Source organism: Uloborus diversus, chromosome 10, assembly GCF_026930045.1.
Source record: "Uloborus diversus isolate 005 chromosome 10, Udiv.v.3.1, whole genome shotgun sequence".
Taxonomy (NCBI): Eukaryota; Metazoa; Arthropoda; class Arachnida; order Araneae; family Uloboridae; genus Uloborus; species Uloborus diversus.
The window spans coordinates 7,814,036-7,886,124 of record NC_072740.1 but is presented as its reverse complement, the minus strand read 5'-3'; the positions used below and the strand labels follow the sequence as shown (position 1 = coordinate 7,886,124).

The following is a 72,089-nucleotide window of genomic DNA, read 5'->3' as shown; positions in this document are numbered from 1 at the left end:
ACATACCGTAAAGTGGGGCTACTTGAACCCACGAGAAAAAGATGTTTAAAATCCGTCCTGGTCCTTAATAACTCAATGTAAAGACTTAAAAAACTTTCTCTATGACAAGTAGCAGTACTAGGCAGGCTCGCGCCAAGCCTGATCGGTGCCGTCCGTCGTGCAAACATATTTTGAGCGCTTTTATGCAGTGGCGTTCGGGAAAATCTAGTTAAGACTTGGAGTGAGGTTTTGTAGTCAGATATAATGTGGAAAAAATTGGTTTGAAACTTAATTTATTTAAAAAAATGCGCAAATATTTAATTTTGGAATACAGTGTGTGTTTTTACTTCATATCTCGAAGTTATTTCAAGTTCAGTAGCTCATCTGATATGCTAATGCGTTTTGGAAAAAGAAAATATTTTAATATTAAAGTTAACGCTGCTCTAAATATATAATTTCTAATTGATGAAAAATTATTTAAACTTTTATGCCGGTCAAAACATGACAACATGGTATTGATTATACTTATAAATTGAAGCATAATAATTTAGAGGATATACCACCTTAAAAACTGCAATTGAAATTTTTTCCTGAAAAATAAATAAAATTATAAAAGTACGGAATCGTTAAAAAGGCATTAATATCTAAAATAAATATATTATCCAATGCTTTTTTTAAAAATATAATACACAAATAGTTGAAGAAAAGGTCGGGGGGGGGGGGGGAGGTAGAGAATCAGGTACTTATGGTCAAGTCGTTACTTTACGGAACTAAAAAGTTAACCTAAATGTTACTCACGAGTACATAATATACAATTGTGCTTACCATAGTTTTAGGAATGATAACATGGTAAAATACGTATTGCACAAATTATAATACAACATGTTTGCCACCACAATGTTATTCACCACAAGCAGTGGCGTAGCCAAGAGTGGATCCAGGGAGGCGGGAACCTCCCCGAAATGAGTAAGAAACTTCAAAATTAGAAGATATCCATCTTTTACAGGTAATTTTCCTGCATAGTACAAAAAAAAAAAAAAAAACTCGAATTTGAGTGAATAGAATTCTATATATTTCTTCTACTTATATAAGGCACTACTTATATTAATCAAATTTTGAAACAAACTTTTTTCAAATTTTCTCATGAAAAAACGTAATGATTTCGCAAACTAAAGGATGTTACGAATAAAGACAAGTATTCCTCCTGGTAAGAAGTAACGGCAGAGCCAAAGCATGGTCTAAGAGCGTCTGAAAAACTTTTAAAAAATCAGAAATATTAGCTTTTTAAAGGATTTTTAGCAAAATTGGAATTGAGGACAGCTGGTATTGGATAAGTTTTTATCGGAACCCCCTCCGAAATGAAATTCTGGCTACGCCATTGACATCAACCTCGTGTACTATAGCCAAAAACATACCAAAATAGCATTCGCGGTTCCACATTACGAAGCAAAATGCAAAAATTTGCCTTAATTAGCGTCACGTGTTTTCAGTGTAAAAGATAGCGCTTTTGCAAAGATAGGCAATAATTTTTACTGTTAGATATAGGCAGCGAGACGAATGGCTTGTTTCAATGAGCAGTATACTGCCTTGCTAAGCGCAAAAATCGTATCTGCAGATGAGTTCAAAATGAGTAATTGTGCCGTTTAAAGTTTTGCGCCTCCATGTGTTTGATTCAGATGAAACTTTTTCAAAAAATTTTTTTAATACTCCCTACTGACAAATGGCCATAAAACATTGTAAATATGTAAAACATGTGGCAAAGAACCACCTAGTGACGGTAACTGAATTTTCATAAAAAGTGCAGACACGACTTTTGTGCTTAGCCCCCCACGGCAGTATAACTTCTTCGCCACCTTTAGATATAACGTTCTTTTTTATTTAGACGGAGATTGTTTTCCTCCAATTGGAGCATTTTTGATCGGGTGAGCTCGGCGCCTTTTTGACTCTGGCGCCGTCGTGCGCCGCACGACCTTGCACATAGGGACAGCGCGGCCGGTACTAAGTAGAGGCTGGATCATGAAACAAAGTTTCTGCTATTCCCGCATTTTTCTTATTGAGGTTATGATTGCAAGTTGTCTAAACAGTTGGTTTTTGTGTCTGCAAACTTTCACATATAAATTCATGAAAAAATCTGCTGTCATGAAGGTCAAGATATTTTATTAAGAAAAAGAATGCAAACATAAAACTAACAGTGTTTTAAGGATATAGCTACATAATTAACACAGTAACTAATATAAGTTAGTAAAAAGTGCACTGGTTGCCTCAAAATGGAGCTAGTTGAACCCAGCGTACAAACAGCCCCAGATCACATTTCATCATTAAATTATGTTAAGTAAGGTTTGTAATCTTTTAAAATAAAGAAGTTAGTTACTATTTACTACCCGTATTTTGCAGATCTGGGGATAAAAAGGGTCCGAAAGTAAACAGAGAGCCCCTTGAAGTAGGAAATAATGCGGATTATTAAGAGGAAAAATTACGATTGTGTCTAGATTCAACTAATTCCGGAGAAATGTCTTAGAGAGTGGCATCAGCCCGTTTTGACTTAAGTGTATCAACTCTAAAAAGGAAATTAAAAGATTGTTCACAAAACAAGCCTGGGCATCCCGTAGTACATTAGTGACTAGGAGGAGCAGATATTAAATAATATCAGAGAAAAAAAATCCGCCCCAAGCCATAAATTGAGGGGTTTTACTTCTATTCAATGTTTAAATAATGGGCGTTTCAATTGGTTTTAGCTGTAATTAGATTATATTTCTATTTGAGAAATTATGTTTGCCTAAAAATATGATTTTATGTATACGTTGATTTTTATATTAATTTATGTAAATAATTTGCAATTTATATAAATAGTTTGCTCACTAGAATGTACGTTTTGAGTTTATTTTTCAAAATCATTGGTCCTTCTTGATATCACCACCTGTTTTATAGCTTTTTCTAATGGATTTGCTGAGTGGGACCAAGTAGCCCCAGCGCGGGGCTACTTGAACCCACTTTTTAAAAATTATAAAAAATATATAAAGAGTTAAAAATTGTTGTTTAAAAAAGACTTAAGGTGGTAGCAGAACGTCTTACAAGAGATAAAAACCAGGTTATCAGCTCACATTATGGGATTAAGCATTCAGTGTAAAACTCGCGAAAAGTATGAAATTTCGGGTCCAAGTAACTTTACGGTACATTAACGTTGTAATTAAAATGAAAATCAGAGCAAATTATGCACAAATTGTTGAAAAAGAAGGATTTTTTTTATTGTGCTTCATTTACGTTTTTCTTTTTACTGACACTTTTACACAAAGTATTTGTGATCTTTTTTCTTAAATATACGTTAAAATAAATTATGCACATTAGTCAAGAGTATACTCCTCTGAATTTTCTAAAACTCGTAAAAACTGAAATACTAGAGGTGATTTGAAGACAAAGTCATACTTGGGACTTTGGAACCCGAATTTAAAATTCCACAAATAATTAGGTTTCTAAGTTTTATACTTTCAGACAATAACAATAATACATTCGATTAGGAGTTTTTTATTTGTAAAAACAACTTTTTCTATTTTTCCTCTTTTCTCCCATTTCGACTTGCAAAACAATGAGAATAAATAAGCACATTCCTGGCCAAATTACTTTCCATTCGTAACACAATTTTTCAAACTACATGTTTTATTTACAGAACAGAATTTCCCATCACATCAGCTTCTTTATGATGGAACTTTCAATACGAAAAACAATTATTTCCCTGCCAAGCATCGAAGTCACGTTTTTCTTTGGCTTTCACCTCAAAAAAATGAAGCATTTTTTTCTTTTAAAAACCAAATCGTCTATAGGATTAAATTGCTGTTCTAGTGCGAAAGGTGTATATGTTTTGAAAGTGGCACTTTCGTAAGTAAATAAAAATATTTACAGAATTCGCAAGGAGCTTTCTTTAACTAAACATAATTATTTTCTTTCGGTTTACCATTGGGAGAAGAAATTGTACGTTTCGCCTTATCTCACTACAATCAAGTAAACAATGATGCGTAATTATTCCGATTCAAAGGGTTTCGAAGTTTTATAAGTATAGTTTAAGTATCGTGTACCAAACGAAAATAACGCATAAGGAAACCTGTTTTTTAAATAAACGGAGAACTTTTCAACGAAAGATTTTGCTTTTACTAGTTTTGAATGCACGCTGAATGCGAGGTTTACTAAAACCACCACATGACCGCAGGTACGGAGAAGTAAGAACTTTGAAGCTCCTCAGCTTGATTTGCGAAATAAAAAAGTAAGCTATCAAGTAAACTAATTTTTTAGTCATGAGACAGTGAATAATAGTCAGTTAATAAAAACTCAAACGTGGCTTTATTCGTTTTTATATGTTTTCAAACAATTTTCAGTAGCAGTCGCATTTATAATGTACCCCGTGAGAGGTCACGGGAGCTCAACTTCTGCACTTCTTTTCAACTTCACGCGAATTTTCACATTTTAGACGGAATTCAGGCTAGGACGCACTGCACAAAACTGGTATCTGCAGCTGACAAATAACTTCTTAAAGCTTTAAGCTTCCATGTACTTGGTTCTGACGTCCCGTATTTTTTAGATTTTTCCCCAATATTTCCCATTCACAAATGGCTATAAAACTATGTATTTAAGTAAAATATGTCACAAAGAACTGCAAGGTGAAAATAACTCAATTTTGATAAAAAGTGCAGATACGACATTTGTGCTTACCCAAGGCTAATGCACTTCTTTTGTTGGGAATTCAGTCCGGACGAAATGCATTTTATAGGTACGTAATGGAATTTCAAAGAAAAAAAAAGAACTGCGGTTTTTATGCGTTCCTTATCCCAGTGCAAAACGAATTTGGATGTAAATGAATTAAGAATACTAATTAGCTTGATTTGTACTTTTAAAACACATTTGAAAGATATCTCAGCTATTTTGTCCTCTCCCTCCTCTCTATGCGGGGATCCATTGCAAAAAAAGAAGTGATTCTAAGAGGAGAGAGGTCAAATTGGCGAGCCGTTATTTTGAATTTGATTTTTTTTTTTTGTAAATATTAAGCGATTTATATTTTTCAGAGTAATACCAGAAAAAGCAAGAATGGGATTCAAGACATGATCATTTGTTGAGTTTTAATAATTATTTTTGATGATAAGCTGGACTACAACAAAAAAGTTTTGAAGTTATGAACTTAGACGTGCAAAAAAGCAGTACTTGATAACGCAGGGCTGTGGAGTCGGAGTCGAGTCGAAGAGTCGGAGTCGGACTGATTTTGGGGTAAAGGAGTCGGAGTCGGAGTTGTTAGAAAACTTGCCGACTCCGACTCCGACTCCGGGTTTCTTTTTTTCTTTCCTTTTCACTGACTCTCCTTGCATTTTTAAAACCTGACTACCAATTGGTTCAATTACATGTATAAAAAGATACTAATGAGAAAATAACTGCCATTATGGCAATCAGCTAGCCTGAATGCTTACCGAACTTACTGTAGCCGTCCTCTAGTTTGCTTGCTTTTTAACTTAACTAATAGCGACTGTCAGCAAACGGTTTTGTTGCCTAACATTTTCAAGTAATCACTTTCAAATAAAAATAGAAATATAGTGTTTTGCTCGATCTCAGTTGTAAAATAGCGAAAGAAACGTAACAAATTAATAAGTCGAGGCCCGTAGCTAAGGTTGAAACGTTTAAGGGTGATCGACAAATTCAAAAACGTTCTGGCGCGAAAGCACGAATCCAAAAGATCCGATGAAAAATAATCTAATGTTTTTTTCTTTATTAAGACTATTTCTATAAGCTTGGTTCTCACTAAAAAGTATAGAACAAAATAAGTGTAAATGATTTCTTGATTGCAACACTCAATGATTGCAGCTAATCTTAAAATCTTAATATTAAGGTTAATTCTAAAGCAGACAATAAAATTTAAATTGAAAATTTAGCGAAGAAGAAATATAGGTATAGTAAAAAGCTATTCGTATAAATTTGTATACCCGGCCGCATTTTGTGTAAAATTAGCTCCTGATGTATATGTGTCCTATTTTCGTTGAAATTTGATTGATGAAATATAATTTAAAATATATTCGCGAAAATTTTCATAATTAAAGTATTTATAAACTCTGAAATTAACTTTGGGTGTCATCTACCTGATGGGTGTCACCCAGGGAAAACCACCCCCTCTCAAGAACTTGGATTTAGAAAAAAAAAAAAAGCTTTTTTTCTCTCAGGTTACAGCTTTCAAAAATTGAAAGCACACGATTTGATCAATATTTATTTGTTAAACATTAAAGGGGGGCAAATTGCAGATAATCCCTTTTCAAATTTTTTAAAAGGGATTTTTAAGTCATCTCACTTCTTAACTCGTAACTGCTGGAAAATTTGATTTTTAAATTGAATTTCTAACGTTGTATGCGTCTTGGGTTTACAATAAACAAAATGCGAAATTTTCATGAAAAGGAATCAATATTTCAATCTCTGTTTAGAGGTTTTCCCCCCTTCCCCTGAAGGGAGAGAGGGAGTTGAAAAAATACAATTAAAAAAAATCAAAAACATCCGGAGTCGGAGTCGGAGTTGGAGTCGGAGTCGGGTGCTTCAAAATCCAGGAGTCGGAGTCGGGGTCGGAGTCGGCCATTTTCCTTCCGACTCCGCAGCCCTGTGATAACGTGAATTGATTTTTATAGTATGGTAGACCGGGGCACGTTTACGCAGTGCCCTTTTTTCAAAACGAATTATAACTGGAGAGCCGACAGTCATAAGAGATGGATGCTGCTCCTCTAGCACATATTCTCACAAATTTTTGAGCATAAGCCGAGCTTCGGTTTAGCATGCAGAAATAATAATCTGTTTTCTACCAAGTTGAGTAAGTTTTGGGTCGAACGTTTTGAAGATAATTGTGAATAAATAATACTTAGTTGAAAAAGAACAAATATATAACAATTTGCAGAATTTTATCCTTTTTTGAGAATTGTACTTGTATGAACTGAAATGTTAATAAATTTTTTTCCATGTTAAAAATAAACCCAAATTTGACGACGGGGCAAATTTACGCGTTGACGTCGAAGCACCTTTAGACACGTTCTTACGGAGTCTTAAGGCCGATTCACATGGCGACCGATCCGTCCGCCCGTTCCGATTTATCGGACGTGACGGACAGGTGTGAAAACATTGCAACATTCATACTAGCTCCGTCCGATAGCCACGTGAAGGTGTTCCCCCGCTAGGGATGAAGAGCACGCATCTAATGCCGTTCTTTTGTCGCTCTCCTAATCAAAATAAATTTAACAAGAAGTTATAAGCGCTGCTGCTGTGATTGCAATAAGCCTTTTAAAAATACATTATTGTTTGTCACGAACGTCAAGCAAGCGGTTAGTAGGATCACTTTGAACGTTCAGAAGAATTTTGGGCAGTAGAAATTAAAATGGCCGAACGATAAGGGTAAGCAAGTAGTGTAACAGAAATTTTTTCAAATTTTTGTTTACAACATTTCTGTCAAAAACGTGTCTACACACCTCCCTCACCCTCTTATATTTAATAGAATTTATGAGGGAAATATTATTATTATTATTATATTATACTTTTTTTTTCTGAAAAACTTGTTGGTTGAAGTTTTAGCAAAAAAAGTAAAAATTGAATGAGAGTTGTACATAAAAAAACATCTGTACCGCATTCCAGTCCTCCCTCCCCCCCCCCCTTGATCTTCAATAGAATATATGAAAGAAATATTAAATGTTCAAATATTTTGAAAAAATTTGCTGGTTGAAATTTTTACAAAAAAGTAAAAATTTAATGACAACTTATACATAAAAAAAAATCTATTTAGTCTGAAAGGAATCTAGGCATGCAACAGTTGAAACTTTGACTCGATGCTACTACAATAGGTGTTGATATTTCATATAAGTTCAAACTAGAGCACTCCTTCGTCTCTTAAAACATTGAAAAAAAATTTGGTCTAATATTTCAATCGTTTAGTAATAACTTTGATGGCCTAAAAAAATCTTTAAAAATGCTCTTAAGAACTGAAAAAATGTTGTTAAAAATAGCAAAAAAATGTCCTTAAATATATAAACATTGTCCTTTAAATAAAAGAGTTTTCTCTATATTTAAACATGGATTTTCACTTGAATTACTATTTATTTCTTAAATTTACATACAATGTTCTTAAAATATTTATATTGAGATAAATTTGGGTACAAATTTCCTCTTTTTACGATTCAGGATAATCGATAAAACACTTTCGCTTCTTCAATTTGTTGTTGGATTCTTAAACATGTTGCGTAACTAAATTTTTACTGGGAAGTGAGCTAAAGCATACTCTTAAAATGACAAAAGTTACAAAAGAATTCGATTATTATATTTATCCAAAAATCCGAAAAAGTGACAATTTTTGAAAAAAATCAGGATATTTCTGGCAAAATAGCACATATTATATTCATGAATAAGTTCGTGGCAAAGCCTATTTATTCAAAATTTTGAAAAGTCCAGCAAATGTTTAAGACAGTTTAATATCATTAGAATCTGACGACTTTTGAAACTAATTGCCATAGATATAGCAGGATTAGACTGAATTTTAACGCGTAACCATAAAGGATTTAACTTGTATGATTTTTTTATTATTTTTTTATTATTATTATTATTATTATTATTATTATTTTATTTTTATTTTTATTTTTTTTTTGCTTGGTTAAAATACTGATTTGCTTCATCACATTTCGAAACAATGACTATTCAAACAAAGATTCAAAAACTTATACTGACTAATTTAAAAAATAATAATAATGGGTTTCGTCAATGGTCTCACGGCCAATGTTTAGCGTTAGAAGCTGGTTTTGCAAGTTACTATGAGCAGTAGAATTATTTTTGAACGAAAAAACGAATTGCAAAACTAAATTTTCACGTAATTATATCTAATTAAGCATTCCACACAAAATAAAAGATAATTGAGTAATAACCCTCATATAACTTCTAGGCATTCTCATTTCGAAAAACATCAACTGTCTTTTTAAAAATAACCACAAATTTTGTACGAAACTAGCAGTAAACCAAACGAGAAACATTCCCGCAAAAGTAAAAACGGGCGTCTCTCCTTTGATTGGCTATCACATTCGCTCCCCGAATCGGACGGCCGTCAAAATCCAGCATCGCCAGAACGTGACGGGAGCAGAGAAATTCGGCGTGCTGTCATGGCAACGGATTCTGAAAACCAGTTTGGCAGCAAAAATATCGGAACGGACGGACGGATCGGTCGCCATGTGAATTGGCCTTTACTTCTAAACGCGCCCAGACGCTTTTTTTTTTTTTCGTTTTGAACTGTCTCAAACCTTTTTAGTATTTTCAGGCTATTTAGTTTTGAAAATCACCAGTTATTTTTAAATTGAGTTACAAATTCGTAATTTATAGGTTACAATCATGTAGTGCTGTCTTCATGCCAATTCAGCTTTTACTTTATACATTATTCAGTCGGTAATAAATTTGCTTTATTTTAACAATGGTAAGTCATTATGTTCAAAACACTAACAGAACCCCCTTAGGTGTCAAAATAAATATGCGTAAACATGCCCCGTATCCGGGGCATGTTTACGCAATCGACTTGGACTGAAAAGTAATTTTTTTAAGGGTTAAAAACACCAACTGAGCAACAACTGAATGTACCACTAAGACTAAAATGCTATCTTGAACAGAAAAACTTAAGGATCTATAAAAATATTCGACTGAGGGAAACGGATTTAAAGTGCATAATGAAATTTAACAAAATCTAATATTGCTTGTAGCGTGTTAGTTTTGTGCACAATACCGATAAAATTGCATCATATAGCTTCATGAATCTACCTATGAAGGGGTTTCATTAATTTGATGTCCAAACTTCAACTGCAAAGCTGCTCAGTAGTAGAAACATTAAATAAATCAAAAAGTGCGAGAGAAAAGACCTTGGTTTTCATAATAGCTAAGCAATGATACGAGCTCAAAAGGTGAAAAATAAAAGAACGCTGAATGTAAACAAACAAACGATATTTGGGTAAAAAAAGTTGAAATTAATTACTTTCACATGAGAATACGATTGCTTCAAAATTAATTTTAATTAATTAATTTTAATAAATGAGAAAATGCATGAAAAGGAAATCCAAACTGACCATCCCTTCTCAGCTGTTAAACGTTTTGACATAGAAAGCAGAAAAAACTTCGTAAATCTTTAAATTTAAAATTTCAAACCCAAGACTCCGAAACAGATAATGGTATCGAAATATGGGTTTTTTTTTCTTCATGTTTTGTCATTTTAGGCTACAGTACAGCTAGCTCTTAAACGAAATAGAATGCTAGTAAACAACTTTAAAATTTATATTTCAATTACTTCAGTTCATGAGCCAAAGATTTGGATATCCTTTCTTTCATGGGGGAAAAAAAAACAAGTTCCGTATTTCTAACCGAAAACACTACTTTATATAAATGCGCTTAATCTATGCAATTACTTCAGTTAAACTATAATGAAACTTAAGACGTCACAAAAAAGTGACTAAGTTTCCGAGCTGAAGTCCTATTGATAAAGAATATTCTTTATCTGTTTGAGAACGGGAGCACATGTTCTTCATAAATTAAGGAGAAAACAAATTGTTAGTATCAATACTTTTTAAATTTTACTTAAAATTTGAGAAAAACATATTTTTGTTTGATTTGCGCCTTACACTCTCTCAAAAACCTGTCGAATTTTCGTGAAAATTCTAAAGCACGCGAAACAAATGCATTACGAACATTTCTCATTCTTTCCAAAGAAAAACTCAATTCAAAAATGTTATTAGATAAAATAATAAAGGAATATTTGACATGTTTTTAGATTACATGATGCTACTAGCAAAAAAAAAAAAATTGATAGATATGGTCGAAAAATTCTAATATTTCCGCTAGCGATTTTACCGTTATTAGCTTGTAACGTCATGAGGACAGACACTTGTAAGATTCAGTCGCAAGCAAAGACTTATTAAGAATAACTCAGAAATGTTATTGTCGGAATTTGTTTTTCGTTAACTATGATTACCGCTTCCGATATTTTGGTACATCTTCCATCGCTCCAATGTCCCCCAACGAAGGTATACTGTATTATGATGATGCCAATGTCACATAGCGTTTTGAATTGCTTGCATTCAACGGTCACACTTGTACTAAAAGCACCGAAAGACGGTTCAAACAATTGCACTCAACGGTAACGCAATTTATGACTTCCGTGAAGCGGTCACTTGTATCAGCTGGGGCTCAACTATGGGAGGGGAGTGTGGCAGTTAACAAGCTAAAGCCCTTGGTTTTAATTTATATTGCCATTTCGTGTACGTTAATACGGACATGTGATTCTAATCACATATGTTATTAGAATTCAAGGGTTCCCACAGGGGGGGGGGGGATTATGGCGCAAGTTGCGACATAAAATTTTTTGGGAAGGATTTTTAATTAAAAAAAATATATTTATTGATTTATTTTTAATTTAAATTATTTGTTTTAATTTATCCTGTTTATATTTAACTTTGTTTATTCATTTATTTGTGTGTGTGTGTGTATGTATGTCATTGGCGTTGCACAGAACCTTTTGAATAAAGTATTAATAATAATAATAATAATTAAAAATAAATAAATAAAATAAAAAAGGGGGCTAAAAATAAAAAAAGATGGAAAGACGGTTGTGAAAAATGTTGAGGGGGAATTTGTGTTATTAAACTTGGGAGAGGGGATATGTACCCTTGCTATAATTTTAATTACCATCAAAAAACACTAAATACAAAATACAATCGCATGTTTCATATCAACGTACTAGGGGAAAATTCTGATAGTAATATTTTTATTTTTACGTATAAAGTTGTAGATAGATGTTTCTAAACTAAACGTTTATTTTCTAAACTCCCTAAAATTTTATGTAATTGATAAAAATGGAAACGTATCGTACTCAAAACTGTTTGACATTTATTATTACCTGTTTCATTTTGATACTATTTGTACGTCATATTACGCAAAATAATTGGTAGTCTGTTAGTAAATGTGCAGTGCCACTAATTACTAATAAAAATTGCTAGTATCATTTTGTGTCACATTGAATTGCTGGTAAAAAATCGCAAATCTATAAACTACCACACTGCATAAGTATTTCGGTAAATTGTAGAATAAGAAAATTCAGGTTAATCACTTCAAAGCAACGCTGAATTTCAAATATAATCTATATGAGATCTTTTTTTTTTCGAAAACTTAGTTCTAACTAAACTACATAATAATTTACGAAGGGTTCATCTGTCTGTTTTTTATTTAAACTATAGCTCAAAAATAAACAGAGTGAATTTCTTGAGATTGGTGATTACTTCTTAAGAGTTAGTATGTACCAATATATCGTATAGCAGCGTTAAATTCTAAGACTTTTTAGGGACTTTATTGTTTGCGTTATAAAACAAAGACAATTCTGCACATGCGCAGACACTACTTGAAAAATCCTGGTTAGCGGTTCTATGAAATTTTAAAACATAATAATTTTCTTTCAAGTTCGCAGACAAGGGTGATAATACACAATAAATCACATTCAGTGACATATCATTCACCGGCATTAACAGTGGCCTATCTCAAAAATTTTAAAATCAAAACATTTGTTGACTTAAATTTAAAATTTAATTGTCTTTCTTGTTGAAAAACTGGCACACATTTACAAGACATGTACAATCAATAATGGCACGCTTTCAACATTTTACAATTTAGATGAAAAGTTTCAACAATTCAATTACATGAGTAAAACGACAACAACGTGTATAAAGTACAAATAAAGCATTAAAATTAAGTTAAAAACTCAGCAAGCAGCTGTTTCGGGACTGCCAAATGCAAGTCCATTTGACAGCCCCGAAACAGCTGTTTGTTGAGTTTTCAACTCTATTTTAATTTTTTATTTGTACTTTACACACGTTGTTGTCGTTTTACTCATTCCATAGTACAAAGTTTTCGATTGCTTTTTTACAATTCAATTATACACTATCAATTTAAAAAAGTCAATCATTAATAAGGACATATTTGTTTCCGTGTACTGCAGTACTCGGTGCATGAGCAGATAAAAATAGTTTCTTAAAATATTGATTAACAGTTTTGTTTTTTATGAAATGTCATTCTTTTTCAACGATTCACATGTTCAAATAATAAGCATAATAAGCAGAGAAAAAAAAACAAATCTAGTTACACTTACTGAGATTCCGGACCTCGCAGGTCCTATGTTATTATCTGCTAACACACAGAAAAACTTGCCAGTAACCCATCTTGAACACAGACAGGAAAGTCAAATTATGAACACAACAATGACCGCATGCTCTTATCACGCAACACAACTGTAAACTCAAGTCGAAATCAAGCCTGTTCTCCGAATACTTGTTAGGGAAAAAAGAGCCTCATCTTTTTTTCCCTCCGCACTTTTTCCCCAAAGTTGGGGGAAACTGAACAGGTTAATTGCATTATCACGGCGTTGACACACAAACAGTCGATTTAATAGTGGTGTAGCCAGTTCTGAAATTTGTATGAGAAAACCTGGACTTGCTAGTTATTTTTTGCATTTCTTTATCTTTTGATTGCTATTATTTCGGGATATTAATAGTCATGAAAACGATTTTATTCTCTGGAATATTTGATAATTACTGCGTCAGTCGGCATAAGTAGACTACTTAAAGTAATTTCTTAAGAGTGTAGGGTTTTTCTTGTTTGATAAGCTATTTATGCTTCGTAAAAAACCTTTTTAAAATAGCGCATCAGTGAAAAAAAATAATAAATGCTTTTACTTAATGTTATTTTGCTCACGTGTTATAATAGTTAGGTACATGATTGGAATGCGAATAAAGATTACTAATTATGGATTAAGACGGACGAGAGAAAGAGAGAAACAAACGCATAATAAAATTCAGTTTTGACTGTTCATGATTTTTGTAGTTTACGTTTTTCCTCTTACTGAAAAATGTATCGTTTTCAGTGTAGCTTGACCAGTAAATAAACATTTCAGCACAATTGTGTTTTTAGAAAGTCTTAGTATCAATGAAGGATTGGAATGTGGATAAAACGTACTAATTATGGATGGAGATGAACGAGAGAAAGAAAAACGCATAACAGAATTTAGTTTTGATTGTTTATATATATATTTTTTTAGCTTATGTTTTCCTCTTACTGAAAACGATCATTTTTATGGTAGCCTAATCAGTGAATAAAGTTATCATAATTACGTTTTGGGAAAGTTACGATATCATTTAAAACTAGGATTTTGTACTAACTGCAAAAACATTTTTAGTGTAACGTGTAATTAATTTTAAAAAAAGAAGAAGAAGAAGAAGCAGAGAGAAAAAACTGCGAAAACTTATGTTGATTTGCTTTACATTTTTGAGAAGTTTGAATTGAAAACAGGTGCAGAAATCCAGTCAATGAACATGTCAAACTTGAGAATAAATAAAATATTTTCGACTCAATAAAATGTTTTTTTTTTTTTTTTTTTTAACCGAAGTTACATTTAGTATTCTTCATATTCTGTATTTATTTTACTAATAGTTTATTTTATACTCTCTTTTGTTTTCGTTACTCTTTAGTTAAAGTAATTTTTTCTTCACTTTCTCAAAATTATTTTCTTTCATAGTCTTTTTCGTCCGTTTTCCTTTGTTTTTCCTTTTTAGAACGGTATCGGAGGAAGATACTGCTTTCATTTCATATAGCTAAAAACTTTAGAAATCTCATTTCAAAACAGCAATGATGATAATAATTATCCATTCACTGCTGTGTGTTCTTTCACTGGTAAATACACACTAAGACCAGCAATTTACGAGATGTTATTACAGTAAAACTCACTTATAACGAGCTCTGATTTAACGAGAACCCGGATTTAGCGAGGAAATTAGAAATACTTGGTTGGAACAATGTTAAGTCTCTAGGAGTATAACTCGCTTTTTACGAGAATACTCTGCTTAAAGCGGGCAATAATTTTTGCGTTCATAAAATTTCTATTGACTTCCAGCTCAGTCTAGCCTTTTTTGATAAACTTTTTTTAACATTCTAAAGTTAACCAAAGTTAGTCATAAATCATAAATCCTGAGAGCAAGCGATGATAGCATTTTTTTTTTTTTTTTTGAAGTACAGAAACATTTTAAAATTAAAAAAAGTGTATATATGTATATTCCTCAAAGACAATGACAAAAGAAACAGACATTTAGACAGTTCAAAGCAAAGTAAACAACTTCTTTGGAACACAGTGATTTAAAAGAAGAAAAAAAAAGCAACTACGATGATTTTATTCACGAACTCGTTTTTTTACGAGCACTTGGTTATAACGAACTAATATCGCGGTCCCTTCGCGCTCGTTATAAGGGAGTTCAACTGTATATGAAGTACATGCATCAACAGGGAAATTGGGCTCATAAAAAAATTTAAATCCTGTTTTTTTTTTTTAATCAGAAGCTCAAAATAGCATGCGTCATTGTTTTCCCTCGCATCAGTAATTTAACAGCAAAAATGATTTAGATTTTAACAATTATTTTTACTTAAAAAAAAAACATTTTAACGGGGTTAAATTTTAAAGTATGAACTTCATGCGTAGTGAAAAAGATTTATCTTCCGTATATTGCGCCGTTGGTTATAGTTTTCTTATTAAATTATATTGTATTGTTTTAATAAGCTAAGTTTGCGTCATCCATTTAACTTTGTTTCTGGTTTTGTATTGCTATGTAACATTGGTTTTTAACCTTTAGGTCAGGATTAATCCGAAGTTTCCAAGCAGCAGTTAAAGTAATAACAATAATCTATATAAATGAAACAAAGAATATATGTGTATTAGGTGTGTATGTTCCTTATACAAATCCACAGTTTACGTCGGATCTCGACAAAATTTGGCAGGGAGGCACTTGGGTACCCGAGAAGGAACATAACGGGATTTTTGAACGCCAAAAAAGTATCGAACCGTTCGAACTTTAATTTTAGAGCCCGAAAATGGCATTAAACGGCTTTTTCTACCCGAAATAATCATTCGATTTTCGTAATTTATAATTATTCGATTTTCTTAATTCAGATCCCATTCGAAAGCCCACGAAAAATGCCACTACAATTGTTTTTCTTCCTCCGAATTTCAAAAAAAAAAAAAAAGCTGCAAATTCACCGGGGAAAAAGTTACACTGATTCTTAAGCCTGCCATGGAACAGCATTTTCATATCGGAAAATTATCGTTTGCGCGATCTCATTTTAAATTAGCATGAATAAAGCCATTCAGAAGGTTACCACTTTTTTTTTTCTTGACTGAGATTAAATAAAATTTTGATTTTGTTTTGAGGTAAATATTTCCTTTTTTGATTATTATTTGGCAATTTATCTTTTGTGCAATCACGATTGCTTACTGTTCTCACTTGACTGTTTTGATGTCCTTTGATTTTATTTTCTCACCGCCACCCTCCGCACCATCACCGTCGACGGGCTCCTCATGATGCTGCTCCTATAGCGAAAGCCGTGTCCAGGTTACATCCATGTCCTACACACACGCGCATACATACACAACTGCACACACACGCACGCACACACAAACACACACACACATATACACACAAATACACACACATATACACACACACATACACCTACACACATACACAAACACAATTACATACAGACAAATACACATGCACACAAACACATACACACACACATACAAACAACTACCCACACATTCATGCCTGAACACAGACACAAACACATATGTCTACACGCACATACACTACCCCCCCCCCCCCCCACATACATACATTCATACACACAACTACTCACACACGTATGCCTGCACACAGACACAAACACACATGCCTACACACATACACATACCCCTACACACAACACACATACCCCCCACACACAAACACATACGCCTACATACACACACTCGTGATTGCGAAATAATAATTTTAATGCATAATTTTAATTCAAGATGTCAAAATTCGATTTTTTTTTTTTTTTTTTGTACTGCCATAGAAGCTAATGAAGAAAGTTGCAATCAATTTGTTTGGGAATGTTTCATTTGCTGTTTTCTTTCTTCAAGAATGATTATTTTGACGGGAAATTTTACAATTTTTTTTTCTCTAATTGAAGCCTGATTGTTGAACATGCGTCACTTGACATAACTTTTATTTTAGAGGTAGACCATGCAAAGTCGGGCAAGGCAGGTAGTTATAAAGAAAAATTTAAAAACAGTTGCACTAAAACTCTGAAACCTAATTTCAAGTTTAAAGTTCAAAAAAAGGGGAAAAAAAAACTAAACTTCTAATGGACTCAAAAAATGTAAATAATAAGCACCCAACGGATGTAGGGATTTAACGCAACAAAAAATTCCCTTAACCGGGCAACGGAATGTCATGCTTCTATGAACTACGTTCCATTCAAATAACCCCAGCCGCTGTTGAATAACGCGAGGCACACCAAGAGAAATGTGGGGGAAGGCGAGTTCACTCCCCCCACCTTTCGGAAACGTACATAAGCAAACTCTCGGTTCTGGGACAATAGTAGAGAAAAAATATTTTGTAACTGAAAAAAGTTACGCCTTAGATAAAGTTTTCTTTTAAATCACGGAAGCGGAACCATTCAAGATAGATACATTGTTTGCACAAACTACTTGAAGTTTGAGGAACATGGTGACAGGAATTTTAGGCTGTTTGAGTTTAAAAAATGTTTTATGCTGATTATATTTTTATTCATTTCAGTGTTGGCAATTGCCAGTGTTACGGTGTAATCAAAGTGTCCCGAACTAAAAATTTTTGGGGAGGGCAGAAATTCTCAACTTGCCGAATAGAACTCCAAATTTTGCCAAATGATGATAATTTTGCCGAACTCCAAATTTCACCGAATGATGATCATTTTTGCTTAATCCATCTTCAAATTTTGCCGAATGATGATAATTTAGCGGAATCAAACAAAATTTGTCGAACAAGGAAATTTTTGGGAGATCACAATGACCCCCCATTGGGGCGGACCTGGATGTTATGCGAAGCGATTATTCAAAAATCTAGAACTTAAAGTAATAGAAAATCCGGATATTTCGTTATCATTTCCATAGAATACGTATAGAGTGGCAAAAAGTAAAATCAACCACGTAAGAAAAGCAGATGTGAAAAACATTGAAAGCATCTATCTTTCATCTCGCATCTCGTTGCTTTGACAAATGGGGTTTCGTGTAGTACCGAACTACAAGTTCCTTTACTTTTTTTTCTTATAAATTTTGGGCTTGTTTACGTTGTTGCTTTTATTTTTATTTCAAAGCTTAAAGTGAAGAAAAATAACATTTAATAATAAGAATAAAAGCATACGCTCATGAAAACATAAATTCGCATATTAGTTGCGATGAAAAAAAAAGTGAAGTCAGTTACTTTTCCCCGCTTCTCCAGTTAGAGCGTTTCAGCAGAAGTCCTAGCAGAATTTTTCAAAAATTGTAGTCTAAAGAAAAGTCTAAATATTCAAATTCCGGAAAGATGATCTTGAGTTTTTATGTTATTGTTGTTTTTAACAAACTTCAAAAGACCATAGCTTCTAAATCCTGTTACAGTTCCTCATATTTTTCATTAACGAAGTCGAAAGAAACGATAAATACTTTCATTCCTATAACTTAAAGTGAAGAGTCATTCCAACATTGATAAAAGGGAGAAAAAAAACGAATCAGTATAATATTACAACTGATGAACAAAATGTAATGTTTAATTTAAGTAATTTTACCTTCCCATTAGTTCATTCGATGGAATAAAATTTTCAAATCATTACATTGTTGAATGTGAAATAATGACCGTTGTAAGCCTTAACTATTTCCTTGAACATATGAGTTCTTTGAACATTAGCAATTCAGTTTTTGTTGTTTTGAAGAAAAGCTTGTTTAGGATTTTGTTTGCTATAAATTACAATATGACTTTGAATTAAAATGGCAACACTGTTTAAAATTCTAGAACTGTCCATTGTCAAATACGTTAGTTTAGGCCACAAACCTCATCTCAACTGATTACTGCAATTAATTAAAAGATGAGTGAGTAAAACAGCTGCACCACTATGCTTGTAAAACTACTATAGCTGTTAACCCCCCCCCCCCCCCATCCCCATTTTTTATTCTATTTCACAGCAACTCAAAAGCTTCAATTAATGATAATTTGTAGTCACACTATCCTTTTGAGCTTGGTAACTTTTTTATTTGAACTCCGATCCCATAAATTCAAAAGTAAAGCATATCACGATTTCCTCAATTATTTTGAAGCAAGAAGTAAAGGGTGGAGTACAAATAAATAAGAAATTGATTGAAAAATTCTTTGAGAAAAACAATCGCTCTTACCTTTGTTCTGAGTTCACTCCTTCACAAAAGCTTTCAAGTAGTCATTCATCTTTAGCATTAAAATGAATCATAACATAGTTGGGAACATCAAGACATTTTTAACTCCAAGTTTCTTGCATAAGATTCATTCTTCAATTAGTTTTAGAATTCTTTGACGCCCTGAGCAACTACAAATACGAAATCTCCATTTAGCTGTCCTCTTTATTTGCTTGACCGCATCGTCAAAGCAGACAAGCCCTAACAATAAGACACATAGCTAGGTCGCTGACTCGTTTTAATAAAATGTCTGAAAAGCCTTGTACTAATATATTTTTATTCTCTTACCGGGCGTGCCTCTTTCAGCATTTTTCACGTATTATGCTCACAGGTGCGTCTTATCGTCTTCAGGTCTTTAAATTTCACCTTCGTCTCACACAGAGATTGAAATATAAAGCTCAGCCAGCCGATTAGAAAACGGATTTCCTAGTTGTACCCTGTTAACTGTTACGGAACAAAGTGATATAATAATCAACTGTTACTAATTCAACTAATTAATTTAGAGACAAATTCTTAACGTTATCTTATTAAACGAATCAACTAATGGTCAAAATTCTAAGAATGAAATCCAACGGGGAAATGGTAGTTTTAATAAAAGCGTGCGTCGAGAAAGAATTTTTCTAGAAAACACTTTTTCTCTAGTTGAAATATGTGGCTGGTGCTTTCTAAAAAAGCAACGAAGAGAAACTTTAGATAATTGTCAATTTAGCATATACTTTCCAAGCAAGACTTTTAAAACTGGTTGAGTTCACACATCCCAGAAAAAGTCGATTATCATAATATTAATCTGGCACATGAAATTTTTAAACTAGGTTGTAAAAATAAGCGGAACCATAAACTCACACATTTCAAGTGGCACAAAAATCACTTTGGTACGACACATTCAAATAAGTTCTAAAAATCAGTTCAAAATTTCGGTAAAACAAGTTCAACAACACAAGCTAGATATGCCAAGACCAAACCAAACGTTTTAAAATCAGTACCATCCACATGCCGAAGTTTCTTTTGCACAGTATTGGTTGGACATAGTAAGCTAAAAATATTTTCAAACCAGTTTATATCATAAGCTAAAAAAGCTTTCTAGTGTACAGTATATGTTTGATACAACAGTTACACTTTTGAACTTGGCTGTTCCGCAGATCAAATTGCTAACGTAAGTTCAATGTAAAGATGAATATCAAAACGAAATCATTTAACCAATAGTGCAATCAAAACAAACGTCAACAAAGTAGCTTTATCATTGTCAAATTAAAAATTTATATTGATACCTGTTTGTTTACATTAGTCATTGAAGCACACCCAAAACTGTCTAGACGCACTCTCTGCACCATCTCAATCTCAACTACCAGACGCAAACTACTTGCCGAAAAGCAGGACAGAGTTTTGGAGGGTGACAGAAAAAAAGATAAATATAAAAAAAAGACGCGATGTTGAACTTCCGGTTACTTCCCCAAAGCAAGTTCTTCGTGGGAAAGAGCGGAACTATTAGGAACCCCCCTTTTTTACCCCTAGTGCCCACCTCAACAAGTCTCTTCTCCGCCTAGCACTGGGGGAAAACTAGTGGCTGCACTGAAGAGGTAAACCAAATTCTTGTTACATTTTTTCAAAAAAAAAAAAAATGTGGACAACAGGAATGAACTGGCTCTACGTGATGATGCATGAGATTTTGTTGAAACTGAACTGGGGGCACCCTTTAGGGGAGATTGTCCTTCAAACTTACTGCCACTTTCCCTATCTTTCCCTCTTTTTCTTCAATCTGTGAATTCCTGCAGACAAAGCACACAAGGAAGAAATTCAATTACCAAAGGAAGACAAAGGATCTTTGAGAAAGTGTGATGATTCACCCGACTGACAAAATAAATCGCACAACTTAGTGTTCAAAATTTAGGTCATATTTTTCTTTTTTTTTTTTTTTTGCATTCCAATGATATCAAGTACTGAAAAAAAAAGAAAAAAAAATCAGAGACCATGACCTAAATGATGATTTGCTAAAACATTATTCACGGCTGAAATGAAAATTTAATAAAACCAATACCAGAAAAAGCTCTATCTCCGTCGCGTTCAATTTGCCATTTTTAAACAACCTTTTCTTCAGAAATTATAAATAATGCATTGCCAAATTTGTAATGGCATTTAAATGTCTCCAAATTATTCCGTTTTGAATAAGAATTTTTTCTTTAACTAATATTTTACTGTAAGTCAATTTAAACACAACTTCAATACATTTAATGAATTGTTAAAAATGCAATAAGTCTAAATCTCGATCTAAAATAATTTGTAACAAGTTATGCAACAAATATATTATAAAAATTCAAAAAGCATTGGTACGCTTAGAGGAAAAGGAATGCATTTCACGAATATGAAAATATTTAAATTACTTAATAAACATCAGGTTGTCATGCAGGATTAATAAAAAAGTATAGAACTTTTAAGAAGGACTATGGCGATGATGTTTGTTTAGACATAATCGCTTCAAATGAACACTCAATCAGAAGTTTTCATTAATATAAATAAAGAAAGAAATTTTCTAAGCTTCCGTTATACATTAGTTTGATATGCTATCCGAAAGATGACAGTTAGGATTGCGTTGTAAAGCAGTACTGTAAAATAGTAAATTAAAAGTAATTAAAAATCAAATTTTTAGTTTAATTTTTCCTGTTTGGTTTCTCTTAAAGAATGGTATTGAATTAAAAAAATACGCAAACATCACTTGAACAAAGACAAATACATGTAAAATTATTCTTACCGTGATGGGAAAATTACTTTTTACTATAATAAATTTATTTTTACAAGTTCCAGGTTACTAACAATTTCTTGGATGTGCGCTAAAAAGAATTAACAACAGAATTTTTTTTTCTGTATTTAAGATTTTTTTTCCTTCGAATTTTGGCTATATAGCTCATAACGTAAATAAGATGCAAAGTCTTGTAAAGATTACTATATAAAAATTTTTCGGTTTGAATGCCTCAGTTAAAATGAAAATCACGGCTGTTTTTAAGCTATGTTATAGAGATTTTATGGAGTTAATAAGCTGTATTGTAGGTCTTCCTAAATCACGAATATTTTCATGTTGATTTTCATCGTTTTGTTTTTCAGATTGCTATTATTTTTACCTATTTTTAATAAACTTTTTTTTTTTTTTTTGTATTTGGATTGACCCATTTTGCTTCTGGCACACTCACCAATCAAATTTCAAAAGGAGTAAAATAAGTTAAAAGCATGGAAATAGTTAAACATATTAAATGTAAAGTACCTTCTGGTCGGCACTATAAATAGGTAAAAAATAATTATTCAATATTTAGTAACTCCGCTTTTTTCTGCTATCACAGCTTGGATACGGCGTGGCATGCTTTCAAAATGCTTGATATGGATACTTGAGTTACATAGTATTATGTATAAAATCCTTAATTTTTTCCTAAAATCACACTCACAAGAAGAAGCTTGTAACTATAAATTTTAACGAGCCCTGACACTGACGTATGTCACATTTGAAATAATAATAAAAAAAAAATAAAGTGTTGCCAGAATAAACTTCAAACTCTTAAATAAATTTTAAAATGTGTTAAAAATTTTTAAACTATGTAACAACAATAAAAAACAATAAAAATACAGAAAAGTTTGAGTATAAAAATTTGGCTACAGTCTGTATTTAGCCGTTGCTGCTCCAAAACCAAGTCCGCTGTGCGCGTTTACACAAATTGTTTAGGAAGAAGAAAGGCATTATCACTTCGAGTTTTTTAATTTTGAAATTTTGGTTTTAATTTTAATTACACAACATGTAATTCAGTGATTTGGCTTTAAGATTTTTTTCCTTATGTCTCCACACACATAATGTTTCGTGTATTTATTTTCATATAGGGGTTAGGGTAGTAGCTCAGTTTTCTTCAAACAGTTCAACAAAGAGCGGGATTTTGGGTGTTTCGCTCATAGAACCGATGTACTTATATCATGCTCCTGAAACAATGAAAAAGTGGGAAATTTGGTTTACTGCACATGGTGAGTTTTGGGGATGCAATGACGATTTATTTTCTGTGTGAAACACACACAGAGATGTCATACAGTTACCTCTCTTGAAATAAAAAGAAGTAATTGCACGGAATCGACATTTGACTCGAAACAAAGCTCTAAATTTGTTCTTTCTTCTCCTAAATTGAAAGTAATGTTACGCACTAAAAGATCGTATTCGGAACACTTGAATGCTGCACAAAAGAATACCTTTTTTTTTTTTTTTTTTCAAACAAGCTTACGCTCAAAAGTTGTTATTTTGCTTACAATTTCGCATCACCAAAAGTCAAATTTAAATCTACAGAACGGTTTAGTCATGCACTTCGATCATTAGAAAATAACTTATATCAGAAGTTACAGACCATCTTCAAAACAGCGGAAGCATTACTTCGTGATCATGACAGTTCGGCGTAGAAACTCGAATTTGCTTTATCCCTGGGGGTTATTGTGTTGAGGTTGTCGACATTCCGAAGCTGGTACTTTTAAAAACACGTAACAGAAAATCGTTCATCTCTTTTAAAGGAGAAAAAAGAAAAAAAAAAGAAAAACATGACACAAGAAAGGTCTTTGATTGTTGAAGATTTCTAGCTTCTCTCAGCTGATCTTTCTGGATTCAGTTGATCTTTCAACTTTCAAGCTGTTGGAAAGTTTAATAGATTATTGCTTACTGTAATGGCGGATTATGCCTTTTTGAAAAGAAAAAAAACGGCCGTAAAATCGAGCATTCCCCCAGTGATTTGGTTCTGATTACCAAATAGTTTCCTTAAGCTTTCGAAAATTCTATATTTATAACTGAAATTTCATTCATCAATAATTATTCATTATCAGCAATCAAAACATTAGTTGGAGAATCGAAATAAGAAACTAAGAGCTTTTGAAAAAATAAATAAGTAAAATAAACATATAAGTATATTATTTTTGTACTTTAAAAATACGTCAGAGTTTTAAAAATGCTTTCAAAAGCAATTTTCAATAGATTGTAGCATTTACACGATGATAATAAGATAATTTAAATGTCTACCTCAAAAATTAAAAAAATAGAAATAGCCGATTAGGTTCAGAAAAAAAAATTAATATTTTTTGAGCTAGTGTTGAACCACTCTATTGAATTTTAAACAACGTCAAGAAATTATTTTTAAAACTAGAATAGTTCTCACAATCTTTTGACATTTCTAATCTTATATTAATAACTGCAATATTAATAAATTACAAAAACTGCAAATTATTTCATGCACGTAGTTTTGAGTTACAAGGAACCCATTTATCATTGGAGAAGACAGGAGCTTATGAAAAGAATCTGTTACAGAAGCTTTGGACGGAAGTTCTTTCATTCACAGGCTAAAGTTTTGTATGAAAGGAATAGCTGGGAATCTCGAACCCTAAAGCAAATGTATAAAATAATTCGTATTTTTTGTGAATTAGTAACAGTGTTTTCGTTGATTTATTTCCGACGAAAGTTATATAATTTTATTATAAAGATGCAAATAAACAGAGTGAAAAATATAAAATATTCAGTGCATTATAATAAAACAAAGGAAGTAAAAAATTAGAAAAAGCTTCGTTGGCGGAGCGCAAAAAGCCGCTAACATAATTTTTCTATTTTAAGGATCTTATATGCATAAACATGAATCAATAAAAACATGTATGGTAGTAATTCTCAAACTGCATATCGCGTCTCATGGGGGAAATGTTTAGTGTTCACAGCAGCTAAAATCGATAGAAATCTGTAAGCACAAGTAACATAGCTTCTGAACTGTAAGCACTGTTTCGTCGGATGGTTATTTCCAAACTGCTAAGTCAGAGCACACTGTCTCACCTTTGATACAAACTACTTTTAATAGCTTTTGAGCTCAGCAAAAAAAAAAAAAAACACTTTATAAGGAATTTTACAAAAGGGAGGAATTTTACAAAAGGAATTTTACTTTGTTATTTGTTCATTTTATTTTATTTATGTAATTAATTTTCTTTTTTCTTTGAATTTGCATGAAATTTCGCCTAAAGTGTTTTTTATTACTGATTAGCTTCATCTTTTAAAATTTGTTTGATTAAAATTCTCAATGTTATAATACATAACTATAAACTGACGAGAAAAATAAAAATGTTCGTGTTTCAAAATACTATACTGCACTAAAACTGTAGTGCAATAAAATAAAATTTTGTTTTATATAAATAAATACATCAATACTTTTGTTTTAATGCATTTAAATTATTTTTGCAGTAAGTTACCGCTCTAAGTCAGGACCCCTAAAACAGAAAAACATAAAATACACCGCCAGCTCAGTTAGAATAACTGGGTAGGCGATATATTTTATGCATTTAAATTAGTATATTTTTTCTTACATTATATTTCTTAAAGGCATATTTAGAATATATTAAAACATAGTTTAATTCGGAAGCTTTCATGCGCGTGATTCTTAAAACAATGTATGCGAATCAATACTAGCGTCCAATATAGCCATAACAAATCAGTATGACCAATAATTGCTAAAGTATATGAAATCAATAACTTTCAAGAACAAATGAAATCATATAACAGTATTGGTTAAGTAGTCTGAAAGAAATTGCATAACAAATGCATGTTTTAAATTCAAAAACTGTTACGCGAAATTATGCTTTATTTATGATTTAGAATAATGACAACGGACCAATACTTTTTAATCAATAATGGCTGAGAAGGAATCCTCATTGCCATCAAAATAAATAGGGAATGATAACTATGAGACATATTAGTCATCAGTATTATAACTAATAACGAAGCAATAATGATTGTGATATGATCTCTAATGAATTATTTATCATGATTAAACAGCGAATATTATTGAGTCAAAAAATTCAAACAGATAGCAAATGTTTGATTGAGAGAAGTCGGTTAAATTGATACGCAAAGTGAATTGTTACCAATGCTAAGAAAAATGATCATGAAAACATACCAGCATATTATGATGATCGTGACTCAACCTGAACTATTTTTGAAGGTAAACAAACGGGTGTTGTTCAGGCCGCAGCACTGCCGATCGGCTCAATCCGTTGTGTACTGGAATTTCGTAGCCAAAGGGCCCACACAGTGTCGCCTACTAAAATCAGTGACTGCTAAATTGTGTGGGTTATATATCACTCCCTCGCAAGTTCGAAAGAATCAGTAGCCCACATAGAAGCATTCTGTTGTACACCCTTCTGCAGAACGGCAAATATTTCTGGTTTACTCAACCTGATCTTCCTACACTACAGTCTGGTATCAGCTAATTTTTCTATCAACACGGTCGGCAACAGTAGTTTCAAACTCAGAGTGCCAGCGGGCAGAATACGCAATTTAAAAGCAGCTGACGGAGAGGACTTAATGTTTCAAATGGAGTAGACATCTTTATCAACTGGAATCATGCAGCGAACTGCATGTTGGTCTTCTCTAACAGAGTAAAATTACTTCGATCTGCTCCTTTTGATTTCCAATTACAGTGGGCAGTAGTTTCGCAGAACGGACAAGTATTTCTGTCGTATTATAACTTTCTGTACTGCAGTCTAAATTGATTGGTAATTTTTCTATCAGCATTGTTGGCAACACTCTCTTCAAACCCTTAAGTACCATCGCAGCGAACAGAATACATAATCGAAAAGTAGTTGACAGCCGGATTTTAGGATTTTAATGGATTAGACAAGTGCGCAGAGAATGGAAGAACTCTTACTTTTTGGTTATATTGCCAATCCTAGTATGGTAAGATGCATACTCTTAAGGGCTGTTATGACAAATACCTCTCGTAGAAGAAAATTCTTACATTAATAGTGGCATTACGAATCATTATAAACCGTAATCAGGCTACAACTTGAAGAGATCATGTACAGCAGTTTACAATTGCTATGATCAGATTTCCAATAACAGTGGACAGAAGTTCTGCAAAACGAGCTGATATTTGTGGTTTACGTAAACTGACTTTCCTACACTACAGTTTAGAATCAGCTCATTTTTCTAACATGGTCAGCAATAGTACTTTTAAATTCAAAGGGCCAGCGGGCAAATTTCGAGATTTAAAAGAATTTGACGGACTATATTATGTTTTTTAGAATATTAGGCAACACTATCAATTGCAATCAGCCCACAACAGAATATAGGTCTTATGCATAGTGGGATGAATGTAGGTTCAATCAGCATATTTCATTTTTCAATAACCGTATAATTGAGAAAGATGAAATAAATAAAATATTTGTATGTATGTGTGTGTTGGATATAAAATAAAGTGAGGTGTTTAGAGTTTTCTAGTAGGTAAAGTATTGGACGACACACATAGTCGTACATAGCAGACGTAGTTTTGAATCCTAAAATAAAAAAAAGTACCCAAAAGTCACCACCACAGAAGTTTTGGCTCAAAAATGGAATTACTGTGAATATTGATGGATTCAATGCCAAATGATAGTACTCATCAATTTCATTAACAATAGATAATTTTCATTAATACATAAGTTTCAATATCACTACCATCGTGATGTTACAAGAACTGCAAATGATGTACAACGTTTTCCACGGCGGCAAGCAACATATTCAATTTAATTTGTCTCACCGGCAACGTTATTCGATTATAATACCTTTAAGGAATTCTCACTCACAACCAAAAGTCGCTAAGAAAAAAATGGGGCGACCGCGGCGGCAGTGCCGAAAGAAATCCACAGCTGATGACCAGGGGCGGACTGCGGCGGAATGGAACTTCCCCAAGAGGGCTCCAACCTTGACTCGCAAAGGGCGCACTGGTTTAAGGGAGGCGGGAAATATAGTCGCACAGGTTCGAGGGCGCAAAAAAAAAAAAAAAGCACCCACAGGCACACAGGCTTAAGGGCGCCTACAGCGAGAGAACGAAGTCGCGCACGGTCGAGGCAGGGGGGGGGGGGACTGAAGTCACACACTTTTGAGTGAGAAAAAAAATGGAAGGCGCACAGGGCGCAGCGACCCGCGGGCCGATGAGCCAGTCCACCCCTGCTGATGACTTTGCTGTCAAAGAAATGCTGTGCTACACATGCTATGTATAATAATAATAATAATAATGCTATCCAGAAAGAGGTGCTGCACCACCCTTCATGAATATGGTCGAATAGAAACATCCTTATCGTCGTGCCGCTATTTCTTCGTGGCGACTTTTAGTAGCTTTTTTTTAGCAATGAAAATACTATTGTGATTTTTTTAAAGCCATGTTTGTAATAATACTCATTTATTGTTAGTAAAGTGAATGTGTGCTACATCATTTAACATTTAATTCCATCAGTATTCACAGTTATGCACTTTTGCAGCACGAACATCATCCCTGGTGGCAACTTTTTTTACTATATTTTTTTCTTAAAATTTTTTTTTTTTAGGAATCAAAATCCCATTGTCTAGTACACAAATGAAATTCGGCCATGTTTCGTCCACACAACTCTTGGATAGGTGACGAATAGGCGAGGCCGTTTGCAACTTTGCAACATTTGCTTGCACTCGTTCAGTGTGATTCATGATAAAAACAGATTATATTTGAGAATGATCCCTCACGATTCGTTGCCTATCCGAAAGTAATTCAAATTTGGCTCATTAGATCGTGGATAACTTTCTGAACTTTTTAGATATTCAACTGGAATTTTATCATAAGTTGAGGAATTCAGTTGGGTTTTAGAATGTGAAAGTTATAAATTGCTATCTTTCGCGCGTGCGCAGTGAAAAATTAATTGCTTTAAATGTCAATATTTCATCAAATTTTCAACATTTTAATTTCAAATATTAGTATTATACTTCTCTTGTATGCTGTCGAATTTTCTGAAAGTTTGGTAAGATTTGATGGGAAACTTTGCGTGTTATGAGCCAAAAACCTTTAAATAAAATTTGTAGTTTTGTTAGAAATGCTCAAATCTTCGTGAATATCAGCGATACTTTCTCGAAAGTATAAAATAATTGTACATAGTAAGCTAACTATTTTTTGTAATTTACAGCATATTCTCAGCTATTTACGATGAATGATGATCAAAAACATTGTTTTCCTCAATTTGTTACTGATCCCCGAAACGCAAGGGTGATATAACTTTCATTGGAAAATGGCAGCTAGAGCATCCTTTTATGTGAAAAAAGTTACGAAGCAATTGGTCTCTTATTTTTAAAAAAAATCCTTAAAAGTGTGAATTTTTGAAAAGTGTCCCAATACTTTTGGTCATATAGTGTATAGGGGAATGTGGGGCAAAGTGAATTGGTAAAATATTTATTCAGCTTTTAACGCCTCCTATGTAGTAATATTTTAACTATGAAGTTACAAATGTAGTGTATTCCAGTCAAGAAAAAATCACCTCTGAAAATTTAAGAATATAATAATACAAGCAACTTTTACAGATTGATACCCATATTGTAATTATTTGTTGCAAGTCAAATATTATTTTTATTACAATTAAATGATAATTTCCAGTTGTTAACATTTCAAAAATTAAATAAGACCTACTAATATTCTGCGCAGTATTTATTTGTTAAATATTAAGCTTATTTGTATTTTAAATGCTTTGTACAGTTAGTCAAGTGCATGCGGCGCAAAGTGAAATAGTTCATTTCATTTACTTATTCAATCCTTTGTCAAATTACTTACGTATTCATTTATTAATTATTTCACTCACACTCCTTCATTAAATAATTTCCTTATATTTTGGACATTCATTCACTTATTTTCCTATTACTTCACTATTTTATTCACCATTTAATTTTTTTCATGTATGAACTTATTGTTTTATTTATTCATTTACTTGTTTATTGTTTCATTTATTCGTTCATTACCTTATTTACGCATTTTTTTGATCAAAACTATTTTCAACAACCAAACAGAAAATATTTCATTAGAAAAAAAATATATTTTTCCCTCTGCCCCATGAAAAAGAAAAAAAAAGAAGTAAACTCTCTAACTTTTTTTGGAGGTACGAATTTACTGCGAAAAATAAAAAATAATTTTTCAATACAAGTTTTATTAGAAAATATATTACTCTTTCTTAATGTACCGTAATTTCAGAAAAATTTCTAACTTGTTCACTTTGACTTTTTCACATGCGTTGAATTAATTAGTAAAATCGAAGGGAATGTTAAGCAGGGGTAACTGAAATAATGTTGCTCTGTTCGTGACATAATCTGTTGTCAGCTTACCCATTCATTTAGAGAAAATACAATACACTCAAAATAAAGCAGGTATAAACTGACTTTTTAACAGGCCAAAAATCGATGTTAATGTACATATTCATTAATAACCATCTCTTTTCCATTCACGCGAATGCAGATTAAAGAATTGTTAAAACTATTTGAGTTCATTTAACATTCAGAGTATATTTTAGAATTATAAAATTTTGAGGAAGTGCATAAAAGTCAATAATGTCCGTGACTTAAATACACTACCCACGCACAAGCACTCTGTTGCAAGTTCGGCATAAAGAACCACAAGATAAACTTAGCAGCTTATCAGAAAACAGATAACTAAATAAAAATCAATATGTATGTCTGACGCATACAGTTTCAAAGTTAAGGTAGGAGCTGTGGGAGGTATTTTCATGTCTGAAACGTAGAAAAATGTTTTGTAAATATCTGACATTGCATATCCTAACAATCAGTGTCATAAACTGTCTGTTTCTACAATGTGGAGCAGAAGTAGACGCAAGTAAGTTTGCGTTTTCTTTAAAATTGTATTTCATAAATGGTATTTCATAAATATCGGAACTGATAACACCAATGATCGCAATTGTAGTGTAGTATGATACGCGTTCTGAACAAAAGATCGCCATCAAAGTTTGTTTAGCAATTGTTTTTGTTTTCTTCAGCAAGTAAACATCAAATATTGCTTTATTGCTTTGTAGAACGATGCATGTATATAAAGATATAATATCATATAATTATATATTTTATGCGCTCGTATCTTCGATGTCATAAGAAATATGATTATTAAACTTTAAGTCAAAATATAGATTTTTTTCTGTACTTTTTTTATTACGTATTTTATTGTACTACCAATATGAGACTATAATATTATAAATGATAGCAAGAATGATCCTAATTAAAATGCACTTTGAAAAGTATTTTAAGCAGAATATAATTGTCAAAGTTCTTTAGTATTTGCTTTTTTTTGTTGTTGTTTTATTAAGTCAAAAATATTGTTTTGCATATTGATGAATATATATAAAGATATTACGTAACACTTGCTTATTTTATGCTGTCATATCGCATATTTATAATGAAAATTAAAAAAAATAACTTCATTGTTCAATATTTTGTCAGAATTTCGGAATTTTCTCCCTATATCTTATGTTTTCATTTTCGTACTACATTTTCTAAATGATATTTCATAAATACCTTGGCTGGAAACATGAATGTGCTCGATTATTAACTATTTGCAGCTCAAACTGAACAACAGATAACTATTTAAGATTTTTAACAAGCTGTTTCGTCTTATTTAAAAACTATGTTTTTAATAAAAAGTTTTTATAAAACGACGAATAAACATAAAAAAAATAACAAATATTCAAATGTTAGAAATTAGATTTAATCTGTATACTTCGAAGTAAAAGGTTTTTAATCAACCTAGGGATAAAATTTGCCAATTCTGAATGATTTTAAAGACATTTAATAATGTGAATTGCTTTGGTTTTTCTATGTATATTATTGTAAAAACCATGAATCGTTTCATTCCTATTTTGATATTTTAAACATTGAGCAGAAAAAATTCAGAACACTTGAAAAAATTATTTACTTTTTTGTTTAAAAAAAAAACAGGAGAACATTAAATTTATATTTTTAACTTTTGAAATAGAAAAAAAAATACGTTTTGGGGCATTTCCTAACATAATTATAGCACGGTTTTCCTGAAACCATGTTTAATTAATTTTGTGATCAAAATTAGTATTTTACCAAATAACAGAAAATTAAGAAACGCAGCATTTTATTTTAACATTAGAAATTAAACTTTACATTAAATATGATGCTTAAAGCAAAGAAAAAAAACATCGAATCTCGACAACTCGAAGCGTATAGCTCGAATATTCCTTTATTTCGAACTTTTCATCGGGTCCCAAACTGTTGAAACTGTTGAGGAAACTTCCCATAACTTGAACGTTTTTGCCGGTCCCTTGGGTCTTTGAGTTATCGAGAGTTGACCGTATTTCATTAGAAGTTAGAACTTTTTGCTAATACAATTTTCTTGTGTTCCGTTATTAAAACTGTGGTGAAAGGGCTTCCCTATTAGAAAGTTTCACTAGACAGTTCCAACAAATCATTATTTCTTTGAATATTAAACCATATATATATATATATATATATATATATATATATATATATATATATATATATATATATATATATATATAATATATCCATAAAAAGTATTTATTTTACTTGCAACAATTCGAGTTTGAGAATAAACACTCAACATGGACATTTTTGAAGAAAAATAAAGTTGGATTCATCAAGTTTTTGACTCACAATTAATTGGATTGCGTAAATTTTGGAAAGTTTTGTTGTTTAATAATAACATTACAAATAACACATGACATCGGAAAGCAGTACTAGTAGATATTTTAGTTGTTTTTATGCAATCCATTTTGTTCAACATCATTTTAACAATTTGTGAGTAAATTGGAGCCAATCGATCGTTGAAATCTGTCTCGAATAAAAGCATAAATTAGTTAGCTGTTTAAATATACTGTGTTAAACCAATTGATCGGTTAAATCTATTGCACTGAACACTCTAGCAAATTAATCCTTAAGTTCCTAGCAAAAGCGGTTGAACAAATTGCTGGTTTAAATTCATTTTATTAAACTCTCACACCAATTTACCTACTTTGTACAAGTTTGTTGTACTATTAAATGCTTTCACGAATAAATCGCTAAAATCTGCTGTTTGAATGCCTATACAATTTGATTGTTTGTCGTTTATAGTTTTGGATTAAGCGCTTAAATCGATTGATCTTTCAAATTTTTTGCAGCAGGCGCTTAAATCAATTCATTGATTAAATCGTTTTTATTATGTGCAATGCAATGCAATTCGAAAACCTTACTTTTAAATCGGTATTCGATAAGGATCGGCATGATTCTAGAATAGCAACTATCAAATCTGAAGTACGTGTTAAATTCAAGAAGAAATATAAAGAGTCACTGTTGAGATGGAGCATCAAGTAATGGGCGAAGTGAGAAAAAGGTTTACCGAGTGCATTTAGATGGATGGCTGACATCTAAGTCTGAATCATCGTCTGAAGACAAAATGCTTTTACGTTTACTGTGTGTTCTTTTGTGTGTTAAGTAAATAAAGTAAATCATTCTCTATTTCAATGACGCTTTTAAATCCGAAGATTCACTGCCAGATAATGTATATAAATCAAGGTGTTTGGAGGTAATACTTTTTGCAAGTAAGCATTACATTATTCTCCTCTTCAATATCAAAACTATACAGCATAAAAAGTTTTGAATGGTAATACAGTCGAACTTGCTCATAACGAGAACAAAGGGACCATGATATTTGCTTGTTATAACCGAATGCTCGCAAAAAACGAGTTCGTGAAAAAAAATCATGAAAATTCACCATATTTTTTTTTTTTTAATCTCTGTACAGTACCAAAGAAGTTAGTTAATTTGCTTTGAACGGTCTGAATGTCTCTTTTTGAAGTCATTGTTTTTGAGAAATACACACACATAATTTTTAACTGCTTCTTTACTCCACGAATTAAAAAAAAATGTTCAGTCATCGCTTGATCTCAGAATTTATGATTTTTCATTAACATTCGGCTAACTTCGGAATGTTAAAAAAAAATAATAATAATAAGCTGTGCTTGAAGTCAATGGAAATTTCATGAATCACAAAAAGATTGCTCGCTTTAAACGGAGTTTGCTCGTTAAAAGCGAGTTATGCTCCCATAGACTTAGCATTGTAACAACCAATTATTTCAAATTTCCTTGTCAAATCCAGGTTATCGTTATATAAGGGCTCGCTATATAAGCGAGTTAGTTTAGATATTTCTATTACAATTCTTTCTTATTCTTCTCAAAATTTACTTGCTTACGTTCAAACTTTTTACAAGAGATTGATTACTATTGATGATTCCCATTTTAATGATTTATAATAATGATCGAAACTTGAATCCCATGTGAATTATCTAGTTTCATCAATAATTATTTTCACAATAATTAATATTCATGATTTAATATTATTTTCATCGTGATTTTCGAGATTCAGTAAATATTAAAACTTTAATGATTCATTATCAAGGCATCAAATTTCAGCATTGCTATCTTTCGAGTTTCAATAATAATTCATATTCTAATTGTTACTGATCAGGATTTAAAATTATTCTCGTGATAGTTATCAAATTAAATTTATTGAAAAAAATGTTTCAAGAAATGTTGTCAAATGTCAAGAGACGTTTATCATAAGATAAAGTTTTGCCAACACAATTGCAATATTATCTTATCTACAAGGTTAATGTTAAGTGATAAATCAAATTTAAAAAACGGTTTCAAAATAAATAAATGCAAAGAGAATATGTTTCGGTAAAAATAAAAAATCAATACTTTCGACATATCATTCGCACTTTAAAATGCATAAATTATAACTTACTGTGCATATAACAAAGTGATATATTAAAACATATTTACAAAGCGTCAAAACGATACCAATTTTAAAATATTTTGGTGCTAATTTGCATATTAGCATTTTGTTTCATCTATGTATTTTTAAAAAAAACCGTTTTTAGCTGTTTCATATTTTACTCAATCTACCTTTACTACTTATATCTATTTTGGTGAATATATGATACGCTGCGTTTCATATATTCACCGCAGCGTTTTGTGACTTACACCACTTTACACTCGCCGTCAATAACACCTTTTGGGGGGAAAATATAGCGGTTAACAAGGGTTTAAAGTTATATGTGTGCATAGAGTGTGGTTTTTCCAATTGATTGAGGTTTTGTAGTGTGTTTTTGCGTATCATGGCCTAACATTTGTATTTACTTTTTAAATAGCAATGAAAAATATAAATATTTTGATGTTTTACTTCGACAACCTGTCATTCTTCTGAAAGGGCGATAAGTTCCAATCTCATCATCGAAATGGTCCCTTAAAACTTTGAAGTCTAATATCTCCTTGGGTTTTTGTCGCACAAATGTCAAATGTTATGTGTTAGTAATATCTTTCAATGGAGATTATTTCCTAAAATATAAATTAGGGGACCTAGGGGCTCGTATAAAAAGTTAAATTTTGTATTTTTTGACTCATTTTTATTTTTGCTTCAAACTTTCAATATCTTAACTCGGTATCTGATTTTGAACATTTTTGCAATTGAAAGTATGCACCTAGGATTAACGGTTGCGAAAATAGAGGTCCTGCAGGTTAAAACGTAACACCCTGTATATTACGTACATATAGAAGTGTAACTAGGGTTTTATATGACTTAATGTTTAAAATTTTTCTTGTTACTGAGACATCAGAACCTGAATACTACCAAATGAAAAGTTGTTTAAAAACACACTTTTTTAAAAAAGAAACACCGTAAAATTCATATTCTACTGCAAAGTTATTGTACTTAAAGGGTTAAATGGGAGTGTTAACATTTTTGTCTCGATTTTTCTATGCGTGGGGCCTAAAAAAAATCTACCATTACTCTTACGTACTTATTTCTCATTCGGCCTGTTTTATGTGTACAAGGGATTTTCTTTTAAAAAAGAAAGAAATGCTACACTACTGGCTCTACGTGCAATGATGGCACGTACTTAAAGTCACTTCTTCTGAAGTTTCATCCGAAAATTTCTGCTTGAGATTATTTAATATTTGAGCAGTTTTTTTAAACAAATTGAATTCTTATAAGTATAACCATACATGCAGATGAGTTTGTTTCACTTTTAAGCTGGTTCTGTTTTTTTGTATTGAGAATCCTTTCTCTACAGTGTCCCATGGAAATTTCTACCCTCTTTGAATGACTGTAACTCAAAAAATTACAATGATACAGAAAGGTTTCGATTATGAAAATAAAGTGACCAATGTAGAAACCAGCCATTTAGCCGAAAGTGTTCAAATTGCTGGCCGTTATGGTTCAAGTACCTGACCAGCTGACCAATGAAATCCACAACGTTTCAAGTCACTTCGATTGGTAATTGAACGCATTCTCTCTCATTGGCTGCTCTTAACCATGGATTGTGGTTGGTTTCGTGCTATCAAAATTGTGTTTGACATGCTTCCACAGAAAAAAAACAACCCCCATCGTTCTCAAACCCAGAAACCATAGGAAGTGTACGGAAATGGCTCGTTCTATGCAAACTAGGCTTGGTAAAACTCTCAAATAAAATTCTCCGCTCATGATCATCTTCATTAAGATTTATACGAATTAAATTTTTTCGTTGGGCACGCTTCAAATGCCATAGATGCTCGACTGTCTCAGGAGCTGATTGCTGAATAGATCTTCTAGGAGGTTGAAGTGGAGCATTTCAACGACTTTTCTTTGTCTCGAGAGGCCATGGATGATCATAGTTATCCGAAATGGCTCTTGTTGACTTTCTTAAGAGCTCCTTCTTAATAAAACTTATTCAGCAAACGAATAATGGTGAGTTTCGTTCGAACATCTTGTTGAAACTCATTTCTAATGCTCTTTTTGCATTTCCTTAATGTTCGGGAAATGCGGTTTTCTAGTTACACTTAAGAATGAATAGTCTTCACTCAAAGTGAAGTCTGACTTCAGCCATTACTTGACGCCATCACACTAAAAAAAAAAAAATGCCAAAGAGGGTCATTTTGAATGTTCAAAGACGGTGTACATTTTTTGGGGGCACTGTATATATAAGTGTTTAGATCAATAAAATATAAGAGGAAATTAAAGTAGATAATCATGCTGAATTTTGTCTGTCTAATTAAAATTAAAAGCCATGTACTCAGATTTTCAAACAGCAGCCAGAGGTAAAAAGGTACCCGAAGTCGCCATTAGGCCTCAACCATAAGAAAGCAAAAACAGAAAACGTTAAAAGGCATATGAGTAACTTTGCCTTCTTGAATAAAAAAAGGAAGCCAACTTTAACCCCTTCAATTAAAAAAAAAAAAAAACACTTATATGCTTGCTGTACGTCACTAAATCTTTTTTTTTTTTTTTTTTACGGGAGATGTCTGAATGACTTTGGAAGGTTTAAATGGCTTTGGTGCAACGTAAGTTATTTACATCTGGTACTAAATGACACAGGTGCTGTTGTAGTTGGTTTGAAAAGAGAAAGATTGATTTCAACATTTCTGGGGATCAAATATCTTCCGGTAAAAACCAATGAAAGCGTAACGTGCGGATGGCTGAAGGGTTTAATAATTTAAAGAGAAAAACTGCCCATAATAATACAAGAAAAAGATGTGATGTTATGGACTGAAATGAATACAAAATAGATTTTGTACCCAAACATGCAACACTAATGGTTGACTTTGTTAAGAAATGTGTTTGTACAGTATGTTTACGAAAATCAATGAATGAAAAAATTTAAAAAGTTTGAATTTTTCTCAGCGATTTCTTCTGTTTTGAATGTCGATTTAATACGAGTATAAAACGTGTCAAACGATGAAAAAAATAAAATATGCAAGACTAGTTTAGCTCAAAGAACTCTCGCATGGTGAAAAATATAATACAAACCATACAAAAGGAAAATAGTTTTCCCATAATTATTACATAAATAAATTGCAGGAAGTAAGCTCAGAAAACGTGCAGTTGAATTTGTTGAATGGCGAATCCATTAATGAAGGAAATAAACGTGTGGGACAGTTGAATGTCGGTAGCAATTTTAAAGCGGAAGTGAAGCAAGTTAATCCCCTCTAAAATTACCAATAAATGAGGTGCAAAATATCAATTATATTTTTAGTTACTTTTCGCTGAACTGAAAATTGCCTTGAAAATTTTCTAATTAAACACAGTCGCTGACGTTATTTTAAATGGTAATCTTTTATTTTCATAAATTGTAGATTTGCGTTCTTAATATAACATTAATATTAAGCCCTTGTAAAATAAGATTAGAATTTTAAAATAATTGTACATTTTGAATAAAACGTGCTTAATTTTGGCTGGGTTCTAACTCTTGATGTCATCTGAGAACAGAAATTTAAATTTAAATTATAGTTGTTATGGTTGTGCCGTGTATAAACTTCGCAAAATGACATAAATATACTGCAAATAAACCACTGAAATTACGCAAAAGTAGAATAAACTTAATTACGCAAATCTCTTTTTAAGTACTGTCGAGCTTTTGAAGAACGAACTGTAACGAAACTAAGTAAAATAAATCTTTTTTTTTTTTAATTCTAAAATTCTCTTTCATACTCAAATTCATTTTTAGGTAAGGGGTTTTCTACAAATGATATCACACTTTTAGAGAGGGAGGGGGTAACAAGAAGTGTGATATTACGCATTTTTAAGAGAATATGCTTATGAAAAACAACGGAAAATGTGACAAGAGAGGGGGATAAGGTAAAGTCTGACATCATAAGGAAGAAGCATCTTGTTGATTAAAAACTGCTCCATCAGGTTGAATAGCGGCATCTTTGCATTTTGGTATATTTTGATTTCATAATGCATATCAATTGAACGAAAGTAAGAGTCTTATGATGAAAAATTACTCATTTTTAAATGATCGAGTACAAATGATGTCACGCTTTGAGGGTTTCATGAAATTGCTGCAGTTTGTGACAAGAGAGGAGGGGGCCAGGAACTTAGTGACAAAAAGGGGAAGGAGGTCAAATGTGTTTAAAAAAATGACATGTTTTATGATGGACAGCCTCTACCTTTATGTTTATATCTCTACCTATAAAATAAGTGCGGATATTATTAAATAATGGGGGGAAGATAAAAATGCCAAAATTACCCCTCCGGGGCTACGTTTTGGCGGTAATACAAAATCTAAATATGAATAGAGAATAATAATGCAAGTTTTTGGACCCATTAATTATTTGCTCTTGTCTCTTCGTTATCGAAATATGAGATCAGAAAGTCGCAAAATTTTGCGAGTTTCGGAGAGAAATGGAAGATATCCTTCACGCACTTTGCAGATGGATGTCCTGCCACATACAGAAGGTGAAGCCGCGTGGTACCTCTCATTTCTCGTCAAGTCTTTAAGATTGGCGACTTTATTTAAAATTTTGGCAGCCTTTAAGATCCTGTCTAGCAGGGAGACGAGAGCAAATAATTTATGAGTTAAAAAAGGGGGAAAAAAAGGGTTTAACTATGTTCGTTCGATTTTTTCCTATTTATTTATTTATTTTTTCTATCAGTACACATTTCGCAGGGGTCCCTGGTTAGAACAGTCATTTCTTGGGTAAAAAAATCCCCTACCATTCCCATTCCAAGAAAGTAATTTTACTTTTTATGTATGATTTTCTACCAGTCTTTCACAACAGTTATAGTTTTCATTTTTATCTTAAACATCCGCTGATGCTAGGATAATTACGGAATGGTATTTAAATGCACTAAAATTCCACGAAAACTGTATAATCCGATGATTTCAAGCGGCACAGAGAACCCAAAAGACGGAAAATATGAGCATGGACAATAAACAGTTCAGTATAGATAAATATCAAATCCCACCAGTGTCAGATAGGCGAAATTTGGACTAAAAAAGCCATATAATTCATCGACTAAGAAAAGTACTAGCAGCTGTTAAGCCCATCGTTAGCACGATAAAACAGAGAACAGTATGCAACATTGATTGCTTATTGTGCCAGCCAATTAATTTATGCAGGTTCCCTACCCCTGCCAGGCAAAGAACATCTGTCCAAGACACGCGTCAATAACTTAGCCAGAATTAATGTAGGAATATACAGGGTAGTTGATACAATAATGCCTTGAATATGGCTATTAATTATGTAACACGTCTCTTGGATATGGACCTTGCATCTGCATGAAAGATCTCTACAATTGACAAGTCTTTTGATCAGTCCCGTCATTAAGGGGGGGGGGGAATTGCATTCCGTGACAATGGGAGTTTGAGAAATCAATGTGTATTTTTGAATTAGTGATACTGGTTTTTGTTGTTTTTTGACGGGATTTCTAATGCATACACTTAACCCCCCCCCCCACACCCCCCCTTGAAAAAAATTGAAATGGCCGGCCTTGCTTTTGTCCAAGTCATCATTGACAAGTATTTCGAAGCATCGCTGTCAGATAATCAAACTTCTCGCAGTCTTATTACTCTGTCTCGTTTTTGATTTAAATCTGACTCACATAATCTAGAAATTTAAAATAAAAAAAAACACTCCTGCAGCCCTTCATGTTCTTAATATTTTCAAGAAAACGGTCATAAAATTGCCCATTTTTTTATTCAAGACAATTAAATGAAGGTGTTCGTACGGCAACTTTTTTTTAGCTTTAACTTTGTACGCTGTAGCCCGGAATTTTCACGGGCACAAAAAATAGGAAACGAAAATTTAGCCCCTGATTTTGATGGGAGTTAGCGGGAAGGGGTAAAATCTCATGCTTACAGAAAAGTCAGAGACTAACCACCATTCAAGGTGAATGCATTACCATTTGAGGATTTTGATACCTCGTTTTTCACCAGGTGGGCACCAGGGCTGATAAGCTGCAAATTGTACTAGGAATTTTGTTTAGCAAAGATCATCCCAGCTAAATAGGAATTTAAGAGATTTTTTTATACACCGCAAAACTATACAATATGGACAATGACTATATTTTCTTCAAATTGAAAATTCACCAACTTAAGCTGGATTTGAATTCGCAAAATACGAGCGTAAGTGATTAACACCTCACCACTACAATATCCTGATAGTCTGTAGTGGTACTACGAGTGACGATTTTATTCATTACGCAAAACATTTGATGGCCATAAATTTTTAAAATTTTTTTTCTTTTTGCGCATGAGTTAACATAAACAAAACTTTGATTTTATCTACTTTCATACACTTATGGGAAAAAATAATTATGATTTAATTTTACACAGTGAATCGCTTCAACACCTGTTGATTATTTTTACACAAAATATTCACATATTTTTCTTTTATAGCACGAATACTTAACGTATTGTTTCTCAGAAGTTGACAAAGAGTACATAAATGATTTTTTTTAGTGTTTTTATTAAGAATTTTAGAAGTGTATAGGATTTTAGATAATTTCAAGGTATCATTTCAGGAAAAATCCTAATCTTTGTATTTCCTATCAATGCAAGGTAAAAGTAAACATTGCGCTTGTATTCATGACAACGCGCTATTGAAATGTTTATTTACACATTTTCATGGCTGTGTTCTATCAGAAATCTTGCGCAAAGTTCACCGCCTTGAATATTGACACCACACATGCTTGAGATCATCAAAAATCAATAAACAAATCAAGGTAGAAATTTGTAGCTGCCGGAAAAAAATAGAGGATAAAAATCCTTGAAGGTAGAGGTATTTTTTCAATTCAAATACATAACTCCAATTCTTGCATTTAAGAATAAGAATTTCTTCATTGGCTAAAGTCGTTCTAGCTCTGAAATTGAGTGCATTAGGTTATTGATAAATATTATTTTTAAGGAAGCAACAAAATGCATCGGTGGCCAAATGAGAGAGAGGTCATGTCGCAGGCTGCGTCATTGAAATTTTCACGATGGTTTTTTTCGGGGGCCTTTTCCCCTCTTTTTGGGAGATCTCTCGTTTTTTTTTTTGGGGGGGGGGGGGTTCGTGATACTGGGATCACCACATACTGGGATCACGTGGGCCTTTGCTCTTGGGGGTATCGACAGCCATGCTAAATGATATTTAGAAATCTTATTGTATTTCTAACGTAGAGAGGAATCATGAAGTTTCATTACAAAAAGAAAATGCATCAAAAAAAGATTTTTTAATACTTTGATCATTGTCTCCAAAGGTTTTATTTATTAATTTTTACTCTTAGGTACTGCAGTAGATACAGGGATACAGCGGTGCTAACATCGGAAATTGAAAATGGATTATGTGAAAAAAATAAAAAACTCAGTGTGTTTTTTTTTTTTACTTGTGGGGGAATAAAATGTTCGTACACTATTCCCCGATATTGACACATTGCAAGAAATTATAATAAAAGTGATATCATCGGTAACAGAAGATACCTAGTGCTATGCGCTTTGCCAGGGCTCGTGGGCGGGGAGGGGGGAGCTTCCGCCAGAACCTTTTGGTTTTTCTACACATTGCTAATCTTAATACGGCAGTTTACATCTGTGTTACGAGAGGTAGGACCAAACCCTCACCCACAAGAAGGTATATTCGACGAATTTGAATCATCTAGATGTTCTCAGATCTACGCAAGTTTAATAAGTCGAACTGCATTATTCTTGTGATAAAACTTTATGAAGCAAAGATAAAAAAATATGCATAAATATTAAGCATTTTTAAAAATAAATTTTCATTATAAGTGCAAGACCTCATAAGCAACTTGTATTATAATCGAGATTGCGTTCTGTTCTGTGAACAGCTTTCAATCGACGACAACTATGAGTTCTTTATGGATAAATACCGCTCTTAGACCAGTCTTTACTTCCTTTTTTGCAGATAAATGTTCGTTAGAGTATATTTTTAATCTGTGATGCATATGAAAAATTCATCCCTGTATTTGATGTCACAATATAAATTAATAGAAAGACTCACTCAAGCCAAGGAGCAGGAAATATGGGGATCAGGAGAAAAATTATTTTGCAGAACATCATGATAGGCTCAAGGCCTTACTTTCTCTATTAAGGAGCTATAGCAGTTGCGGCTTCTTTTGAACTGCCTTATTTAAGTTCATCTCCTTTTGGGAAAAGCGATAGTTTTACCTTTAAATTATTTCTTCGCTTCAGCGAAAAATAATATGATGAAGACAAGCATGGGCGTGCGCGTGCACACATACACCAGTTCCCATTCCATGCTGATTAACGGGTTAAATATCTTATAAGTTTTCAAATTTCATGTGCTTTTAAAAATATTCCTGATACTAATACATAAGTTAAATTAGCGATGCTTCCATCCAACTCTCTCTATATATATCTCCATTAAATAAACGTAATAACTTAGGATCGGTAGTGAACACGTTTACTAAAGAAATGCGATGAGTCGTCTTAAAACAAGAAGTAGGAACTTAGGGCCCGTTAGCATTGCAACCTACATTTGATAAATACCGTAGTAGGCAGTACTAAATTAAATCGCCTTCCTCCTAGTAAGGAGTAGGTCGAAAATTCCACGCACCAAAATCCTCTTTTCCCCCTACCTTGGAAAAATTTCTTATTGCGGTATGAAAACATCTGCAGTGAGCCGGATTTTTGGTCAATGTAAACTTAATCTATAATTGCATATGACATTTGAATGTGTGTGTGTAAAAGTTAAAGATTCTTCCCAATTTTTCTTTTTCTAACTTCCAGAAAATGAACAATTATTTACTGAAACCGCCGATCCTCTCGACTCATGGAACAGTCACCCAGGCGGCCTGAGTACGAAACATCCCTATTTGTACTACTCTACTCTCACCTTTGGAGTCATAATAACAGGAACAACATTGCTGATAATCTTACGAGCCTGCTTCCGAACTTGTCAAATATACAATCCACGGATAATACAGCCTCAAATTTATTCTCCAGTAGTCACAAGGTACAGACTGAGCATTGGTGCTACCGATAGCCTATTAATAAATGGACATTACTTGCCAGTCGACAAACCACCAGATTATGAAACGGTAGCTATAAACAATAATTCAAATATGGACATCAAATCTCCGAAAGATACGCATGTTTCATATGAAACTCCTCCTCCGAGTTATGGCAGCATTATATGAACCATATTCATGACGTTTTGTTTGAATCATCTCTATTAAAATGTAAAAACTTAGATGAACTTAGCTGTAGTGACGTGTTGAAAAAGCACTCAGAGTCAACGAGTGCAAAGATCCTACCAGGAAGGAAATCTGTCATTAGTACATCATGCATCCAAGAATTTATTTTCTAATCTTGAAATGATTTTAGAATCTACAGCTTGAAAATTGTTTTACTGCCTACAGATTTGAATTTCTAATAGAAATAGTTTCTCAATCTACTTCCTAGAAATTGCCGTCTAATCAAAATAGTTTTCGAATTGACAAGCTAGAAATTGTTTTCAGCCTACAGCTTTGAGATTGCATTTTTATGGAAATAGTTTCTGAAACTGCCGCGTGAAATTATTTTCTAACCTGCTACTTTGAAACTGGCTCTAACTGAAATAGATTTTGAATGTACAACCTTGAAATCGCTTTGTAGTCTTCAAATATGAAGACGTTTTCCTAAAAACCTCACGGCTCATAAGGGTGCATACTAAATACTGACCAACTTATAGCACTATTGTTTAGAAAGTACTTCTCAGAAGATGACACCTCATTATCGTTGACCGTACGCAACAGTTCAAGCATAAGGACTAAATCTCTGAAGAATAAAAAGTTTTTATAAATGAAACCTTTTTTGCACAGAAGAGCAGCACAATATAAACGCCAAAACATTACATTTTAAATTGACCACATGTATTTAAGTGAAGAATTACCACTTAGTTGAGATATCACACGCGTTAAATAAAACTACCCCACCTGTAACAAATTCTTCAGAAAGGAACTTGTTCACGGCTAGAATTGGATACTTTGAATGTGTGTTGCAATGTTAATGAACTATCAACTTAGTAATGAACTACCTGTTATTTTTTTCAAATGATTATAATTTCTTAACAGACAGTCAAGTAGACAACTAGAGACAAGTACTAACATCAATTTTGAAGAATATTCTTTACATAAAACTATTCTCCCGAATGGTGCTCCTCCCAATGGTAAATTCCTCCCCTTTTATAAGGTCATAAGTACGAAGGTGAAATATTTATCATTTCGTCAGTTAAGGCGATAATAAATAAGATGGAAATTTATCCATTGACCAAGGTGATATTATGCAATGTTCTTCAGAAGTACACTATAAATAATTAAAAATCTGAGGAAGATAACTTGTAGCATTTGAAAATACCAACCATGTTTTGGTCAATTGCGAAACTATCTTTCCATTTGTAGTTATCATTATATTTAATGAATCGAAATAGTAATAATATAGGTTGATCAACATGTACAAAAGATTTTAAAGTGTTGCCCCTTAATTGGTATGGTTTTTTTTTTGCAACATAATAGGAGAGGTAGGGTACATGTAACCCCAACATTATATTTCTTGTGCGATCCCTAAAATTTAGCAAATTAAAGTGGGAGAATTTCCAATGATTTTGAATTATTTAATTAGATAAACACAGCTGAAATAGTATCCAAGTGACCTACATATACATTACAAAACGAATGCAAAAGAACAATTCTTCTGGGATGTAAAACATAACACTTCATCAGTTAAGGGTTAATAAAGTGACGGCAGAAAATTGAAATATTTTTAACTGCGTCAAATGATACAACATGCTGCAATGTATGCTACTTCAATAGTTAAGTATTGTTTCATTAAAATTAAAGAAGTAAATCATGTATCATAAACCAATTCCTAATTTTAGCACACAGTTTTTGGTAATTTAAATATAAACTTTCAATTACGTTCTGAAGAACCCCCAAATTTTGAAACACAATGTCTAAAACTGACTTTAAAATCTTACAGTGTCGTCCTTTTAAGTTTTCGCTTTTAGTTGTTGAAAGTAAATCTAGAAAATAGTCGTATCTCATGAGCAAGGTCCAACAGATCTCGAGCGAAAAGAAAAAAAGGGGGGGGGGGAGGGGGGTAGTAGCCACATTTCGCTCCCGTACCCAAATTCGTCCCCCTAAGTTTATCTCGTTTTCACACTAGGTATCACCACCGGTGATGTTTTTTTTTCTGGATACGGTCAATCATATTTCAGTGTGGCGACAGGGACTGGAAAAAAAGTTCCCTGATTTCCCTGATTAAGTTCACCAAATTTCCCTGATTTATGTTACCAATGATAATGGTTTCCTCACTTTGCCCTACCTGAAAAGCATTGCATATTAAATGAATGTAGTGTTTAAAACGGTTTAAGCAGTTAATTAAAAATACATTTTGAAAAGATGTTTTTTTTTTTGAAATCTAAAACATCTCTTTGTTCTGTTGGAAATCTAAAACAAATACTTTACTTCCAGGAACCAGTTAACATAAGAATCCTAAGAAATTATTAAAACCACTCTTAAAGACATATCTAATGATGCTAAAACTAAAAAATTTAAATGGAAATAATCTTGAACTGAATTTTCAAGCAATATAATTGTTGCTGCAAGAATTAACAAGTGATAGTTAAAGTATAGAAGTAATGTAGTTTTACTTACGTAAATAATACTGCCGTGTGCAGGTAAACGGCAGTATCTGCAGAAATTAGTTTTCCAGACATTTGAAAAAATGTGTGGTGGATTCAGTACTAATAATAGGAAAATGTTGGAATTAGACGTTTTTTTTTTACCGCCTCTTTTTCAGCGCAAACCAAATAAGCGAGTATGTACAGTAAAGATAAAGTACAATAGATGACACAAATGCAAAAAAAAAATGAAAAATGTGCAGTTACTGCCCTTTACCTGCACACGGCAGATAGACATATTTATGTAAAACAAACTGAAATATTTCAACAACCAGTCTCATTGAGCTATTTATTCTCTAATCAAGAACTCAGGTTTTAATGAATGAATACAGCATTTTAACTATTAAAAAATAAAAAAAATATATACTTATGTACACAACTCAATTTCAAATGATTTCGTTAGCTGTCGAAAAAACAACAACCTTGGATTACCTTAGTAACAAACATTGAAAGGTAAAAACAATTATTAATTTCAAAACGTATGTGTATATGGAATGCGTGGAAGGAAAATTCAAGCTAGGTAAAATAAACAACTTTACAGACACAGAAGCAATCTTAGGAAGCTCATCCTAAGATGGAATACTTTGACCTTGAGGAATAAATGTGCGGCACTGTATAGTCGCACCTCATTAATTTTACTTTTTCAAAACAAATAATTGGCGGAAAATTTGCAGGAAATCAAAGTTCTTCATTTTTCAAGGGAAAAAAATTTTTTTTCTTCATTTGATCAATTTTCCCTGAATTTTTGTTATTTTTTCAAAATTCCCTGATATTTCCCTGATTTTCCCGCGAGTGATAAAGTTCCCTGACTTTTCCCTGATCTCCCTGATTTCCCTGATCTGTCGCCACCCTGTATTTTGTATTTCTGGAAGTTTCATGAGTCTAGTCAACTGCGTTGCCGTTTAGGATCACTTATTCTGCTTTTTGAACAATTGAGTTATTTTAATAACATTTGTAAATGCTCTTTCTAAATTATTAGGATGTGTTTATTTAGTTGTTTTGACATATTTGTTAAGGGCAAGCTGTAAACTCAATGATTTGAGCGTTTTGCTATGTTTCGTTCACTTCAAAGAGAACAGGAAACCGCCATATTAGCAAATATATTCCTGTTTTCGTCCCCTACCAAGATTGGAGTAAAAGACGTTGATACAGTATTCTATCTGCCAAAAACGTTTTTACACTAAAACAAACAAGGAGAAATATATGTACGTTGTCCTCAATGCACCTCGTAGCAAACACAAAATGTGCTCCGGGGCGAGGAACAAGTTAAAAAAAAATCACTTGTGACGCTTGTTTGGAGGCTTAAAAAATCAATTCATTTCTTTTTTAAATATTAAAAAAAAAAAAAAAAATCACCCTTTGTGATGTTTTTCTTCAATAAAACTGCTAATCAATATTTAATCAGTTCTTAACCCACTATTACGTCTCTTGGAAGGTGCATTTTAGGGAGGGGGGGGGTGAAAATAGGATAATAATCTTCAACTCTGGTGACAGTGCATTTTTTAAAAACTTGTTTTTTAACGGAAAACAAATTTTGATTCATGTATTTAAGCTAAAATACCATGAGTCGGCTTAGTTGTTGGTGTTATTATTATTATTACTTTTTTTTTTTTGATTAATTGATCGTAACATATGCTACTGAGAAGCCAAAGAGCTTAGGAGGGACAAAATATGGTACCTTTACCCTAGTTCTTTTAAGATCAAGAATCTTTCAGAAGTCATGTCACACCGAAAATTTTTTTTCAACTCTGAGAAATATTTTGTCTAGCCCCGAAAATAATTTCCTGGTTCCTAAGATTTTGCATTTTTTGACGATTTCTGCTCATGAGTATTGCGACCTAATGATTACAAATCTGGGTAAAGGAATAACTTCGGTTTTAAACGGCTGTAGCACACCATATTGTGGAAAAGTAGAATTCAATGCAGTTTTCAGTCAAATTGCATTGCTTCCCCAACATAAATTTTAAAGAAGAAGGATATTGCGTAGCATTTATTAGCTTGAGATCAAGATCATGTGTAAGTTCCTTTCATATCTTTCTTGCTATTTAATACGAAATGATGAACTATAATCTGAAACATACTATTCACGTTTAGCAAGATATATGCAGAACGTTACTCACAACCCCTTTGGTTTTAAGAACATAATCAAAACTGCCGAGCAGTCAAGTCTCGCTACTAACACGAAAAACAAAATTAAATGGTTAAGCAATACAAAGTACGCAATTCATACATTTATTGAAAAGTAAAGATTTCATTTGCGATTTTTTTTATAACATGCACGTTTGGTTTTTACGAAAAAAGATATGTAAATACATATTAAAAATGCTTCTGAATTGTACAAAATAGCTAAAATGCTTTATTTTTTTATTATTATTTGCCTGATTTCATCCTTTTTCAGGAATACAATTTTCTAATCCAAAATAATAATACTACTACTAAATAAATGAATAAATAAAAATATCCATTCTATATCATTAAAAGACATGATTTGTTTCATTTTGATAACATTTACATGTTTTATTTTGGATTTTTTTAAAATAAAGTTTCAAGAGAATGAAATAAAAACTGGACGAAAAAGGATTGTCTAGTTTTAAAATTTCAAGGACATGAAATTACAATGAGGATCTAAACGAAATGAATGTACCAGTGATTTTCTTATAGTGTGTGTTAGAAAAGATTACCTAGTTTAATTGTACTCATCTTTAACTACAGCGTTATAAAGTCTAAGAAATGCAAAACTTTAATGTTTTTTGAAATATACTTCCAAATCACATATACATTAACTCAAATATAATCATATTTCGTTCAGAGTTTGAACTTAATTACCGTTAAAAATTAATTTTGTTTTTGCCACTTAATGGTTTTTATCCTCTTTTATTTTAAAGTAATTTTGCCTGACTCTTGCGTGAGGCACCACTTGCGATGTGCGGTTTAAACAAATATGCATTTATGAGGAACAATTTACAAAAAATAAAATTTGGTACTTATAAAAACCATTAATGAAACTGAAGCACATAGAAGTAAAGAGGTGAAAGTGCTAAAATTAAACATTTGGAGACAACTAGCACAAATGGTGGAAGAAACTCCTATTTGTCTAGCGAAAAGAGATGGCGAAGCTTAAACCACGGAAAGATGGTGCGTGAACTTAAAAGCGAAAACGGACCACTTCATTTTGTAGCTGGCGGATTGGTTTGCATTTTTATTCGCGTTTTAATGCGAATTTCAAAAACGTGCTTCATAAACATTGCAACGAAATCCAAGTTTAAATTAACTACCAATTAAAATTCAGTAATAGAATACACCGCCAGCTCAGTTATTCCATCCGAGGACTGCAGTTTCGTGCTTTTTAGCACTCATCAGCCCGAAATAGGAATCACATGACTTGGAGGCGAAAAACCTCTCAGTATATAGTATACTTCATTCAGTATACTATAGTCATTCAGTAATAGGATGTTTTTTAATCAAAATGTATCTCAAGAGATATTTAGCAAAAAGTATAGGATCTTGGGATACATCAGGATAACTACCGGCTTCAATTTTTCAGTATAGAGAGAGAGAGAGAGAGCTGGGCTTCTCTACGTTAATTTTTTTACTCTATGATCAGTACCAAACTCGATTTATTGATGTAAAAATTAGGCTTCAAAAGCACGAATTTATCGACACTCTGTAAACAAAAGTACCGAAAAGAGTACAAATTGATATTATAATTTCATTAATGATATGGTAACGCATTTTTGTGGATTAATGTGCACCACGTTTTTATTTTTGCCAGTTCATCGATCATTCACTTCCCCTTTATCCAAAAGTTAATTTCAAGTATAACTACAAATGTATTTGCGATGTAAATGATGTATTCAAACTGATAACAAATTGCAGCAAAATTGTGCGTTATATTTTTTAAATATTTGTCTTAACTGTACTGAATTTCGAGAAAAACCTTTTCTTGTAAGTAAAACAAATGGTTTTTGTTGTTCCCGATGATGGTTTGCTGCAGTGTCTCGCTGTTTAGCCGTGTAAAAACTTGACGGGAAAATATTTAGCAATTATAAAGTGCTTTCAAAATTTGCATAGAGTAATGGCATATTAATTTGGAAAATTACGTATTTATTAAGAAATTTGAAAAGAAAACAAAAAACGAAAAAAAAAACTTACAAAAAAATCAAATTTAGTTAAATTCATCGTAAATTTCCTACTAAATAGGTAATAAATAGCAAAAAATAACCTATCTAATCAAAAAGAAACCGTTGAAGAAAATTTTAGTGTTTAAAAAGAACAGTCTCTCGAAAAAAAATTACAACTAGATATGTTAAAAAAAAAAAGAAAATAATACACACAGTACAAAAGAAAAAAACATGTAGCCAAAACCAGCACTCAAGAAAAAGAATTTTTTGAAAATGAATGACTACGAGACAATTAGAGGAGGTGTATTGCACATTATTAACAGCACCACCGACAAGTTTGAATTCATTAAGAGTTTTTCAACTGTAAGAAATTTGTACACTAAGTGGGTTTTAGGTTTAGTGACAATTCAAAAAGACGCATTGTTCCTTACTAATATTGAAATTTTATCATAATAGTTGTTAAATCCCTTGCATACATTAAAGTAGAGGGCGCGTTGGCAGTGTGCGTCAAGTAGGTGCGCACACGTGCCCCTATGTCATAAAAACTGATTTTGATTATTTTGCTTACTTAGTGTTAGTTGTTAGTTTTTGTTGGTTGTTGTCAGTTGTATTTTCTGTTAATGGTTAGGGCGGTGTTTTCAGTTTTATGATTTTATATTTACACGTTTTTAATAAATGTATTGTATTGTTCGAAATGAGTTTATTGCCTATTGAAATACAGTCCACATAACCTACACAAGAGCATCGTACAGTTTGGTCCGTGCGACCAGGATTGACTTACATTGGAACTGAATTGTGTTTCAGTTGTGATCTGTTTTTGAAATTTGAAAGAAATTGGAAATTTGCAATGACGGAACCTGCAACGAAAGTTTCTGATTTAACAATACTGAATAGAAAACGAGGAGCCATCAAAGGCCAAATTACTAGGATTGAAAATTGTGTCAATGCTGAAACTCCGCCCGATTCGAAAGTGTTAGAATTGAAATTGTCTTCATTGAACAACTTGAAGGAAAAGATAAATTCCTTACAAAATGAAAGTTTTTGTAGTCTTCCAAATGACAAAGACGTGGAAGATTTTGAAGGAACCTTAACAGAGGTCGAAGATTATCTAGAAGAAACTGAAGTAAGTATCTTCAATTTGTTAAAGATTCAAAATACTTCAAGTAGTAAGGCTGAAGAAGTTAATAGCGAATCAATCGCGAATGCTAAAATCAAGCTACCAAGTATTTCATTACCGCATTTTTCGGGGAAATATACCGAATGGTTAACATTTAAATCGCAGTTTATTACTTTAATTGATAGTAATAAACAACTGTCGGATTCCCAAAAACTGTTTTATTTGCAGTCTGCGTTGACAGGAACGGCGAAAAAACTGCAAAATATTGATGATTCATATTCTTCTCTGTTTGAAGCATTAAAAAATAGATATGAAAATAAAAGATTGATTGTTCAAAGTCATATATCTGAAATATTAAATGCAAACAAATTAAAGTGTGAAAATCCTAAGGATTTGCGTTATTTAACGGATAATTTGCTTAATAATTTAAGAGCTTTAAAACAGTTAGATTTGAATATGAATGCTCTATCAGAAGCAATTTTAATGAATGTTATGCTGCAACGGCTTGATGAAGAATCAAGAAAGGTATTTGAAATGTCTTTGGATTGTAATGATTTGCCAAATTGGGAAAAATTCATTGAGTTTTTATTGAAACGTATTCAAGCGCTAGAGAATGTTCAACGTAGTGTTCCCGTTGCAAAATTTAAACAAGAATGTATACCTAAACAAAAAAGTTTCGTGATGCAAAATAACAATGTTGTTTGTCCTGTATGTAATGAGAATCATTTAACTTATAAATGTAAGAAATTTCTAGATTTACCTGTCCAAGAAAGATTAAATTTAGTTCGTAAATTGCAATTATGCTTTAATTGTTTACTTAAACATAGAAGGTCAGAATGTTCTAGGTTAGATTATAAATGCCGAATTTGTTCAAATTCTCACCATTCTATGCTTCACGGAGCGAATTTCGCAAAGGTAAATTTTGATAAAAGTAAGAATCCCAAAACGTTTGTGAATAATTCCCGACATAACGTAAATTCGCGTTCAGAGCAATTTAGTACAGTAAAGGCATTAGAATCCGAGGAACGGGTTTCGAATGAAGAAAATAAAATCGGTGCATGCGGGAATAGTAGTCGGGATTCGCAGAATTGTTTTACTCAATGGGGAAGTCAGTCAAATGTTCTGTTGTCGACTGCAGTTATTTATGCGAAAACTGCAGACGATTCCTTTTTGCCCTTTCTTACAATTTTAGACACAGGATCTGAAATTTGTGCCTGCACACAGGAAGTTGCAGACTTGTTAAAATTAAAGAGTCGGTTGGTTAACTTTTTAATTACGGGATTGAATGGAGCTGGTTTAAAAGTTAAAAAAGAAATAAATGTGATTATTTCAAATAAAAGTAAGAGCTTTCAGAAAACTATTAAAATGCTGGTAATACCCAAAATTACGAATTTGACCCCATCCAAACATCTTGATATTTCCAACCTTAAACTTCCACAGCATTTAATGTATGCTAATCCTAACTTTTTCAAACCGCAGCGCGCTCAAGTTTTGTTGGGTGGCAATGTATTTTATGAGTTATTGCGAACGGGACAAATTAAAGTGAAAGACAGTTCGGTAATTTTGCAGAATTCAGTATTCGGCTGGATTGCTACGGGAACACTTAACTATAGGGAAAACAGAAATTTTAAATGTTACGTAGTAGAGGATAAAACTGAAGCAGCTTTAAAGCAATTTTGGACTCTTGAATCTTTCGGCATTAAAGACGATTCAAAACGCTCAGATGAAGACGCCGCTTTAGAAGTTTTTAATAAAACGGTACGCTATAACAACGAACGATATGAAGTTAGTTTTCCTTGGAAGAAAAATTGGAAGGAATTAAATGACAATTTTGAGGTAGCAGAAAGGCGGTTTCAAGGTTTAGTCAAGAAAATGAAACGCGATAAGACTTTGTATATTCAATACAGTGAAATTTTGAAAGAATATTTAGCGAAAGGAATAATTGAAGAAGTCAAGGAACCTGAAAAACGCATTGATAGACCTGTTTTTTATCTTCCTCACCATGCAGTATTCAAGCAACAAAGTGTTTATACTAAATGTAGGATAGTTTTTGATGCTAGTTCAAACGACGTTGGACAACTGTCACTAAATGACTGTCTTTGGTCTGGTATAAATTTGAGCCCGCATATTTTTCAACTGTTGATTTACTTTAGAATTAACAAGATTGCCATGTTATCGGATATAGAGCGTGCGTTTTTGCAAATATCTCTAAACGAGTTTGATAGAGATGTGGTTAGATTCCTTTTTGTTAAACATGATCCTAATAAGAATGACAATGTAGAAGTAGTAGTTTATAGTTTTTTACGTTTGACATTCGGAATAAATGTGAGCCCTTTTTTGCTGTCTGCAACCATTAAAGAACACATCAAAAAGTATGAAGAAGCCTATCCCGTTACTACTGAAGTACTCAATACCTGTTTTTACGTTGATGACCTTGTTACTGGTGCAGACAATATAAAGGATGCTTTAAAAATTTCTATCGAAGCAAATAACATAATGAAAAAAGCTAGTATGAATCTCCGCAAATGGATTTCGAATGATGAAGTGTTGATGAAAATGTGGGAAGAACGAAAATTTGATATTTTACCGAGTAATTTCTCAAATAACTGTAACGAACCAAGTAAGGTTCTCGGACTGCCGTGGGACATTAAGGAAGATACTTTCGCTATAGAAGTAAAGGATTTGCTTGAATTTATCAAGACCGGAAAGAATACAAAACGATTTGTGCTGCAAGTAGCAGGTAGAATATTCGATCCTCTAGGATTTGTGACACCATACACCATCAGAATTAAGTGCCTGTTTCAAGAATTATGGATTCGAAAAATTTCCTGGGACGCTGAGCTGCCAGATGACATTTTAAAAATCTGGAATCGCTGGTGCTTTGAACTTCCTACATTGTTAAAACTCCAAATTCCCAGAAACGTCCTTGATTGTGCAGAACTTTCAAGTTGCGACATAGAATTGCATACCTTTTCGGACGCCAGTCCTAAAGCTTACGGTGCCGTCGTGTTTGTACTGATAAGATCTGATGACAAAGTTATTGTGAACTTTCTTACATCTAAAAGCCGTGTGGCTCCGTTAAAAAAGATTACTCTTCCAAGAATGGAGTTGCTAGGAGCTTTACTTGCTGCTAGATTAGCAAATGAAGTTGCAAATGCGTTGAAGCGGAAAATATCCCCTCCTATGTACTTTTGGACAGATTCTCAAATAGCACTATACTGGATTAGAGGTTCAGCTTTGAAGTGGAAAACCTTCGTCTGCAACCGTGTGAAGGAAATTCAGGAACTTACAGACCCCGATAAATGGTTCTTTTGCGTAAGTCGTGACAACCCATCTGATGCTTTGACGAGAGGTATCAGTATCGATCAGCTGTTAGAAAACACAGCTTTTTGGTATGGCCCTACATTTCTGAAATCCGTGAACATTTATTCTACTGATCATCTTTCAGTGGTTCCCGAAGAGGGAGCAATCGATAAAGAACTAAAACCGAACTTAAAAACTGAACCAAATGAACATTTAATGAACTTGATTGCGAGAAATGAAAATTCTGTTTTTGATTGCATACTTAATAAGTCAAATAATTATATGAAACTTATTCGTATTGTAAGTTTTCTTTATAGGTTTATTTATAATTGTAAAAATCCAAAGTCCAAGAAAATAGGTCCTTTGTCTATTGATGAATCTGCTAATGCAGAAAATTGGTTAATACGTTCTCTCCAGGAAGGCGAGTTTTCTGATGAGTTTAAAAGGTTAACAAATGGTAAACAAGTTCACAGCAGAAGTAAACTTTCCTCTTTAAATGTGTTTTTGGATAAAAATAAAGTAATGAGAGTAGGGGAGAGACTGTCCCATGCAGATTTATCTTATGCAACCAAACATCCTATGGTTTTACCTGCAAAACATCCTTTAACAAGTATAATTTTAAGAAATGTTCATCTTAAATATCTTCACGTAGGTCCCCAAACTCTTTTACATCAAGTTAGACAAAAATTTTGGCCGCTAAATGGCAGAAATAGTTGTAGGAAAATTGTTCGTAACTGTGTGATCTGTTTCAAAAACAGACCTGTTACTGTTAGTCAAATCATGGCTGAATTGCCTAAAGACCGGGTAAATCCTAGTTATCCCTTTTTTGTCACTGGGATAGATTTTTGTGGTCCTTTCTTTATCAAATTTAAAAATCAAAGGAAGGGTGTATTAAATAAAGTGTATGTTGTTGTTTATATTTGTCTCAGTACTAAAGCAATACACCTGGACTTCGTAACTGATATGACGACACAGGCTTTTATAGCAAGTTTGAAACGTTTTTTCAGCAGGCGAGGAAAATGTTCAAAAATCATTACTGATAATGCTAAAACGTTCGTTGGGGCTAATGTCGAAATCAAGAGATTGCAAAAAATGGTTAGAATTCCCGATGAAGTTTTGTCAAATTATTTTCTAACAGAAGGTATTCAGTGGAATTTCATTCCTCCTAGATCGCCCAATTTTGGTGGCATTTGGGAGGCCGGGGTGAAATCAAATTCCATTTAAAAAGAGTAATTGGCAGTCAAAATTTAACTTTAGAAGAATTTATTACAATTTTGTCAGAAATCGAAGGTGTTTTAAATTCCCGGCCTCTCATACCAATGTCATCAGAAATGGACAATTTTGAAATATTAACACCAGGTCACTTTCTTATTGGCAGACCTATCACTACCCTTAGTGAACCACAATTGATTGATGTTAAGGAAAACACCCTTTCTAAGTGGCAAAGGATTACCAAATTTAGTCAACAAATTTGGAAGTTATGGAAAAGGGATTACTTAACCCATTTACAACAGAGAAATAAATGGAAATTTAGCAAAAATGATGTTAAAACAGGGACTCTTGTTCTCATTCGAGAAGAAAACTTGCCATCGACAAAATGGTGTGTTGGCAGAATCATTGAGACGAACATTGGTCGTGATAATCGAGTTCGAGTAGTAAAATTATGTTTGCCAAGTGGAAGCACACTAGTAAGAAATGTTAGATGTTTGCATTCTTCCAGTTGAAGAAACTGTTTAATTTTTATATATAGTTTGCAACTAGGATGTTTACTATTTTTGTGCTTGAGTAAGTAATGTATTATTTGTTCTGTTACCAACTGTTATTTTGAACTTTATTTGTTTGGAATGTTGTATTGAAATAGTAATTTCAATCGCGGGGGAGTGTTAAATCCCTTGCATACATTAAAGTAGAGGGCGCGTTGGCAGTGTGCGTCAAGTAGGTGCGCACACGTGCCCCTATGTCATAAAAACTGATTTTGATTATTTTGCTTACTTAGTGTTAGTTGTTAGTTTTTGTTGGTTGTTGTCAGTTGTATTTTCTGTTAATGGTTAGGGCGGTGTTTTCAGTTTTATGATTTTATATTTACACGTTTTTAATAAATGTATTGTATTGTTCGAAATGAGTTTATTGCCTATTGAAATACAGTCCACATAACCTACACAAGAGCATCGTACAATAGTTGTTCCTGCATTTTTTAATTATTTGTTCACAATAAATTTTCGTAATTACTGCATTTTTTGCACAAAATTTTAAAGCGTAGCAAAGAAACAAAATGTTTTTATCCTTTTTTGAGAAATTTCTAATCCCGGTATTAATGCCGGTATACCGGTATTCCGGAAATTCCGTTTTATAAATACCGAATACCGGTATTTCATTTTTGGTCCTATATTGCATTCCCTAAATAAAACCAAACACTATAAAAGCGTACATGCATGCTCATTCAGTTTTATCAAAAATGTCTGAAAACGTAAAAGGATGCGCAGATTAGATACATGCCCGTCATTTAAGGGGATCAGGAGGGGGACATTGCTCCCCTGCTTTCGGAAATTAATGTTTTTACACATAAGTGCAAGTGAGCATTTGTTTTTTGAGATAATTTGCATTGACTCTAGAACCTTCCCCCCCCCTTTCCCCGGAAAGGTTCGCAATGACGGGTCTCATTAGGCCCTTCCGTTCAAGTGCCAATTAGCACGAATAAACGATAGTTTAGTCATCAAAAGGTCTCCCAAAAATGTCCGTTTACAACAGGTTGCCAATAACACAAAAAAAGGTTAGTTTGCTTAAAATAATTGTTCAATTATACCTACCACAGTTAGCCTTTTGTTTTAAAATGATCAACTCTCCTTCGCTCACCGAATTTTCACTACATTTTTTTCAAATAATGCACAAAATTTGTGATTCAAATATTAAGTTGGGCATGATTTAAGATACAGGGTATGAGCTATGGTGTGCGAGGCAGATAATCCGGTTTAAGCTACTGGTTGTAGTTTTAGTTTTAGTTGTAGTTTTAGTTTTTCAAATTATCGAAAATTGGTTCTATTAGTATGTTTGCAACGAATGAATACTTGCTATTATAAAACTAATAATGAGAGAAACCTCTGTGCGGAGGTGAAATGTTTGTAACAATTTACCAAAAATTTCAAGAAGAAATTAAGTAAATTAAAATTTTATGTTATTTTATTACTTCAATACGTAACGCAGAACTATCAATTTCACTGATGATAGCTCCAAAAATATAGAATATGAACATAAAAATGCATGACTTTATCTTATGAGTTCAGTTTTATTTAGCGGACTACTTTTTTTATAAAAGAAGGGGGGGGGGGCTTCGATCAAACACTTTTCTTTTCTTTCTCACAAAAATTACATACTGAATTATTACTGATACTTAAGTTATTGTAAAAAGAAGAAAGCCAAGAGATTAAATAACATTTTATACGCAAAATAGATAGGTAACTTTATTTTAATTTTCAAGATCAGCCAAAAAACTTTAATAGATCTAGAACTACTGATATGCTATATGAAAATAGTGACAAAAGGAGCAGAAAACTTCATACTGCCATGCTAAGCACAAAAGTCGTATATGCGCTTTTTATCAAAATTGAGTTACGGTCACCAGGAAAATCTTTGTCGCATATTTGACCAAAACACAATGTTTTACGGTCATACATGGGAAGTACTTTTTTTAAAAAATCTGAAAAATTTATATCTAAATCAAATATATGGTGGCGCAAAACTTTAAACTGCAATTTATCATTGCTCGGCTGCAGATACGACTTTTGCGCTTAACACGGCAGCATAGTATTTTTGACTTTGCATTTATGTTTCATTATAAGCACATAGATTTTAAGAGAATATCAAAAGTGTTCGTACACCAAAACGATGTTTTGCAAAACAAAAAGTGTTTAAAAATTAATGAAACTTATGCAGTTCCTTAAAGACTTTCGCTCCGTCTTCTCCCTTAAAATCGCCTTTGTCTAAGATAATATCGCAGGGTGAACGCTACAACTAAGTAACTACAATTAATTTTTTTTTCATGCTGCTGCGAGGAAAACTCAATAAATCGTTTTTTTTACTATTTCAGGAGATTGACTTAATTTAAGTGTTATTAAACTACCATTTCTAAATTTAATTTAATTAGAAGTATTTATGAAGAAATATTTTCAACGAAAGGGAAACAAACTATTTCACCAAATTTGTAGTTATCCAGTTGTAGCACTCAGCCCTCGATATGTTTTAAGTTAACAAGCAAACTTAAATTAAATTTGGTAAAAACTTTGCTCTGAGGTTTGATTGGGCCAGCGAAACGAATTCTTTTCAAAATATATGGATTATAGATTTTCCTAACCTAGGAAAATAATTTTGAATTATTAAGAACAAAAGTTCCCCGTTTTGGAGCAGCATCTTGTGGCCTTTGTAAATTTTGTCAGTTTTATTTCGTATTTGCATATTTTGATTTCATTTACTGAAACCTGCTGCAACAACGCACATGCCACAGGTATTTAGAAGTCTAAATGTTATTCACAATTAACGGTGGTGGTGGTGTGCAAGGATAATACTCGTCAAAAATTATGCTGCTGGTTTACTCTGATGGAATTTGATGCGATATCGACTATCTTTACTGATTCAAATTATTCTAAAAGAAACTGGGGCTAAATATCTTCTTCTTTTCATAAATTAAATAATGTATTGTATTTTTACAGGGGTATTTTTTAATTTATAAAATCTTTATAATTAATTAATCAAGCATACACATTCTATTTTATTGAAACTGAGTTTAAAGGATGGCTTCTGAAATACTTTTTTCGTTTCTATTTAGAGCTAAATGACGCTTATGAGGACGACTATGACATTATCGGCAACGCTACAATAGAACAATTAAACTCTTCAGATTCTGACATTACAACCTTAGCTTCAAGTCACTCCCCAAGAAGGAGAAACCTTACAACGAGTGAAAAAGTAATTTACGTTGTTATAGCCATTGTTGTTGCCATAATCGCCATTGCCATCAAGTGTTGTTGTAAGTATATGAGGGATGAAGAACATGATGTAGGAGATGCTGTCGTCCATCCACCACCACCGCAAGGACCAACTGTGTTTGCCCCTCCATCAGGAGCTACAGCACCATTTCAGCCACCGAATCGTGATTCTATTGTCCTGCCATCAAATGATGCGTTTCCTATTTTTGTGTCCGTGTACAATCCTAACTATGGACGTGCAGCGCATAATGCAGAAAATGCAACTGTTCATGCTGAAGCTGAGCATGGAGATTTCAATCCTTCGTTGGATTTGCCCCCATCTTATGAAAGCGTTGTCAATAGTGCTAAAGACAGAAATGCAGCGCACCAGTTTCCAACTGTATCTGAACAAACACCAACAGCACCTGATCAAGAAAAATACTGACCTTGTAAAAATAATGACTGAAACACAATCGATTTTTCAAACACTAACCGTTGCAAAGTGTTGTGCAATCATAAACCATTTACTCACAGAAAGCACCAAAAACAATTATTGCCATCCGAAAATGTGAACTAGTGAACTGAAAGTATTGTAAAGAGGAAAAAGTACGTTTCGGAGTAAAAATTTCGAAAATTGCACTTTATAACAAAATGATATGCGTCAAAAGTGTATAGAAACTTTGAAAATGAAGAGAATACGTGCGAGATATGTCATGGATAGGCAAGTAAGAGACATGGAATTTTCAGACTGAAATTATGCAATCACTGACGTGACATAACGATTGACATTTTACGAACTACCAAAGCAAACAGTAATAGTAGTCTGAGATTGTAAGATACTAATCGCTAATTCGAGTTGTATTTAGGACGAAAATCCAGATTGTGTATTTTTGAGGTTGAAGTTCCACCATAATTGCTTACTCGATTGGCAATTTTTGGAAGAAAAAAAGGCAGAGATTGCGTTCCTGAGGTTGAGAAAGATCATTTGCGTGATTACCATCATAACTCAATAGGTACATTCTGAAGGAAAAAGCAGAGGCTGTGATGTTCAAGATGTATGACCAACAATAAAATATCAACTTGATAGATAGTTTCTGGAGAAAGAAAAACAGAGAATGTACAATGATCAAGATATGTTGTCAAGGTATGTTGTTATATTAATGAAGACGATTGATATTTTTGTAAAAAAAAACTAGAGACTATTTCTGAGATCCAGAAAACTTGATAGATTTTACAGGAGTCAAGGAAAAGATCATTGTTTTTTTGATACAAAAAATACTCAAAGGACCAGAAAGTTTTATGGAAATAAGAAGAGACTTACAGAAAATGGAAGAAAGTACTGATGTATTCCAGTACTAGGTGCAAACTTTACTTACACGTTCCACGCGATAGACACACATTAGTGCTTGAATAATTTAACTCAACCAGCACTAAAACATTTAAAAAATAATAATTTTACTCATTGTAAAACCATTTCAAGATTAAATCCCTATCCATCTGCCTTCTTTTAAATTAATTTTATAGAACATGAACTTTGTTTTTTTTTTTTTTTTATTGAATGAATAAAAGTTTTGAAAAAAGTTATTTAAAATAATACAGAGATAGTAAGCTGTGATCACGCATGATTAAATGCATCATATTTCAGGAGTGAAAGTTAGGTGCGCGATAATTTTTCAATTTGTAATGCATTTCATAATTACACATTTTATTATTGTTTTGAAATTAATGCTTTTCGTTTTCTTTTATATGTTCTCTCACTTTAGGCATGTTATAATATCATTTGTTGCAAAATCGTTGGTGTTTTTTTTTTTTAGTTTACGTAATGAGAATCGGCGTGTCAAAGCCAAATAACTTTCCCACTCTCCACCCTTTTCCCCTTCTGGTTGTCATGGTTATACTATAAACTTTTCCGCCGAGTATATTCTGCACCACATAACATTTGCAGAAAAAACGCAGGGGAGAAGTTCATAGTGCCATAAACATGACTACCAGAGGGGAGAATAGTGGAGAGTGGGAATTCATTTGGCCTTGACAGGAATTTTACCGAATGATAAAATAGGAGTAAAAAATTTTTTTAAGTAATATTGCAATAAAGCTACCAACGTCTCTGAATTGTCAGAGAATTTTTTTCGAATAAAGACATTTTTGGGAGGTAGCTGTGACCTCCCGTCGGGGCACCCCTGATGATGTGGCAATAAGCAATATCATAACATAAGATAGCAATACTGTCTCCAACTTCTCCGAATTGCCAAAGAAATTTAGCTAAAATAAAGACAATTTTGGGAAGTCACAGTAACCTAACGTGACCTCCCATCGGAGAGCCCCTGAATATATTTTTCAAAGATTTTAAGGGGTCCTGCACTTTTTGGTTGGTTAAATTTAGCTCTGTAACGCATGCTGAATGGATAAAACATTAACTCAGAATTAGTTATTTCGATAGCAGTGCAATTCTTCATAAGCTTGTTACAACAAATGAGTAAACAGATCATTTGTATAGAAATTTCTTGTTGAATGGATTTAAAAGGCCTGCTTACAGCGTAAATTATTTGAACATGCGTCTTTCAAACATGTAAAACGTATTGCTCTAAGAACCACATGTATAACAGAAGTTTCATTTTGATAGAAACTTATCTATGTTTCACACATAAATTGTATTTCATTACCATTAGTGTAATAAACGTTTCCTAGTAGAAAAAACCGCAGGCAAATTTCAGCTTTGCTATTAATAAAAGTGATTTTATTGTAGTGGTTATCGTTATTAACTTGTATACTGCCCTTAGAAGGTAAAGCGCAGTATCTGCAGAAATGAGACTTTGAGATATTTGAAGAAACTCGTTGTGGATTATATGCTAACAATAGGGAAATGTTGAAAAATGACGTTTTTTTTTCGTGCTTTATTTTCAGCGGAAACCAAATAAAAAAGCTTGTACAATCAATCTCAAGTGCGGTAGATGACAAAAATGCAAAACAAAAGAAAGGAAATTTTTCAGTTACTGCACTTTACTTTCCCATGGCAGCATAAAACTGTGTTTAAATTTCTTTTGGAAAAAGGCCAGGATCACCCCATAAGAAAAAAAGCTAAACAAACCAAATCAAAAGGAATAGCGTATGAACATGTAACCTAACAAAAAAGTGGCGTCGAAGCATCTAAAGTTATTGATCCATTTGTGCACGAGGTTGATGAAAACGTAACAGTTGTTGATTAATAAAAATAAATATTTCAACGTTAATTCGCACAAAATTGTAGATAACTGATTGCAGACACTGCTTTTGTTGGATATCTTTTGATCCACAGTTTCACTTCTTTTACATGGAAAAGGGGGTCTCTTGTAACTCAAAACCCATTTATGCAGATCTCTGCAATTTTTCGCTATTTAATGGTGTAATATTTCCTTTTAGTTCTCTGCACTAAGATATTTATTTCTTTATTTCTTAGTGGATAATTATTCATGTTGTAACTAAAGCTGTTTCTAACTATTGAAAAGGAGTGGGATACAGTAGAAAATTTACGGGTACGTGCAGTGGAGTGGGAGAGGACAACTTTATGGGTGAATTTTATTACTTTTAAATTGTGATAGAAAATAAAAATGTTTAGGGTTTTTGACAAGAAATTAACTTTCGTAGTTGCGCCTAAAGTCAACGTGTAAAGCGCGATGTCCTTTGATATTTTATTTCTTTTTCTCTACATTAATATTATTTATTCTTCACGAAACAAGCAAGCGCAGTATTTTTTTAATAGCGATATTACTCTTAAATCGTTAAATGACAAAACGAACAAAAAAAAAAAAAAAAAACAACGTGTGTAATGCACCAATAGATTTTTTTTCATAAAAACAAACATCTCTTTATTTCTCACTAAAGCAAAAAAAAAAAAAGATTCAAAAGTTTCATCTTCAACGCAAGATCTCAACTAGACAGCCAAAACTAAATTTTCGGTAAAAAAAGCTTTTTTTTTTAAAATCTTACTAACCTCTGGAATCTTTCCTTAGATCACAGTTAATCTTTTAATACAAACATAAAATCATAAGATATATCCCACCCTACCTGGTCAAATTTCAGAACCTATATAACCTACAATTTTAAAATAAATCTGACCCAAAAATTTAGTGTTGAAAACAAAGTTACTTGAAAACATCTTTATGCATGAGTATTCTAAAAAAAAAGGCAAGTATTCCTCTTGTGCTAATTAATTTACAAGAACTGAAGCATTAGTTGTGCTCAAAAGTCTGAATTGAAATATTTTTTTATAAACTAAATATGGATTTTAAAATGAATAATATAAAGTCATATTTAAGAATTACCAGTTCTATAATCAAAAAAATATGCTCTGCATAGGGTAGACTGACCAGTGAATAAACACTCAAGAGCAATTTCATTTCAAAAATTCAGCATTTTTTAAAATAAAATTGCTAGCATTTGTACATATGACAGTAAAAATTGCGTAATTGATCTATGTTTCTTTTTTAAAAATTGGGAGAGCCTTTCCGATTCTGCGTTAGGCTTTGTGTGGGGTTGAAATGAAAAAAAAGTGAAACAACCCAATGAATGAACACTTCCACCTTAATTAGTGGGGAAGCATAGCATTAAAAAAAAAAAAAAACTGTTCATTCACCGGGGAGTGTTCATTTGCGAATCGTTCTACTTCATTTCTTACAAAATATGCTTCAAAAAACTGTTAAAAATGAAACTAAAATTTGCTTTTTTTCACACAGAATACAACTATGATGATTGGAAGCCACATTTTTTCACGCCAAGACCACCTCGTTGGAAACAGTTTACAGTTCCACCCCACCTAACAGGCAATTTTGACGGTTCTCCGAATATAATAATAATTGTCGTCGTTATTTTTATTTTTATGGTTATTGCTATTATTGGCACTATCCTTTATCACCAGAACTGCTGCACAGTTGAAGAAGAAACAACTTCATCGCTGAGTACTACTATAGTGCATCCTCCTCCAAGATCAGAGACCTCTCGTCTAGCGTCCTCCAGCCAAAGGAATAACAACCGAGGTTTTACATCCCCCAGAAGCAGCAGTAATTCATTTATCTTATCACCGGAGGAAACACAGCATGTTATTACTTTTGCAACAGTTCATGAAAACCCAGATCCACCTCCAAGGACAAATTCGATGGATGATCCACCTGATTATGCTTCAGTCGTCACCAGCGATTTAACCAACTCTACAGCAATAAAATACCCGGTTGTTAAGCTTGAACCAGTTGTTGACAGTTCTCCTCCACCAAAATACGATGATTATAAGTCATTGGAATAACAACGATCTGCTAATAATTTACCCATTTGACTCGTCCGTTTTTAATTCAAATCGCTGAAGGCGCCACAAGTGTGATAATCACAGTGTCAAACTGAATTAACGCAAATATTGATGCCAAATGAATAACTTAAGAATTTCTGCTCTTGCTTAATATTAATTAAGCAACAAAATTATAATCTATACAACATCTGACAATAAAGTTCCGTGAATAGTTCTATAACATTAAGGTAAATGAAATATTAACGAAAGTTATCTGACTGTCCTTCGAAATAGTGACCTCCCACAACTATGCCCCGATGAGATCTGCTATACATGTCTAAGAAACTTTGCAAGTCTTATTTTAGGATGGAGTTCAAAAGGAGCCTCGTCACGTTTCGTTGAAAGTCAGGAATATCATCAAATCTCTTTTCTTTCAAAGCGAGTTTGAGTCGCGGAAATAGGAAGAAGTCTGGAGGATTATGATCTGGCGAGTATGGCGGATGCGTCTTTCGGTGTCGGTCCTCATTTAATACAAAACTTTATATGAAGTTAATACAACACTTTAACTAATTGTTCATTTATTTTCCTGTTCTCAGTTAAAACCCAACGCACAGAACAAGCACTTTCTAAAACAAGACTTATATGGAACGCAAACGACGCTCAACTAAACAACGGAGGGGGGGGGGGGCGGTGCCGCATTTTGCTTCACCAGTGTTGCTAGTTCAGCCATTTTGACTTCATTCACCGAACTTTACTGTCAGAGGTCGTATACATATACTGCACCACTCGCAAAAATTCACATTTTTTACAAATTGCTATGTCTGCCACTGCATATCTGCGATATTTTTATTGTTGTTTTTTAAAGCTAAAGGCGAAATACGATAAAGAAGAAACTTGACTTTTAAGGCAAAATTCCGATCATAAAGGATTGAAAAGTATCATGAATTTGTGCCCTGTATAGGTTTCAATTTGTAACATACTAATTGAATGAATGATTAAAAATGAGTAAACTGCATCATGATAAATTGAAGAACAAGTTTTGAGCAAGTTGAATCATCCTAATTTTGAATGTGATTAGAAATCGATAAACTGAATGATACTAATCAGCAATAGAGCACAGTTTTTACATTAGTAAGAAGCATAGTTCTATACTCAGCACCTGGAAAAAGGCAATCTGAAGTGTCTTTTTACTTTAAAAATGCTTCTAGTAAAAAAAACACACACACACACGAACAGTATTATATTATTACTTGTAAGCAGCATGATATAAATCCCTTATTTAAGACGCAATAAAATTAATTAAGATTCTATTAAGGACAGTTTATGTTACGCAATATTAAGATTGTGTGTCGATAAGTGAATGTATATTAACCACCATTTCTTAGTCCTACAAAAATGCAGTCCCTAACAAACAATTGCAAGATGGGTGTGATTTTTTAAAAAAAAAGCTTATTAGACGGTTATACCTTTTAATTTTTTATAGTTTACTTATTTATTTATAGATATTACGTACCCGATTTTGTTTTTTGAAATGTATAATAATTCATGTATATGTTAATTAGAAAACATGTAATGAATAAATCGCATATATTCTTTTTATTTCTTCTTCTTATATATATATATCTTGTTTGTAGGTATTTTCTTTTTATTTACCCATTAAACGCCACATTGTTATATGTCATTAGAATGGAATTGTGGGAATAAACACTGGAACTCAACTAGTGAACTAGTTTATGAGATTTGAAAGCATTCCATGATTTGGAAGTAGTCAAAATTCAAAATAACACAAAAGTAAAAACAAAATAATATTAGTAATAATGCTTAACATGTTTTAGAATAAAAGTTTGAAAAATGGCTCAACATCCCTCTTCACATTTCCAATCCAGAAAATCCACTTAATAATATTGCTCATAGATTAAGCGTTAACATTTTTTGCTTACAACAGTTAAATATTTCACGGATCCTTCAAGATGAAGTCCGACCTTGAAATTGTTTACTTCTTTTCAGGGAGTTTTTTCAAACGGGTAAGGGATATTGGTGATTGGTGCTGTTACCATCGTAGTAGTATTGCGAAGACATTGAATTTCAAATCCATGTCAATATCACTTTCATTTTCTAGTAAAACCCGCAAGGAGAAATAAGCATCCTCAGGGTCAGACTTCTTCTTATCGGCTCCATACTTAAGCGCGGAATCAAGCACAATGACAAAATTATAATTGCAGAATTTGAACTCTTACCTGACCAGAGCACATCATATGCTTAGTACAGAGGTTTGTTAATAACCTTTGAGACGAACAAAGAGAAGCAGATATTCTTCTGTGATGGTATGAATTTCTATCTGGATACTTTTGCAGTTGCAACGTAAGCTCTTCAAAACGCAGCTGTTCTTCGCGCATCGCTGTTTGCAAAGATTCCATAAGGCATAAAATACCCTGTTAAAATACAAATTCATTACTAGTAACACTTTTTACACACGGGATGAACAAAATGTTTAAATATATCTTGCAGATTACTTGGCTTACTTTACATTGAAATAGAAGAGTTTTAATGCGTGATTTCACACAACTTAAAATATAAGCTGCGCTGATTGCAAGCTACTGTTGTTATTCATTGTTTGTGCAGTTGTAAGATTCAAGGTACATCAATACTAACAAAAGATTCAAGGATAATTCAGCGCAAATGACTTGTTGAAATGTGACGCATGGGTGTATCGATATGGGACGACATCGAAACTCAACTATTCTTGGAATTTCCCTATTTATTCATTTCTAATTTACAACGTGTTTTATAAACCGCTTCTATACTATTGATTTCAATCTTTATTGAGCAATCACGATTGCTTATTGCTTTCATTTGACTGTTTTTTGATGTATTATCATTTTTCCCACCGCCACCCTCCACAGCATCACCGTCGACCGGGTCCTCACGATGCTGCACCTCTAGCAAAAACCGTCTCCAGGTTTCGTCAATATCCTACACTTACACGCATACATACACGCACCTACACACATATACATATATACACCTGCACACATACACAAACACATACACACGCAAACACACGCACACACACTCACATACACACAACTACCCACACACTCATGCCTGCACACAGACACAAACACATATGCCTACACACACATACACATACCCCCACACACACATACACACAACTACCCACACACTCATGCCTGCACACAGACACAAACACATATGCCTACACACACATACACATACCTCCACACACACATAAACACAACTACCCACACACTCATGCCTGCACACAGACACAAACACACATGCCTACACACACACACATACCCTCCACACACAAACACACACGCTTACATATACACACACACTCGTGATTGCGAAAAACATAATTTGAATTCAAGATGACAAAATTCAAAAAATTTTTTTTTCCTTTTTCTTTTATTTTGATACTTATAAAAATATTTGCAAGGTCCGACTAATTCCGGGCAACTAAAAACCAATGCTGGCTAGTCCTTCCAGAACAAGGATTTTTCAGAAACCATGTTACTCTCACTTTTCCCAAAAACTTTGAGAAATATCTCGTTTTTTTTTTAATAGTACATTATAGTATTAAATAAGTAAAATAAATAAATTGATTTAGGAAAAAAAAGTCATACATGTATACTGCCGTGCTAAGCGCAAAAGTGGTATCTGCAGCTGAGTTCAAAGTGAGAAATTCCCGTTTAAAGTTGTGCGTCTCCATGTATTTGATTCAGATGAAACTTTTTCAGAATTTTTAAAAAAATGTTTCCCTTCAACAAATGATTATGAAATACTGTATTAGGGTAAAATATGTGACAAAGAACCACCTGGTGACAATAACTCAATTTCGACAAAAAGTGCAGATACGACATTTGTGCTTAGCACGGCAGTATGATAAAAGTCTGTACAAATAAAAATATTTATATTTAAGGACATTGTTAACGAATATTCGACGAAGATAATATTTCTGTTGGGCACGCAAATCCGAGAATTAAGAAATTCCATGCTAAAGACTCCTTCCTCCCTCTCCCAAACCGATCCATCGGACGGAAAGTTTGGAAGCCTTAAAAACATTTTCCATTCAAAAAAAAAAAAAATGAAAATGTTCAATAAAAAGCGAAATTGGTTTCGTCCCCCAATAGTATTTATTTATGTCAAGAAAATATGAAGATTTTGAAAATTTCATATTTTGCATTTTGTAACACAAACACTGGGACGAAAAAAATCTTCAAGTCCTCAGTAAAGGAATGAAAATTACGTTGGGAGAGCCGACAAGTTTGTAGTGCTGCCATCTACATTTGACGACTGTAAATATTTTGACACTCCAAGGGTTAACAGAGAAAACAGAAGTTTAATTCACAGCCAGGCCCGTCATTTGGGCAAATAGGAGGGAAGGGGGGCAATTTACTTCCTTCCTCGATTAAAAAAAAGGAATTATGCATTTAAACTTGTATTTTGATGCTTTGCCCCTCCCTCTCCCCCGGGAAAACTTAGACAAACGGGCCTGTTCATAGAATGACGTTTTTATTAACTTATTGCTTCTTAATAGCACTTCACTACACTTGAAAACATAACATTAGGGAACTACTTTGATATACCCCCCCCCCCCCCAAAATCGGAAATTTGGCGACTTTTTTTTCTCGCCAAGCAAAATACCTGTTTTTAGCGTTGGCGCAAAATACCTGGTTTTCAACAACACTATATAGAGTAGGCATATTGAAAGTTAAAAGATAAAAATAATTAATAGAAAAAAAATACATAATTAGAAAATACAACCAGATTTGCGGCAAAATACAGCAAGTCAGAAATCTGCTTGATCACTTCACAAAGAAATGGCGAATGAATGAAATGGCGCTAAAACATATATGAAATCCAAAAATCGTTGCCACAAAACTTTCAAAAAAAAAAACTCAAAAATGGTACAAAATACAAGAAAATACTAAATTTGGCAACAGCAAAAACCTAAAAGCTGAAAAAACCTAAATTGGCAACACCAAAATAAGAAACAGCAACCCTAAAAAGTTCGTAGGGAGTGCCAGATTTGGCGCGTATTTTTTTTTCTTTTTTTTGGGGGGGGGGGTGGTCGGGTATATCAAAGTTATACCAACATTAGTATTAGAATGATATTATTAAAAAAATAAGTCAAATTAAAATCACAATGCAAAAATTTTAAAATATCTCGCATGGAGCTTTTTCCAGCACTTTTATTAAAAATACCTTTGGCTAGAGAAATATTTTTCATGCTTTCTTTTAGTGTTTGCACATCATTTATTAAACAATTCAAAAAATTAACACTAAGCTTTGGAGGAAAATGTGCTTCTGAATAACTTCTCTGGTCGAAATGGAGAGTCATGTTTGAAGGCACATTTTATCAAATAGAGCTTTGAAGTATAGGAAGTGAACGAAAAGGTCTTTTGGTTTTATTATATTAAGACAATTTTTTTACTAACTCAAAAATTCCTAACACTGAAAGAAGTTCAAGGCATTTAACCTAAAATTTATTAATGACTAGCTGTACCCGACGCGCGTTGCTACGCCAACAAAAAAATACATCATTATACTGATTTTCATGACAATCGGTTGAACGGGGCAGAAGTTGCTACTCTGCAGTGCCACCTGGTGGCGAGTGGCTTCAATGAGCATATTATGCACCTTCTCCGTGGAAAAATACATATATATAGCAATTTTCATAATAATCGGTCCAGGTATCAAGTGAAGCCGTGACTATACTCAAATTTTGTACTCACGCAGTTTGCAAGATCAATCAATCGCTAAAAATATCAAATAGAAAAAGTTTTAAATCCCCCCGTTGCATGAAAAGCCATAAAACAATAAAGAAAGAATTTATTTGTTCAAACTCAAGAAAAATGGCAACAGCTAACTTCTTATCAATGAGATCTTTCACGCGAATTAATTTATGCAGCCGATAATTTTATTCGTATTTATCCAATGGATTGTGACTTAAATTGGAATAAAAAAGGAACTATCGATCGGATTTTTTTCGAACTGGTCTATAAACATTCCCAGTACCAAAATTAACAAACGGTGAAAGTTTCAGTCAAATCTGCCGGGTAGTTTTTGAGTTCATGGATGACATACAGACAAACATTCATTTATATATATATAGATAGAATTAAAAATTTTGGTACAAAAGGAATTATGTTTTTGATGTAAAAGATTTTAACTATATTTAGTTCGCGTTTCTTTAAATGTATTTTATGATCATTATTATTGTGTTCTATTATAATTACTATTGTATTTTTCGAATCTTTTTTTTTTTTTAATGCGTATTTTCATTGCTCAATTTCAAGGCGTAAGATATCAGGGGGCTCTAGCACAAACGCTTTTTCGAGGCTACTGTAGTCGAAGCTTATAATTTAAGCCATTTGGGTGTCCGTAAAAAAGTAGAGTCCCAGGCCGGGGCCTAGCTAGCATATTCAGTAATCAGGTTCTGCTTATTTTATCCGATGAAGAAAAAACGTCCATTTAAATAAATTTAGATAGAGTGCAAACATTTTCAAGCGTCAATATTAGTGTACGGAAGAGTAGGCAGATCAGATCAGTCATCTAGGAGTGGGGGTTGGGGGGGGGGGGGGCAATTTGGAAAATGCAAACTTTTTAGATGTAAGTGGGAGCGTTTTTTTAACGGGTTTTTGACATAATTTTAATTCAGTACGTATATACCTTTTCCTTCCCCCCAAAAAATTCGAAATGTCGGGCCCGAAAGTACTCTCATTATTTTCCAGATAATCTCTATGT

At 32.9% G+C, this 72,089-nt stretch overlaps 2 protein-coding genes across 3 annotated transcripts in view; one reads left to right on the top strand and one right to left on the bottom strand.

Annotated features, from left to right (window-relative positions):
- Positions 1-13,261, bottom strand: part of LOC129231640 (uncharacterized) — a 113,800-nt gene extending 100,539 nt beyond the window's left edge. The window contains exon 1 of the mRNA XM_054866004.1: positions 13,136-13,261. The gene's annotated coding sequence lies outside the window, so the exon portion shown is untranslated. The remainder of the gene's footprint in view (positions 1-13,135) is intronic.
- A 17,533-nt stretch (positions 13,262-30,794) lies between these two features.
- On the top strand, positions 30,795-66,906 carry LOC129231753 (uncharacterized). 2 transcript variants are annotated; one of them, XM_054866118.1, is made up of 2 exons: positions 30,795-30,930; positions 64,774-66,906. In XM_054866118.1, the coding sequence occupies exons 1-2, from the start codon at positions 30,843-30,845 to the stop codon at positions 65,334-65,336; spliced, it is 651 nt and encodes a 216-aa protein (XP_054722093.1). In that variant the 5' UTR covers positions 30,795-30,842; the 3' UTR covers positions 65,337-66,906. The 2 variants fall into 2 exon arrangements, with proteins under 2 accessions (XP_054722093.1, XP_054722092.1); XM_054866117.1 differs by lacking the exon at positions 64,774-66,906 and adding an exon at positions 59,923-61,547 and having other exon boundaries at positions 30,809-30,930.
- Positions 66,907-72,089: the final 5,183 nt, after the last annotated feature.

Bases quoted from the DNA above. Each gene is read 5' to 3' on its own strand.
- LOC129231753 (XM_054866117.1), top strand. From the start codon at position 30,843: ATGTTTTGTAAATATCTGACATTGCATATCCTAACAATCAGTGTCATA. The intron at 30,931-59,922 runs GTAAGTTTGCGT...GTTTCTATTTAG, and splicing joins TGGAGCAGAAGTAGACGCAA to AGCTAAATGACGCTTATGAG.